Source organism: Cupressus sempervirens, chromosome 3 (assembly GCF_028749045.1).
Source record: "Cupressus sempervirens isolate cs-2001-9-10 chromosome 3, ASM2874904v1, whole genome shotgun sequence".
NCBI lineage: Eukaryota > Viridiplantae > Streptophyta > Pinopsida > Cupressales > Cupressaceae > Cupressus > Cupressus sempervirens.
Genome location: NC_143120.1, coordinates 269,268,162 through 269,340,250, shown reverse-complemented (window position 1 = coordinate 269,340,250; position 72,089 = coordinate 269,268,162). Strand labels below are relative to the sequence as shown.

The 72,089-nt window shown below is 33.2% G+C and overlaps 1 protein-coding gene and 1 long non-coding RNA gene across 2 annotated transcripts; both read left to right on the top strand.

The window, feature by feature from the left end:
• Positions 1–32,888: 32,888 nt before the first annotated feature.
• On the top strand, positions 32,889–40,633 carry LOC149565946 (shaggy-related protein kinase epsilon-like). Its single transcript, XM_089819418.1, has 12 exons — positions 32,889–33,072; positions 33,170–33,262; positions 33,366–33,425; positions 34,571–34,843; positions 34,930–35,001; positions 35,191–35,247; positions 38,774–38,914; positions 39,030–39,080; positions 39,182–39,277; positions 39,379–39,462; positions 39,642–39,744; positions 39,909–40,633. Exons 1-12 carry the CDS (start codon positions 32,896–32,898, stop codon positions 39,995–39,997), a joined length of 1,296 nt encoding a protein of 431 aa, XP_089675544.1. The 5' UTR covers positions 32,889–32,895; the 3' UTR covers positions 39,998–40,633.
• On the top strand, positions 40,382–41,671 carry LOC149565945 (uncharacterized). Its single transcript, XR_016362094.1, has 3 exons — positions 40,382–40,518; positions 41,187–41,308; positions 41,425–41,671. It is a non-coding gene; the product is annotated as an uncharacterized LOC149565945 (long non-coding RNA).
• The last annotated feature ends 30,418 nt before the right edge of the window (positions 41,672–72,089 follow it).

The following is a 72,089-nucleotide window of genomic DNA, read 5'->3' as shown; positions in this document are numbered from 1 at the left end:
TGTTAAAATGAAAATGGTTTCTTTATTACATATTTTTCAAAACAATTTTGATTGCAAAAAATGTAAGTTCAAAAATTTATAATATTAACAACTATTTTGAGAATCGTGTGCATATGTGCATTGTTTTGTTGCATAATCAATCCTCGAATTAGTTTCCTCAATGTGTTACCTCAACATTGAGAGGCTTTTAGGTCTTCCTTAGTACAATTAATAATTTCCACAATGTTTTTAAAATCAAGTAATCTACTATTTCATGAAAAAAGATTCTTGAATCATAAACAAGAATTTTGATTCTTATTTCAAAATTATGTTGCTTCTATATATCAAAATTATTTATAGATTTTCTTCTTTTTAAATATTGTTTCCTCACTGGGCTTCATTTAGATTGCTTGGAAGAAACTTTTTCTAACATTAGTTATTGTACAAGTAAAGTTGTGTCTAAGTTTTGTGCCAAGTTTCTACATCAAGTTGTGAAAGTTGAGAATCATCAAAAGGACGATTTATGTGAAAGCTTTCAAGCAACATTTTTTAGGTTCTTTACTTTTCATCATTTTGCAATGAATTGATAACACAATTTTTTGTAGATTAGAATTGGAGAGATATTTTTCATTTCTTGATGTGTTTTTAATCAGATCTAAACTTCTTAATCTTATGATGATTTGATCAACCAAAATCATCTTTTCTACAGTAAAAAGTGTATAAATTGAATTTCATTTATAGTATCTTTTAATTATCATTTGGACTATGGTGTGGAGAGTCCTAGGTTAAAACCTCTGCCAGCTTAGTGCAAATTGCAATTCAACCAAGCTCCTATGCCCTAATCTCCTCCAGTGGTGTTTTCCAAACCAAAAGATATTTATTTGTGCAAGCATATCTTATGCATTTCTCTATTTGGAGCTTCTATATACAATGCATTAAAAATATTAATAACCAAAACTTTCAATGTGGTGAATCTAGAAGCTCCTAATCTAAAAAATTATATTGTGAGCTACAAATAAGGGAAAATGCTAAATGACGTAGACTCACCTTAGTGATTCTCTCTAATTTCCTTTTGGCTGATGGAGTAGATGATTTACCTTCTGCTATTTGTACCTCCTCTTCAGCAGTCTTCTTTAGCAGATGTACAATAGTGGGTTGCACTTGCACTACTGTGGCATAAGGGATAGTAGGTATCCACGAAGTAGATCCTACCACTGTTACTCCCTCTGAAGGTCCTATAATGGCAATAAGTGTTGTTGTTAATACTCTATTTTCCCACTAGCATTCATCTCCAAGGCTATAACCTTTACCTCATTGAATTCTTATCTGGTCATTCCAAATTCTTTAAGAATTGATTTAATTTTCTTCTCAACATTCTTCTTAATCTCCTTACCATAGAGATTGCTCTCTACTTTTCTGATCTTTTCTGCATAGGTTCCCCATCTAGGAGTGTCTTTTTCCTTCTCAAACTCAAGTATGACTTTCACATACCCTTCTATGATATCTTCACTCAACTCATAGCCCATTGGGTCTATGAACTTAACCCTCGACACAATTGCCTCCATACAGGTTACATTTGTTTCAACCATGAAACTATTAGCATGAATGCTGATGATACTACATTAGGAGAGTATCCTAAGCATTGGAGAGTATTGATATGTTCCATTCATGACTTTGTTTGTCATTGATGTCAACATGGCAGTAAGTCTGTGAAGACTAGCAAAGTAACAGATAGAGATCTTAGTTGTGCACACAATGTTTTGATTGTTTGGTGATGCGTGTTCATGAACATGTTTGATACTATGTCTTGATGTTAAGGTTCAATGCACAATAACTGAGTCAAAGACATATGGAAGATATGCCTAGTTTGTAGAAAGCAGTACAAAGACAGAGTACCTATGAAGCAGTTTATGATGTTTGTATTATATTGTCTGATAGAGATATAATCTCGAGATGCACAGTCAAGCAGTGAAGTAAGATAGTTGGACAATGATGTCAGCAAATACACAAGCCCTAGTGTTGTATGTGTGAGAAGTTACATAGACTGTGAGCCGATAGTGCTATTATAACTATGAATTAATTAATTATCTTGTTATAATTAATTGGGAAAGCCTTAAGGCCGACTCAAGGGATTATTTTGAAGATATGGTATAAAGGAAATATGTTTTCCTTAATTGTAAGAAGTGTTGTGATCATTATATTGAGTGAGAAGTATGAAAAGGAGAAGAGTGTTTGGTGAATGCAAGTGATCCAAGGGATTATTGGATGCGAGATTTGTGATCTGGTTACAAGGTCATAAGGAGCAGAAGTCTGGTTGACAGGACAAAGAAAGAGGAAGGAGTAGTACTATTCATTTCTATTATTCTACAAGGAATAATATAGAGATCATTTGGACATTGGGTTCATTGGTCTTGCCCCTAAAGCTATTTAGATAGTGGGTCCATCTATCTTCTACAACTCCTAACAAGGTTGGAATCTCCTAACAAGGATTCAAAGTCTCCTAATAGGGACTGATATGTATTGAATGTTGTTATAGATTCATAACAGGGTTCATTCTCTAAAAAGGAATGTTTATATTAGTACATCATCTTGTGGGTACCATCCCCATCAAGGTTTTCCCTCTGAGCAAGGGTTTCCCTAGTTAACATATCTGGTGTTATTGTGTATGAGTATCTTGTTGTGGTTTCTGATTATATTGCCCATATGGTTAAAGTTTAATAAGGTTGATAACTAATTTCACCCCCCTCCCCCCACCCCTCTCAGTTATATTAGTGGACTGTATATTCTAACAAAAACATATGTCTTCTTCATACTTTTCCACCAATGAGGGTGGTATTATGAATCTTTGCTTCATTGCAGTTTGAAAGTTTTTCATCATCTTGATTATGTCTTCAACAATCCTCTCCTTAGACTATCTCATGTAGTGATATGTCACCAAATTCATGGTGCATTGATTGTTTCTATCCCATTCCCTATACCTATCCTTAATTATAGATGTGCCAAATATCTTATAGCCTTTGCAATACCAAAACTATCTCTATACTACTAGTGAAATTGTCTAATACTTTGACAATTTTATGTCTCTAAAGATGGATTCTTCAGCTGTAAGTCCTGCCTTCTATACCAAAATGATATGTTTCCATAAATGACAACCCTAACTCATCCTACCTAGGCATATTACCAAAAATACAATCAATTGGGATTACAATACATGGTACAACTGTCAACTATGTTGTGGGTATGGACATATTGTAGCTAATTGTGTTAGAACATATTTCAAAGGTAAATCCAAAAGTTGGATGAATGGTAGTGTAGTGTGCTATAACTATCATATGATCATGTTGGATTTACAATAGGAAACTTAAACATCAAAAAGTTGGATGAATGGTAGTGTAGTGTGCTATAACTATCATATGATCGTGTTGGATTTACAACAGAAAAGGTAAACTTCTGGGGGGGGTGAATCAGTGCTTCAAAATTTGACCCATAAAATATTCACCACACAACCATCTCACATATTCAATAAGTAAACTAAAATACCATGCAAAACATATACATCTAAAGCATGTAAACAAGTAAGCATTCACACATATATGACATCGGATATTATTACCCATAAACCTATCAATGAGAAGGTAAAACTGGGGTGGGGATGACATCCATAAATCTTCACTATTGTAGTAATAAAGTGTATCCAATGAAGGTTACAATGTTTGATCATGAACCATGATCTACCCTATGAAAGGTCTGCCTTGTTAAAGGCTTACAAAGATTGTTAGGTCTCACCCTGTTAGAAGTGTGCCTTTCTAAAGGACTTCAAATCAAAATTAAGTAAGCACCTTGTTAGAGAATTTCAATACAACCTGTTAGGACTACTCTATTAAGAGATTTAACTAATTCACCTATTAGAATGTCTTAGCAATGATCTAGCGGTTAGCACTCTGATGCTTGATGTCAGATCACCTCTAAAGTGATGTATACTTGATCAGATATCTCTCTATTATTCACTATTTCCTTTGTTTGTTCTTCTTTAACTGATTCTATAATATAATTCAGATCATAATGTCCTGGTTTGCACATGCAAAACTCTCCTTGATCATTCATTCATTCCCTTTCTTACTCATAGAAAATTTAGGGTTCATCTTCCTTAAGAAGACCTGGGTGACTTAGGGTTAGGTATGAACCAATGGTTGTGATTCATCCATATTGCCTCTTAAACCTTCCCTTTACCTGATTGGGTTCATGTAGTGTATATGGATTCCAACTTAAGATTCATCCTTATCACCAAAATATCATAATTCAATCTTTAAGTTGGCTCAAAAATGGTTTACATAGTAGTTTGTGCCAATACAAACAACTATGATAAAATTGTGTTACTCAGCAGCTAAAGTCCCTAGTGCTCAACACAAACTAACTTCAACACTATCACTCAACATCTGAATGACTTGGGATGCACTACTTTCTCAGCTCCTAAATCACTCAACACATACTGTCTACTCAGCACTTGAGTGACTCGGCATACAAGTGACTCGACACTCGCTATTAACTCAACATGCTCTAACTTATACATGTCGTGCTCAACGTATATTACTTGTTCGACCTGAACTAAGTAAATGACTTAAGTATATAGACACTCAAAAAACCAATCTAAGATCAACAGATCAATCATTTGAAAAGAAATTGTAGGAACTGAGTACCATAGTTCAACATTGAGCAAAATGGCAAAACAATAGTTGGAGTTGATGAATTAAACCTCTAAAAAGAAGGAATAAAGAAGTAGCAATGCAGCAAATGTGTTAAGGTCATGCAATCCAATGGAGTAGGTGATCACAATACCACAAACTAAGAATAGAGGGTATGTATGGAACTGTATTTTGAGTTGCTTGTAGTGCCTGCCCCTAGTTTACATTTTCGAGCTACATTTCTGATATCATTGCCAAACTCTTTTAGGCCAATTTATGTTTGATGATTAGTATTATTATTTTAGAGATTATCAGATGATGTTTACACTCAGTTTATTATATGATGAGATTACTTGGTACTCTATATTTCATGCATGTATGATGATTATTCAATGTTTTCAGTTATCGATGATGATTAGTTAGATGGGTTATTATTCCATGTGCTTCTTATGGATACTTACCCCATACTGCATGTGTATGGTGTGCGTGTTGTTTTATTTATGTATGGTGTTTCTGATATGGTTAAGGAAGGGAGTCGTAGTCACCTGCTAGTCGGGATCTACACGATGCACCACTTCCTGCCATTGTCTGTTTAGCTTAGAATATTGTGTTTGTACATGCGTGGATTTTATGCAGGTTGCAGGTACCGGGCATCGACTTCCCTGAATTGTTAGGATGAGCGTACCCTATCGCACTATCTCAATGGTAAGAGAGGGGAGATAAGCTCTTAAGTCCAAATCCTAAACCCTTTAGCCAATTGTCCTAATTAATAATTAGGACAAGTATCTAAGTTAAGTACCCTCCAAATGCATCAAATGATGTAATTTTGTGATTATAACCCTTTTGTTTGATTTGGTATGTATTTTTCTATGATGGGTTTTTGTATGTTGCTTTATGAGTCCTTGGTGTATTTTTCTATTAATTAAGTCTAATTAAAAAGACTAATTAATGATTTAATTTAATAAAGAATTATTATGATATCTTTATATTTAATTAATTAATTAATTAAATAAAAGAATTAAAGTTGGAGATTGAAGTTCAAGATATATTTAGAACAGGATAATATTTATTTAATTTAATAATAATATATTTGGAGTTCATTTTTAAATAAATGCTAAATATTATTGTTATTTAAATTAATTAAATATGTTATCAATTAAGTTCTAAAATAAATTAAAAGTTGAAAGATATTAATTTATTAAGAATTCTAGATCGCATGATCTAAACATGAGTTAAATTTAAGAATTAAATTAAAAGATTAAATTATAAAAATTAATAATGTTATTTTAATTTCTTAAAAGTGCACATAAGATTTAAAGTAATAAATTAATTAAGAATTGAAGTCAAGTGAAATTTTAAATAAAGTTATTTAATAATTCAACTTAATGTGCATGAAAGTTGAATGCAAAAGAATAAGAAAAGATAATAAAAGTTAAATTGGAGTTAACTGAGTTGTGCAAAGAGTCTTCTCGGGTAAATGCACAATTAGTGCCCCGGATTGAGGAGAAATTGCTTATCACAACTTTGGGGGTTCATTTTTGAGATAGAGGAATCTGGACGGGAATTTTTGGGAGACAATTTTTGGAAGCGAATTTTAGAAAGCTGATACCAAGAAAGTGTTCCAGAGGAAGGTGATTGAGAGGAGCGATTTCTTATACAGTTCCTGGAGATTGTATATTAGCATCAAGATCAGGTAGGGTCTTGTGTGTTGATCGTTGATTATTTACGCAATCTCTCTATTCCTTGTCTTCTTTGTGCCTGTGGATTGTATATCTAAATTCTCTGTGATGAATGTTAAAACATTACGATATTGGAATTTATCAGATGCTTGCCAATAAACTTCTGTATACGTAAGATTTAAATGGGAAGGGTTGAATCTAATACCGAAATTCTAAATTAGTAGATCGATTGGTTGACTATATATTTTCTATATCAATTTAAAAAGGAGACCAATTTTTCAATGCTTATATATATATATATATATATATATATATATATATATATATATATATATATATATATATATATTCTTAATTAATTTGTTTATTAATAAGAGTCTTATTAATAATGAAATGGTATTCTTTTGTTTTTAAAATATATATATATATATATATATATATATCAGATATTATATATATAAAATAAAATAAAAAGAAAGAAAAAATAATAATATAAAAAAAAAACATATACATTTATAGTGGGGGGGGAGGGAATCACCCCGTACCCGCCCCCCACTGTCGCAGGTACTGCGACGGCAGGTACAGAGTACCTGCCGCCGCAAGCCCTGCGGCCAAGCCGACGGGCTATAAACGTTATTTTGAATTTAAAAAAAAATGTGAAATTTTGATTTCATTTTTGTTTTTTTATTTATTTATATAATTTTTAATTTATTAAAACAAATTTTATTTATTTAGAATTTTTAAATAATAAAATTATAATATATTTAATTTTATAATAGTTTAAACTTTATTAATATTTAATAAATAAATATTAAATACATAGACATAGTTTGTAAATTTTAATTTATTAATAATTTTGCTTAAATATTAATAAATTAACAATTAATGGTTAGATTAAAATAAGTAATTAGATCAAATGATTATTGATTAATTTAATTAAAATTAGTTTAATTAAGTTAATTAATAATGAATTTTATTTGACTAAATTATAAATTTGGATATTGATTTAATGAAAGTTATTATAGAAAAGGGATAATCGTAAAGGGTAGTTGAGAAAACCTAGTTACTTGAATTTGACATTAAACTGAAACATAAACCTTACCTTAACTCAAACAATATACTTTCAGATCCAATCTCTGAGACTTTGATGTTGTCTTTGTACTTTGAATGTTTTGGGGTTGGTTTAGCGTTGACCAATTCAGGTTGTTACCAGAGGCTCGGGGTTGTGAATGTGATGTCATGATGATTTGGTCTCGATCTTTCTTAACCTGACCATGGTAATGTGATGAAGTGCTCTATGACAGGTTTGGGTTACTGTTTGTTGTTGCTTTCCAGTTTCCTTGTGTGAAGCTGAGGTGTATGTATTTGAGAATACCTAACTTAACCATTTTTGAGTCTCGATCAGTTATATTTGATAACCATTTCTGAGTCTTGATCAGTTATACTTGTATTACTTTCTGGTTGCTCATTAGAGAACCATTGGATTTTGTGACTTATCATTCATGCCTTCAGTTGCTGATAGAGAACTGTCGTGGTTACATGATTACTATTTGATGTTATCTATTGCTCATGAAGAACTGATATAATTTTGTGGATTATCTTTTTTATGATGTTTTCAGTTGCTCGTATAGGACTGAGGTGGTTTTATTATGATTCTTTGATTTATGAGTTCATGAGCTAGGGTAGGTTATCTATGTGTAGAGTCGGGAAGTGGCTTGCAATGGGGGTCAGAGCCCTAAGAGGCTGCCTTGAGAAACCCATTGTAAGTCATTTTTAATAAGTGAAAACATTTTACACTAAATGAGAGAAAATGAACCTAACAAGATAATTGTATGTTCTCTCCCATGCCTTGAGTGCTAGTACAGGCTAGGATGGGGTAGAGAGGACGCTTGGTTACAACCTTGCATTCCATAGTATGCCTCGTCAGTATGAGAGGATACTAGTGGCCGCAGGATCAGTAGGGACCCGGGATTCCTAAGGGATTTCTCGGGTAACTTCTACGTGACTTTTGCAATGACACTTTCCCGCTTGCATATTAGGTTTCCTACATGTCTTGTGGTACCTCTGGGATTTAGATGTCGATCTTTTTAGGAACCCTTGAGTTAGCATACTTATAGGATTTCCTGAACTTAGAGAGTATTTATGATTATAGGTTTTGTTATCCTATTTGGGACTTGAGACTATCTCCTCAGCGCAGTGGGAGTGGACCATTTAGGTTCCACGCGGTCGGGTGGTAGTGCTTTTACTCTTACCATTGAGATCCGTTCCGTGGGCACCGTGGCTGGAGATTTCGTGATTGGCATTTACCTTCACTATGTTCTTGGATTATTATGATGGATGGTTAGATTTTATGATAGATGTTTTATCATTATGGATGTATGGATGTATCATGTATGGTGAATAGTTTCATATATTTTTACTGTACTTTGTATCATGGATTTGAGGATGTTGTATCTTGATCTTTACATATGTATATTCTTTTAAGCCTTTCATACCCTGTGACATGTACAGTGGATGATTGAGCATTCCGAATTAATTTGCCAAGGAGCATTCAGAACAAATGTATATTATGGACATTGGAGTTTTTGATTATTCTTTCATATGTATGTGATAGTTGTTAGACTTAGAATTAATTAAATTTAAACGTGACTCAATGTCTTGGGATCTTTAAGAAATGTAACTTACAATGTATGTTTGTCGATGATTTCATGTTATTGCTTCCGCTACTGTGTTTGATGTGTATGTCATACTTTCTTACTTTTTAAAAAAAAAATGTTTAGCAAACTTAGTGAAACTTTAGGTTAATTCTTTTGGATCCCTTGGCAGGGCGTTACATTGCTAAATCATACACTAGTTCCTAGTACAAGATGTATTGAAGTCCATATCAACATAAGTGGAGATGCCTAAGGATAGTTGTTAATGTTTAAACTGAAGTACAAAGTTGAAATTTTGATAATGATGTTGGAAATATAAGAAGAGTAACTGAGAGGGGGTGGTGAATCAGTTACCACAAAAATAAATCCCAGATCCCTTAGATGTCAACTATAAAATTCAAACTAATAAAACAAATTACTATTGTTACTCGGTAAACATACAAAAATTGTTGTAACTTAGTAAATACAGAGTGTGAATTACTTTGGTAAATCTTAAGATGTTATCAATAATTGCTTGCAAGCATGAAAGAAATAACATGAACACATGAGACACCAGGATTTAACATGAAAACCCAATTTGGGAAAAATCACCAATGTAACTAGTTACTATTTTTCACTCTTCTGAAGTGAGCCCTGTTAGGAGCCAACCCTATTAAAGTGTACAAAACACACTATTAGGTGTGACCCTGTTAAAGGATTTAATCACCCTATTAGGAGTGGCCTTACAAAAGGTCTTTAAACAATTCAAAGGAATTTCCACCTTGTTAGAGGATTTACAAATAGTTGTTAAACCAACTCTATTAAGAGATCTTAGATCATTGCTACAATGGTTAGAGACTAACAATGAAATGACTTGATTGTAATGTAACTAAATTTCTGATTACAAATCTCTGCTCTGGTTCATACTTGATCCTTTCTGATCAAATAACACTTTTCTGCTCTACAAGGATACCTACTTATCCTTCAAGTTTGCTTCCTATTCTTATCTCTTTTCAACTCATTCAACTTGCACACATCACACTCATGCTAGAAATCACAACTTGACCTTTTACTTATACATTTTAGATTGTCAAGTTGGCTCAAATACAAATTAGAATAGCCAATATTCATCACGTCAGTCAGCTAGAATCAATAGGTAAAATAATTAAGCTTTATATACCAAAACAAGAAAAATCCTTTGGTAGTTGACCCAACTCCGTAGAAACTAATTCTGAAGTGATTTCCTGTGTTAACCAACAAAAGCTCGATTAACACTGTGAACTTCCAAAATTCCTTTGGTAATTGAGTGAACTCAGTTAGCACTAACTCTATTCAACTTTCCCTTTGTTAACCGAGTGAGCTTAGTTAACACTCTTTTATGCTTAACTTCCTTCAATGCCTGAGTGAGCTCGGTAGAAACTTCCTTCTATACAGAGTAAACTCAGGAATGCTCGATAGACTAAGAAAACTATCTTCATTGACCAAGTGAGCTCAGCATGCACTAACTGTCAATTGATATGAAATTTGTGTAACATCAAAGACAACACACAATTGATCAGTTGTATCCAACATTCTCCCTCTTTGACATTGATGGCAACACAACATGTCATAGCACAATGAAATTTTGAGAACAAGACTCCCTCTATCAAAAAGTTTCTCCCTCTTAGATTTGGTGTAAAAAACTTCTCTTATAGTGTTCTCCCTCTGCAAAATTTTGGAAAGATATGACAGTAGAATTCTCCCTCTTTGACAACACATGCCAAAGACAATTCTAATTAGTGCCAATGTACCTTGAGTACAAATTCATCTGCAATATGTCCTTTGTCACTACTACATCAACTGATTAATCTTCAACTTGGTTCTTGTTGATGCATCACTAAACTTTATTTAGTGAGCTTTAGATAGGGGAATGACCCATAGCTTACCTCTTAGATGCAAAAATGCATCCTTAGGTAATGGCTTTGTGAATATATTTCCAATTTGTTCTTTTGTATGCACATATTCCAATCTAATTTCTTTGTCCTGTACTAATTCTCTTACAAGTGATATTTGATAGCAATGTGCTTTGTTTTGGAATGCATCACTGGATTCCTTGATATATTGATTGCACTAGTGTTATCACAATACATCACTATTGGCTCTTTGATTTCAACGTTTATTCCTTCCAACAATTGTTTGAACCAAACAATGTTAGAGCAATTTTCTACTGCTGCTACATATTCTGCTTCTACTATAGATTGAGATGTGTAGTTTTGCTTCTTACTTGTCCAAGATACCAGCCTTTTACCAAGAAAGAATGCTCCACCACTAGTGCCTTTTTTGTCATCAAGATTTCCTACCCAATTAGTATCAGTAAACACTTTTAAGTCAAAGTTGCCTCCAAGTTTATACCGTAAGCCATAGTCTTCAGTACCTTTCAGATATCTTAAGTTTCCTTTTATTGCCATCATGTGGTTTTCTCTAAGTTTAGCTAAGAATCTTGCCACTATCCCAACTGCTAAGGCAATGTTAGGCCTTGTATGTACCACATACTGTAGTTTCCCAATCATGGATTTGTATAAGGTCTGACCTACTTCTTTGGAGTCATAATCTTTTGTAAACTTGAGTCTAGTACACATGGGGGTTCCAACTAGTTTTGAATCTTCCATTTCAAATTTTGTGAGTATCTCTTTGATGTACTTAGATTGAGTGGTATACATACCATTTTTTTTTGTTGTATCTACAATCCAACAAATAATTTTATTTCTCCAAACATGGACATCTCAATTTCCTTATTCTTTTTTTTTAAAAATACTTTGCATAAACCATCATTTCCTATGAATAGAGTGTCATCCACAAATATTTCCACCAACACAATCTTCTTATCTAGTCCTTCCTTGATGTATAGGTTGTTGTTATCATTTGTTCTTTAAAAACCTATCTCTATCAAGTAGTTATGTAGTCTTTCATACCAGGCTCTAAGAGCTTGTTTAAGACCATATAGGGCTTTGTGTAATTTGTAGACCATGTCCCTTTTGTTTGGATCAAAAAAACCTTTTGGTCGCTCAATGTAGACTTCCTCATCAAGAATTCCATTTAAGAAAGTAGATTTAACATCCATATGATATACTTTGAATCCTTTGTAAGCTGCATAAGCAAGTAGAGTCCTCACACCTTCTAATCTTGCAATAGGGGCAAAAGTTTCACCATAATCAATACCTTCTTCTTGAGAATAACCTTTACATACCAATCTTGCTTTGTTTCTTGACACTTTTCCATCTTCATTCAGCTTATTTCTGAAAACCCATTTTGTTCCAATCACATTTTTATCTTTGGGCCTAGGTACAAGAGTCCAAGTTTTGTTCTTTTCTATCTGTTCTACTTCTTCATTCATAGCCTCAATCCAACTTTCATTTTCCAATGCATCTTTAACACTTCTAGGTTCAAATTCAGTAAGTAAACATGTACTTTTTAGTTTGCTTCTTGTCATTGTTCCATCAGATTTATCTTCGATGATCTAATCAAGTGCATGATGCCTTTTGACATATTTAGCCAATACAGGTTCTTTGGCTTTTGAATGAATTGCACTATCTTCATTTTGAATTTCAACTTCTAGCTCAAGTCCTTCTATCTGTAGCTCAAGTTATTCAGACTCGATATGCATTAACTCAGTAGCTTCTGAATATGACTTGGGTCCTTGTAACTCGATTTGAACTTCCTGCAACTTAGTAGCTGATGGAGATTTGGTCAACTTGGGAGATGAAGTCTCCTTTTTGTCAAATGTGTGTGGCAATGTATCAGGTTCATAGTAGACAAATCTTTTCTAATCTTCTGGTTCCTTTTTGCTTTTTTCTTCAGTCTTTTCTGCAAACTCATTAATTCTCACATGTGCACTTTCTATGATTTTGTGAGTGGATAAATTCATACATTTGTATGCTTTACTTCTGCAGGGAATATCCTAAAAATATACCTTCATCACCTTTTACATCAAATTTGCCTTTTCTAAATTCTTTCAAGATATAACATTTGTTGCCAAATACTTTCAAGTAACTTACATTGGGTTTTTATCCATACCATAGCTCATAGGGAGTTTTTTTTTGAGTCCTTCAACAAAACTCAGTTCAAAGTATGAACTGCAGTGTTGATAGCTTCCTTCCAGTATTTGATCATAATGTTCTTCTCAATCATTAGTGTTCTTGCACAATCCATGATGGATCTATTTCTTATTTCAACTATTCCATTCTACTCGGGAGTACCAAGGGCCAATACTTGTCTTTTGATTCCTCTTTCAATGTAGAAATTGTTGAATTCATTTGAGATGAATTCACCACCTCTATTTGATCTTAAGCATTTTAATCTTTTTCCAGTTTCCTTTTCTACTCTAGCAAGATACCATTTGAATTTCTCAAAAGCCTCTAATTTTTCTCTAAGATACATAACAGTCATCATTCTAGAATAATCATCAACAAAAAGAATGAAAAACTTCTCTCCACTATAAGTTTCTATTCTAATGGGTCCACACAAATCAGTATGCACAATTTCCAAGACATCTTCTAACTGATAGCTTTTTCTTTTAAAACTAGTCTTTCCCATTTTACCAATTTGACAATTCTTGCATAATCCAACATCAGGTTTCTTCAGATTAGGAAGATCTCTTACTCTTCTAAGTTTGTTGATCTTGACCATATTATCATAATGTACATGACATAGTCTTCTGTGCCATAACCAACTTTCTTCTACTTGAGCAATAAAACATGAAATATCACCAAGATCAAGATAAAATAGGTTACCTTTTGTTTGCCTGCCTGATCCGATCAGATTTCCTTGGTTATCTAGTAGTCTTGCTTTGCCATTCATGAATTCTACCTTGAATCCAATGTTGTTCAGTTGTGCCACACTCAGAAAATTATGTTTTAGTCTTTCAACCCAATAGGTATTGTCACATACAAGTTCATTGGTTAAAGAGATTTAGTCATTCCCTTTTATGCAACAAGGTTCATTGTTGCCAAATCTTACATTGCCTCCATCATAGTGTTCAAAGTGTTCAAACTTAGTTTTGTCTCCAGTTATATGGTGAGGACACCACTATCTATGATCCATGTCTCATTTTTGCTAACATGAGAGACAAGTGCCATCTTATCTTCTTCATCATCAGATTCATCTTTTACAGCAATATAGACTATTTCATCTTTACTGTTATCAGAATCTTTAGCCATAAAACAAGTTTTCTTACCTTTGTCTTTGTAGGATTTGTGACCTTTGAATTCCTTCTTGCCTTTGTACTTGTAGATTTTCTTCTCTTCCTTGCCTTCTTTGTTTAGTCACTTAGCAACAATATGACCAATTTCTTCACAAGAAAAATATATTAGAGGGATTTTACCTTTGTACTTTCCTCTGCTCTTAGAATATTTCTTTGGAAGTAAAGCTTCAACAATTTCAAGATCACTGTCTAAACTTTCTTCAATTTCTTCTTCACTTTCTAATTGATTATCTTTTATTTTCTTGCCTTTTTCTTTGAGTGAGAGTTTAGCTTTAAATGCAAATTCAATATTCTTGGAGGCAGGTAGATAGTTGTCAAAATTGTCTAGTTCAAAAGCTGTCAATCTTCCTATTAGGGAATCCAAACTTAACTTGTGATTTGGATCACATATTTTTTCTCGAATAGTAGATACTCTAATTGGATAGATAGGAAACAATGTTCTGAGAACTTTACTTACAATAGTTTCTTCTTTGATTTCTCATCCAGATGCTCTGATTGCACTAACACTAGCCTTGATTCTTTTCACATATTTTGCAACATTTTCATCTTCTCTCATCCTCATTTTATCAAATTGTCCTCTAAGGATTTCTGCTTTGGCTCTTCTTACATTGTCATCTCCTCCATAGATTTCTTTCAGCTTGTTCCACATATCAAAAGCAGTTTTATAGTCTTTGACCTTGTCAAATTCAGCATAACTAAGAGCAGATGCAATGTCAATCATCATGATGTTATAGTTCTTCTTCTCAGCAATGTCATCAATTGATAATGTTCCAATCAAAGTTTTATATTCTTCATCAAGATATTTGCATCCTGAATCATTGATGGTATCCAAATGAAGCCTCATAATTCCTTGCCATGCTGCAAAGTTATCTCTGTTCAGCTTTGGAATCTCTCTTTTGTATGACATCCTTATCTTTAGCCTAGGTCCTTGAAACCTTCTTTACAAGCACCAAAGCTCTGATACCAATTGTTGGAAATATAGGAGGAGTAATTGAGAGTGAGGGGGGGGTGTAATCAGTTACCACAAAAAAAAAATCACAGATCCCTTGGATGTCAACTATAGAATTCAAACTGATAAAATAGATTACTGTTGTTACTTGGTAAACATACAAAAATTGTTGTAACTCGGTAAATGCAGAGTGTGAATTACTTTAGTAAATCTTAAGATGTTATTAATAATTGCTTGCAAGCATGAAAGAAATAACATGAACACACGAGACACCAAGATTTAACACGGAAACCCAATTTGGGAAAAACCACCAATGTAACTAGTTACTATTTTTCACTCTTCTGAAGTGAGCCCTGTTAGGAGCCAACCCTGTTAAAGTGTACAAAACACGCTATTAGATGTGACCCTATTAAAGGATTTAATCACCCTGTTAGGAGTGGCCTTGCAAAAGGTCTTTAAACAATTCAAAGGAATTGCCACCTTGTTAGAGGATTTACAAATGGTTGTTAAACCAACTCTATTAAGAGATCTTAGATCACTGCTACAATGGTTAGAGACTAACAATGAAATGACTTGATTGTAATGTAACTGAATTGCTGATTACAGATCTCTGCTCTAGTTCATACTTGATCCTTTCTGATCGAATAACACTTTTCCGCTCTACAAGGATACCTACTTATCCTTCAAGTTTGCTTCTTCTTCTTATATCTTTTTAACTCATTCAACTTGCACACATCACACTCATGCTTGAAATCAAAACTTGACCTTTTACTTATACCTTTCAAATTGTCAAGTTGGCTCAAATAGAAATTATAATAGCCAATATTCATCACCTTAGTCGACTAGAATCAATAGGTAAAATAATTATGCTTTATATGCCAAAACAAGAAAAATCCTTTGGTAGCTGACCCAGCTCGATAGAAACTGATTTTGAAGCAATTTCCTATGTTAACCAACAGAAGCTTGGTTAACACTGTGAACTTACAAAATTCCTTTGGTAATTGAGTGAACTTGGTTAGCATTGACCCTGTTCAACTTTCCCTTTGTTAACCGAGTGAGCTCCGTTAACACTCTTTTCTGCTTAACTTCCTTCAACGTCCATGTGAGCTCGGTAGAAACTGCCTTCTGTACAGAGTAAACTTAGGAACGCTCGGTAGACTAGGAAAATTGTCTTCATTGACAAAGTGAGCTCGACATGCACTGACTATCAACTGATATAACATTTGTGTAATGTCAAAGACAACACACAATTGATCAATTGTATCTAACAAATGATTAGGTGTCAGTTTTTGTATGTCAGTATGAGTCAAGTTGTGATACTGATTGGACATAGTTGAAGGTGTGTGTACCAAGTTTACAAAGTAAGTCGAGACAACTGTCATGCACTTTTTGTTCACCTACTAAGAGTATAAAGCATTTAATGAAAGACCAAGTTTATTTTTTGAAGGTATATAGTTGATTTTGAGGTTAATTTCAACTTACTAGATTATCAAGTTTCTAGAGCAAAAGATCAAGGTGATTTGAAGGAGCGATTTGTGCAAACTTTTAGAGATATTCCAATACATGTCATCGACCAAAAGTGTAAGTTTCCAATGTTGCTTGAATTGAGTTGTGAATTTGTTTAAGTTCAAAACCCTAAATCACAAGAATGACATCATTTGTGTTTGCAAGTGAGAAGAGGGGGACATTGAAGGATAGTAATGATAAAAAAAAATTCACAATGATGCATGCCCTCCACCCAAATTCAAGGCATATCTAGACATTGTATTGACATGAGACTCATCAAGGGCATTATTCATAATTCCTCCCCACATGATCATGGTTCATGATGTGAGATCATGCTATATGTACAAGGTTGGAGAGATATGCGATTTTGAGTTGAGGAATACCTATGATAAGTTGTGTGAAAATGGGAAATTGAAGAATGAGAACTAGGTCATGGGTGAGAAAGGGTTAACTTGTACCCTAGTGTTCCCTAAAGTGTTTAAAGTTGAATGGATCAAGATTGTGTTAACCAGGATACATGATATGAAAATATGCTTGGAAAATGAACCAGTTAAAATTAAAAAATCCATTATACATCACATGACTGGTAACCCTGTTCTAGACTGAGTGAAGGTTGTTCATTGTCAAGAGTGAGATGTGATTGAAGACCTCACAAAGGAAAAGTGGAATGACCAAGGTATGTCAATCAATTCAATTGAGGATCCAATGATTGAGTTTGTAGTTTGTAGTTTGTGTGATTGTACACAAGTTGTACCAGTCAAGCCGACTAAATAGTGTGCCATGTGCAGCTATGGACATGGATTATAAAATGGTCAAGAAGGAAAATATCTATGACTTTGTTGAGTTACAATTGATACAACTTGAAGAGAACCTTGGAGCAATAAAGAAGGCTAAGAACACATCTTGTAAGTTTGGTTCTCTTAAATTATGTATATTCTTTTATATACATAATTCTTGTAACACAGTTGGAGATGTAGTTTGGGATAAGATCAAGCACGTGACCAAGTAGATAAATGAGCATATTAAATAGATAGGTGAGAATTTTGAGACCATTTTGGATGGTTATTTTGAATATTTCAAGAGGAATGTGAAGAATAGGTCAAGGATACCTAAGTTGATAGTTGATCAATACTATAATAACATACATTTTCTTGTTAATACATATTAGACATATGTATAGGTAGTAATATTGAGAGTGGCATGGCTAAGGCTTATGCATTATGAAGTTAATGTTGATGAAGTGCCAACTACTATTATTGCATAATTAGAAGAAGAGATAGATAAGAATGTCAAGCCATTTAACACATATGAGACTACTAAAATAAAGATGATGGTGCAGACCAAAGTTTCCAAGATGGACAAAAAGAGAAAGAAAATGATCCAAGACTTAGAAGGTAAGCTTGGAGATACACCACTACAAATTATCAAGGGTAAAGGAAAAGATCTTAGCAATGATGAAGATGATGATGAAGAAGAAGCAGGAAAACAAAAAATAAATTGTTGTTGTCTAGCCCAAGGAAACTAAAGGCAAAGAGTTGTTATAGTTGAGCCTGAGGTGAAGAAGAGCTTAAAGAAAGTGGCAACCACGTGCACTTCCATACCACAAAGAGTCACTAGGCAAAGATTTAAGGTAACAAGTCCTACAACTGCCAAGTCCATAAGGAAAGGAGTAGTGAATATTACAAGGCCAATCAAGCACAAGAGGACACTAGAAGAGGACACCAAAAGCTAAAGAGGTTGAGAAAGGCCAACAAAAGAAGAAGCCTAGAAGAAAGCTAGTTATAAAACTAGATGATGATGATGATGAGGTTGAAAGGACTGAGTCAGATGACTTGAGTCAATTTCAAATTGTACCAAGGAGAGTGCCTCAAGACATTGATAAGGTATGTGAAAATATAAGGAGTTCAGTCATATTAACTAGTTTTAAGTGTATTAAGTATGAAACTTTAAAGAAATGTGATAAATAGAAAATTGAACAAGTTGTTGTAGATATGATGGTAAATTTTAAATATACACCAATTAAGCTAGGTAAAGAGTTACCTGAAGAATTATATAATAAAATTATGCAAAATGGAAATGGGCACTGAGCACAAAAAGGCAAATGAGAGAGGCTACATTAGCCCAAGTTATGCCTAATTTAGGAAAGCATCATATGGCAATAGCTATGAGATATTATACAAATAAATTTGTACCAAAGACAAGGTCATACAAAATTTTGAGAAATAAAATTGAGGATGTTGTACATGAGATTAAAATTGTTTGGAAGAAAGTTTTTGGATTAATGCCTACAATTGTAGCGAATGAAGAAAAAGATGAAAGAAGAGTTGAGTTGGATAATACATATGACATATACAATGTTGTCAAGCAATTAGTGGAAACAATTTAGAAGATGGCACAAGAAAGTGTAAAATATATAGAGATAGCCATCATTGAGGATGAAACCCCTAATACTACATTGCTCAATATGACTACAGTTGAACAAGAGCCAGAGAAGATAGTGTTTATCGAGCCAGAGAAAGAGGAGAAAGCTCTTAAATATATCAAAGACACCTTGATGGAAACTAATTTAGTAATTGTGTAAATAAAGGAATTTCCAAATATTTGTGATTAACAACCATCTCAACAGGTAACAATAAGTTTAATTGATACATCTAATGTTACTTTTGAAACAAATGTTCGAACTTCAAATAAGGCACAAGTTGTAGTTGTTGAGCAATAGAGTGGGCTGGTACATGAAGAGAGGAAGGAGTCAAAGAGCTAAAATGCACAATTAGAGTAATCTACTATAGGTAGTGAAAGGCCAATCATCTCAACACCTCTAAATGAGGGAGATGAGGAAACAATACAACCTAAACCTGTAATGATTGAGGAACAAAGAACAACTGAGGAACCAAAAGGTGTCAAGGGCACACAAGATATTGTTCAAAGACTGAGTCTAGAGATACAAACTCAAAGCATGCAATTGTCATTGTCAAGCTCTAGCACTCTACACTCTAAAGGAAAGAGGATTAAGAAGAAGAAGAGTCAATCACTTGGGAAGCCAATGACATTGGATGAAGTTATTGTGATTCTAAATTAGGACACTAATAACTTGACTTATGAGCATATGATAACCTTGAAAGACCTCTTGGCAAGGAAGACGAGATAAGGAGAGTTGCGAAAGGGAGCAACAACATAAACAAGTGTTACATGAGATCAAGGATATTTTCATAGAACTGTTTGACGTGGAAAACCTTGATGAGAAAAACCTTATTATTGCTTAGCTAGTTTAAATTGTGGAGAAGGTAGATGATACAGATGTTGACTCGAATGAGAAGATGATGTAGTGGAGAGCCAAGAAATTTGAGAAGAAAGTGATAGAAAAAGTCTCCACTTAAATTACAATAAGGCAAGTTTATTTATTAAACCTTGTAAGTAATGTAGAACTTGTCAATAATATTCATTCTTTATACAAAAATTTATGTGATGCTACATTCTTTACAAAAGAAAATAAAGAGCTCGTAGATAGACGTCAAGTAGATTCAAAGTCAATAGGACATTCTTTGAACGTGGACGCAAGTTTAAGTTTATTTTATTTTAACAAATTACTAATATCCCAAGCTAGGTTAGTCGAGTTGATAACTAATGATGGGAGAATAAGGGCTAAGCTTATCTCTATTCAAACAATGTTGACACCTCACTTAGAGGTTATGCAAAGAGAGCTTCAATCAGCAAAAGAGGTAGTACAATGAGATCCAAATCTCTCTACTACTGATAGTTTGGTGGATCTAGCTGCTATGCTAGAAATAAAGATACAAGTTTTGGAGTTTGTATGGAAAAGTTGAGATCATGCTTTAACAATGATAGTGCAGATTCATAAATCATTTTTAAACAAGTATGAGATTACTATTACTCCTCCCTAGCAGCGATGAGTGACAAAAACAAGGGGGATAATGGACATGATTAGATGAATGAAATGCATAAAGTTAAATTTTTTAAAATAGTTTTGAAATTTTGAAGTTCTACATGTATATACCGAGTGGTAGAGTAAATGTATGTAAAGTATATACTGAGTAACGTATGGATTATATTCTAAAGGGGAGTACTTGTACTTCAAATTTTGTATTGAATAGATATTGATCATGACAAAGTATTTTTGCCACTAATGTCAAAGGGGAGATTGTTAATCCTTAAGTCATGTTGTCTATTAATGTTAAGCACTTAGTATTTTACAAGGAAATATTATTCAGTCATCATTGCAACCGAGACATCCTATATAGGCCAAGTGAAGGAATGGAGACTTGTAAATATTCTAAGTCAAGTGTCAAGCAATAGTCCTGTCAAGTGTGGTAATGGTCACTGAGTACTCAAATGATTATCGAGTGAATCAGAGATCACAATGGATGTCAAGTTAGTTAGAGTTTAGTGGAAGTCAGTACATGCCGAGCATAGTGAAGGCTGAGGGATAACATGAAGAAATAGTTTATGCTAAGCACGAGTATGTTGAAATGTTGAGTAACACATTTTTACAATTTTGTTTGGAATGGCACTAAATTCTATGTTAACCATTTTTGTCGAGCTACAAGCGTGTTTTGGAGATTGAGGAGTTAATCAACGAGGTTATTACACATTTTGTTGAGGATCATTAATTCCTAGGCAAGGGATTCCACCAATCAGAAAATTGAAAGGCCCAAGCGGCAAAAGAATTGATTCTAGATCGTTGATTTGGATCTAGAAGGTCCACCCTATCATTTATTTAGGGATGGTATATGATCTAAATTCATAAGGTTTTTGCATGCATGAGAAGTGTGAAGGATTTGATGCATGCAAGGTTGAACATAGATCAGACAGAGTGTAGAGATCGAGTAGTGCAGTGAAGTGTAGAGATAAAGACATATCATATTAGAGAGGTGATTAATTAATGTACACGAGAGATCTATTATCAACATATTGGTGCAAACTGAAGGATCAGGTACTGATACATTTTAACAGGTGTTTCAGGGTTTAGATTTCTTAATAGAGTGGTCCTAAAAAACCTTTGTAAATCTCTTAACAAAGTACTTAGTTGTAAGGTTAAATCATTTAATTAAGGTAAACTATATATGTCTTGTAAGTTGAAGATTTGTGGGTGTCATCCCCATTGTAGTTTTACCTTCACCTTGGAGGGTATCTTGCTTTCCCTATTAGTTTTCCAATAGTAATCTCCTTCATTTTACTTCTTGTTATGGCTCCAACACTTTTATCTTGAATGCTTTATTCAGGTGAATGATTCTTTCTCACATATTTTGCTAACATAGGTACAATTCTTAGATTACTAGCATTATCTTCACTCAGTTAGGGTTCTCCATCCTACTTGGGTTATACTATCTGTAACTTGGGTATTGTAGGATGACACTCAGTTTATCTCTATTGTTGTTCAATCATTATGTCAAAAACATCTTCATAGATATATACAAACTTGTTGTAATCATCTAGTTCTTTTTTTCCTTTTCTCATCGTTCTTATTTATAAACCCATCAATTCTTAAATTTTCACTTTCAATCATTGTGTTAGTAGCCTCGTTCAAACATTTGTATGCCTTGCTCTTATAAGAATATCCAAGGAAAATACATTCATTGCCTTTTGCATCAAATTTACCATTTCCTTCATCTTTATTAATGTATCATCTACTTAAAATTATCTTGAAATAACTCATATTAGGTGTATTACCATACTAGAGTTCGTATAGTGTCTTGTTTGTTCCTTTCTTTAATTGAACTCAATTGAGAGTGTAGACTGTAGTGCTAATGACTTCTTTCTAGAACATTTGGGCAATTCATTTTTCAATTAGTAGTATTCTTGCACAGTCAACAATAGATATATCCTTTCATTCAACAATCCCATTCTATTATGGTGTCCTCAATGTTGACAATTGTTTCTTCATACCATGCTCAACATAAAAGTTAGTGAAATAAACAAACCTAAAGTCACTACCTCTATCAGATCTTAAACATTACAATTGTTTATCAGTCTCTTTTTCAACTACTACTTTATACCATTTGAACGTATCAAAAGCACCGGACTTCAACTTCATGAACATGATTGTCATCATCCTATCAATAAATAGTATGAAATATCTATCACTGTAATAGATTTTTACTCTCATTGGCCACACAAATCAATATGCACTAATTCCATAATTTTATTAGAAGCATGAGTCTTACTTGAAAAACTTGACTTGGTCATCTTACTGAGCTAACATTGTTTCCACGTAACATTCTCTGGTTTATGCAAATTCGGTAAGCCTTTAACTCTTTTCTTTCTACTGACCTTAACCATATTCTCAAAGTTCACATGACATAAGTGTATCATCTTAAAATGGAAGCACTTCCATGTTAAGATCATTTAGCCCTCCAAGTAAGTGGTATGTGGTCATGTCGAGCACCTTGAATAGGTCTTTTGCATGGATTTGGTTGTTCCTCCCTGTTTTGCTTTTCTCCCTTGTTTACAATGCCTTTTCCACTTTCTTTTTGGATTTTTCTAGCATTCTGGATTGAGATCTTGAGATGGGTGATCTCAAGGTCAACGTCGACCTTTTAGGTCAAGGTCAACCTCGATCTTGACCTAGGTCAAGGATGACCTCGACCCTGACCAAAGGTCCAAATTTCAAGGTTCCATGTTTTCCAGATGTTAGGTTTCAGAAAGAATTGTTTTCTCGCTTCCGGGTCGACTATTTTGGTCTCTGAAATGGTAAACTCTTAAATTGCATTTAATCTAGGTCCATTCTAGGGGTTATGGTTAATTGGGATTTAACTCTCCAATGTCAGCCTCTCTAGAAGTTTTTACCCTAGATCACTGTATGAGGAAGCCTTCTCCTCTCATTTTCTCAATTAGAAGAGATTAGACAATCCATTAGTTTCACAATCAAACGATCATTCCATCAAGCACTTTCAAGGAAGAATCCAAGTCATTGTCTCCATTCAAATTCTCTATTGAAGATCAAGGATTCAAGCATTCAAGCCTTTGAAGGGATTTGGTTCAAGCATTCAAGATTCAACATTTAAAACCCTAGATCTAACTATCATGGTGGTGTGATCTTCCTTCAAGATCCTTTGTTCATCTTCAAGATCTATTCATTTTTCTCTCAAGGTTGATTTCAAGCATACAATCATGGAGGTTTTGAGATACATTTATGGTTTTGATTTACATTATCGAGTCCAAGCTTTCATATCAACATACTTGTTTACATTTCAAATACAATTGCATATCTATTGAATATCATAGCTTCGTTGTTAGATTTACTTCTATTGCTTGCTAGCATTCTTTATTTCATTATTAAGGTTGATTCAAAACTAGGGTTTGACCAAGGCAAACCCCTCATCCAAACAACAAAACCCTTTTTCTTGTAGGTTCATTTGTGGAAAAATGAATATCAATGCAAATTTGAGTACTATTTTCGATGAATTTTTGGGATCCACGAATAGAATTTTCATCAAAGCAATGCAGGTCAAGGTCAAATTTTGGGGATCAAGGTCAATTTTTTGGGGTTGGGGACAACTTTTTTGGGTTAGAGACGACCTTCAGTGAGGAGTACAATTGTGCCCTAGGGTAAGCTTGTGCCCCGCTATCTAAGTCAAGGTTGACTTGCTCTCATAAGGACAATATTTTTTGGGTTTTCTCCATATTGACATTTCCAGTCTGGATTAGGATGCAAAATTCCTCGAAATTGTGCACAAACATCAAAAAATAGGTATTTCTAGATTAATTCCATCATGAGGTATGTATCTTATCTTGTCTAATTTCAAGCATTTCTAGATTCATATTACTTATTCAATTTCAAATCAAAAGTATAAATGATTAGGGTGGATTGTTAGATGCATTGTTAAAGCTCTATTTTTATCCTATTCATTTTGGTGAACCTAACACACTTACCCTCTTTTCTTTTGTGGAATTAGATGCCCTATTGTATTTTATGGTGTTGGATTTCCCTTCATATTATCTTGAGTGTTCACCTTCACTATTCATTTTGGTGAACCCAATAAGCTTACCCCCTCTCTTTTATGGAATTATATTTCCTATTGTGTTTTTGGTGTTAGATTTCCTTTCATATTATCTTGCGTGTTCACCTTCATCTTACATTTTGGTGAACCCGTTTATGACAAATCTTTCTTTTCAGTGTTAGATTTACATATTGCATGCTTATAAGATTATATTTCTTACATTTATAATTAAAAAATACAAAAAAAATTGCAAAATTTATTTAAAAATACAAAAATATTTCAATATTTCATGCTTTTAGTGTTACTTTGTGTTCAACGTGTATGTTTTTTGTTTTGAATACTTTTATGAGGCTTTTATTACAAACAAGGATAGATCCCTTAATGAGGTACATGGAAGTGTGGATGAAAATTGTTCTAATGAGATCTCCATTTATCCTATTCCTATTCCATCTTCCTCTGTGACCTCTTCAATTGATCTTTACCATAGGTTGTGTGCATGGTTACCTTCATGTTCCACTATTTACAACAATGTTACACCTAGAATGTTATATCCTCAAAATTATATTCAACTTATAGAGGCCTTTGAGAAATTCCTTTGTGATAGTGATCAAGGTGTTAATCTCATGTGTGGTATCAAGCCTTTAATTCAAGAAGTTCAAGATTTGGGATTCACTCCTCCTATCACTAGTGTGGAACTTTCTTCTATTCCTTTACCTATAATTCCTGTCTACACTCGTCCTACAATTTTTGCATCTCTTTCATCTCTTCTTGTGAGTGTTCCATCGGTGTCTTTACCTACCTCATAGCCTACTTACCATAGTATTCCTTATACCTATTCCAACCATGGTTCCAAGTGTTCCTCTGGTCGTGTCTTCCATTCTTCTATAAAATAGATCTTTTCTCCTCTTGTCTCTTCACTGGGGGGCAAGAGGTATTTCTTTCAGTTCTCTTGAATCCATTATGTTTTGATTTGAGCGTAATTGGTTATCTTTTCTATATTTTATATCTATGGTTTTGTATTATGTTCATAATCATCCATAGATTCTATTCAAGATATATTTTCTAAAAACATGTGTTTTGCAAAGGTATCCCTTATCTTCATCCCCAGGGGGAAAGGTTCTTCCTTCTTTCTCTTTGTCTAGGGATCTCCTTTCCTTAGCTTAGTGGTACTTATTTATATTGCAATATTATTTCATCATATTGATAGATGTTTTGACTATGGATAACCTGTTTATATGAGAGGTCGTTGTCCTAGCTCATCACCTCTTTCTATGTTGTAAATTATGTTCTTTATAAACTCTCACCCTTGCTTTGGTGTTAGAGTTGTTTTCCTCATTCCAAAGATTCATTTTGCTCTTCTTTATAGAGGGCTTGATGATTAAATCTTTATTTCTGATTGGCTTATATTTGAAAGATGATATTTTATCTAAAGCACTCTTCTATGATGAGGTTCTTGTTGATGAGTTCTCTTTCTGTTTAAGGATCCTTTTTCCATAAGTGACATATCCTTTTCACGATTATCTATGCTCTTAGATGTAGGGGTCAACACCCTTCGCTGAGAACACTGTGTACATTTTTGTTAATATGATATCTCCTTACATTGTGAAGTAGGTATCCTCTTCCTCTTCCTTATCATGTCTAGTAGACAACCATGATAAGGTGGGGGGCAAATATAGGGTCTCCCTTGTACTATAGTTTTTTTTTTAAATTTACATGTTAAATCTCGGAAGGTAATGCACATAAGTTGCTAAACCCTGATGAGACATACATTTCAATTTTCAACATGCTAAATCTTGGAAGGTAACACACATAAGTTGTTAAATCTTGAAGAGAAACACATTTTCAATATGCTAAATCTTCCAAAGTAACACACATAAGTTGCTAAATCATGAGGAGACACACATTTCATATTCACAGGTGATACAAGAAGGTGGGTCTATGAGTATTTCGGAAGCCATCATAAGACACATTACAATTGCAAGCAAGCACATTTCATGGGTGAACTATTAGGTTTGGTTACCTATTTGGCTTTCCCTCTCCTTTGGTGATTCATGGTAAGGTGGGCATCTTACTGGGCGAGGTAATCACTTCTTCCTTTCTCTCTTTTCGCTTTCATGCTAGTAGGACTGAATCATGAAGCTATATTATTTATAGTGTTGCTCTTGTCTTTCTATTTATGCTTTTACGATAGCTTTCCAAATATGATATTAGTATAGGAAGTATTTCTTAGCAGGGTTTCCTTTACTAGTTGATTTGGGTTTGTTTTAGTACTAACCCTTCTTTTTGTGTCTTTTAGCTTTGTTTTTGGTTTTCTTTATTTACACACCCTCATGCATGTATGTTGAGTTAGAATCCTTAACTTGGGTGCTTGTTTCCTTAGCTAAGTGTTATTTTATCTTATTACGAATCCACTTGGATCTCTTCTTTCTTCTCCTTTACAAGAGTTTGCATTGAATCCATACTCTTTCTAAAGTGGGGGCTTAATGTATCATCTTAATGGAAACACTTCCATGTTAAGAGTGTTTAGCCCTCTAAGTCATTTGGGGTCATTCAAGCGCCTTGAATTGGCCTTTTGTAAGGATCTGGCTATTCTCCCCCTGTTATGCTTTTATCCTCTTGCTTCCAACCCCTTTTCCACTTTCTTTTTGCATTTTTCTAGCATTTTGGACCGAGATCCTGAGATGTGTGACCTTAGGGTCAAGGTCGACCTAGACCCTGACCTAGCTCAACCCTGACCTCAAGGACAACCTCAACCCTAACCCAAGGTCCAAATTTCAAGGTTCCGTGATTTTTGGATGTCGAGTTTTGGAAAGAATTTTTTCCCACTTCTAGGTCAGCTATTTTGGTCTTTGAAATGGTAAACTCTTAAATTGCATTTAATTTAGGTTAATTTCTAAGGGTTAAGGTTAATTGGGATTTAATTCTCCAATGTCAACCTCTCTAGAAGTGTGTGCCTTAGATCAATGTCTGAGGAAGCCTTCTCTCATTTTCTCAATTATAAGAGATCATACAATTTGTTATTTTCACAATCAAGCAAGCATTCCGTCAAGCATTTTCAAGGAAGAATCCAAGCCATTGTCTCTATTCAAATTCTCTATTGAAGATCAAGGATTCACATTCAATCCTTTGAAGGGATTTGGTTCAAGCATTCAACATTCAACATTCAAAACCCTAGATCTAACCATCATGATGGTGTAATCTTCCTTCAAGATCCTTTGTTCATCTTCAAGATCTATTCATTCTTCTCTCAAGGTGGATTTCAAGCATATAATTATGGAGGTTTTGATTTACGTCATTGAGTCCAATCTTTCATATTAACACACTTGTTTGCATTTCAAATACAATTGCATATCTATTGAATATCATAGCTTCATCACAAATCTTGACGTTCCTATCCTAAAATTCCATCTCGTGACTTGTATTATTCAACTGAGCAATACTCAACATATTATATCTTAGTCCTTACATCCAATATGAATCATCACATCTGATCTTGTCATTCAACATTAATGAACCTTGACCTTTTATAGGATATGGAACGTGATTCCCTAATTTAACAGTTCCACCATCACATTCCTCAAATTCGTCAAACTTACTAAGATCTCCAACCATACCATGTGAAAATCCACTATCAATGATCCATTTATCATTCTTAATAATATGTGAAACAAGAGATTTATCATCCTCATGCCTTTCCTTATTAGGATCTTCTTTAACATCAACACACACCACTTCCACTCCATCTTTCTCATCTTTAATATCTGACTTGGTGTACTCTTCCTCATAAATGTAGCATGATTTCTTCCCTTTGTCCTTGTAGTCTTTATTCTTTCTATACTTGTGATCCTTCTTATCATTTCTATCTTTCTTGTCATCCATGTTCTTTTAAGAACATTTTGTAGAAAAGTGATCAACTTCGTTACATTTGAAACATATCAAATGTAATTTACCTTTACCTCTCAGTATCCTCCTTGCAGGCAATGCTTCAATGTCATTTATGCAATCATTTGATTCAAACTTTCTTTTATCTTTATTACTCTTCTCTTTCTTTGAACTACCAATGGTTAGTGAAGTTTTGAAAGCATTCCCAAGTATAGGTACACTATTATCAAAATTACTCCACTCAAATGTAGTCAACTGACCAACTAAATCATAAAGTGTAAGATTATTATTAGACATAACTCTAAATTCCTGAGTTGATGAAACTTTTATAGCATAGTTAGGTAGGAGAGTTTTGAGAACTTTACTTACAACTTCAGAATCACTAATAACTCCAACAACTTTGATTGCACTCACAATTTCCTTGATTCAGTTCACATACCGCATAACATTTTCACCTGCCTTCGTTCTCATGTCATCATATTTTCCTCTTAGACTTTGTACTCTTGCTCTCGGTACATTCTCATCGCTACCATGTACAAGTGCCAACTCGTCCCATATCTATTTTGCATTAGTAGAGTTCTTGATATCATCAAACTCGACATCATTTAGGGTAGATGCAATCTCAATCATCAAACTATTTTTCTCTTTCTTCTTTGTCATCTCTTCCACAATCATAAGAGGGGTAGGAGCAACATATGCATTTTCTAGCTAGTGTAGATTATTCTTTCCATTACCATATACATGTGGCCTCATTTTATTTTTTAAGTTCTCCTTGTTCAACTTTGGTACCTCTCTCTTATACATCTTTTGGTCTTTAGCTCAAGTCCCTTCAAACATTTTTTTCTAAGCACTCAACTCTGATACCAATTATTAGAAAATCGAGGAGAGGGTGTGGGGGTGGCGGTGGGGCGGGTTGAATAAGTTATATCAAGTTATTCTACAAGCCTTTCAAACAATTCAATACCAAATTAAACTTCATAAACTATCACAATAATAACTTGGTAACCACATTCAACATCTCATATCAAACTTATAATCAACTTTACTTCAAACTGTTATCTCAATATTCTTTACTTTACTGAGCATCAAAGTAATAACTTAGCTTATACTGAGTTGCAACAATAAGTAAATAACTTAAAAATCAACTTGCAATACATAAGCAATCACACATTTTGACATAGATATTTAACGCGGAAACCTTGTTAAGGGAAAAACCACCTGGGAACTAACAACCCAAAATTTGTACTCTTCTAAAGTGAGGTCTTCTAGGAGCCAACCTTGTTATAGTTTACATGCACATTTTTAGTGTGACTTGGTTAGAGAATTTTGACCAAAGATCATCTAAAACTTATCACTCCTTGTCATTACTAAAGAGTGACTTGCTCTAAAGGACTTATAAACATCACTAATCGATTGTCACCACATAGGATTTCACAAACTTGTTAGGTCCACTCAGTTAAGAGATTTTATTTGCTACAATGGAGAGAAAGTAACAATCAAATGATCTACTAGGTTTAGCTATAACTTGCTTGTTTAGATCTCTGCTTCACTCTATCTTCTCTTTTTGATCTCTTTCTAGTTGATTCACACACTTTCTCTTTCACCCTGCATTTCCTCTGCTTGATCTTTCTTCCTCTACTATGCTCGGTTCACCTTGTTCTTCTTTTTTCTTCTTCTTTAATAGTTCACACTCTATCAACAATTTTAGCAAACAATCAACAACCAAAAATGGTTTTGTTCATCTCCTTAAATAGTTAACTTCTTTTGCCTTCTAGATTTTGCCAGTTAATTACAATCGTAGATCTAAGATTCATTGCATCCAATCATTTGGTCAATACCTGTTCATCTCAAAATTTGTGCTCATTTTGAAATATAATCTTCTCCATACGATTATCTTTGAGTTATTCCAACCATTGATCTTATAACAAATTTCATCCTTATGCTTTATGCTTCTTGAACATTACAACTTGACTCAAGCAACACATCACTCAGTTAACACTACAATTACTCAGTTAATACTAAACTTTAACTTTGCTTTGCTAGATGCACGGTGACAACTATAATAATTCGATTAATACTCTGTCTGTTCTTTCACTAACTCACTAGTTATGAACTTAATCACAACATAACATGTTTGCAAAACAATCAAACCAACATTATATTGTCATAGTCCAATTCATTCAAGTACCCACTGACTACTAATACTTATCAACTTTGTCATCATCACACTTTCTTCAAATCCTCTCCATTAATCAAATGACATGGTACTTTGCTGAATTAGCATAATGTCTAACCAACTAAGGCTTGCCATCAATGACAACATAATAACTGATATGACTCTTTTACATACAATAATAACATTCTCAATTACATCATGAAGCTAACAAATTATGCATTCTTAAAAAAAGACCATAAACAATTAAACTTATTGTTTACTACTTCTAATTAGTCAAAAAGTAACATATATTTCTAAAGTCAAACTTCACAATTTCTACACCTATACAATTTTTAAATTTTGTTAAAAAAAGTTATTTCTTTATAGTAAACTTTAAAATTGCTAAATAGAAGATCTATTCTATTGAAATTATTCTAACCCAACTCTTACAACTATATGCTCTCAAATAAAGACTCAAACCAAATAGAATGTTCATTTCCTACTTTTAACCTTGTTTACTACTAAGTTAAGATATATTATATCTTTCACAAATAAATAAAATCAATTATATCTTTATATAAAACTTTGAAACTGTTGAATAAGAAATCTATTTTATTGAAATTACTCTAATCCAACTTTTACACTTCTTTTGTTTAACTATAATAAGTAGATTAGATTTATAATAACTTATCTCATAACAATTAACTTAAAATTAGAGCTAGTCTAACTTGTAAGTTACAATTATACAAAATCAAATATGAATGAATAAACATTTAAAAAAAAAAAAGAAGTTTAAATAAATAATGAAAACTTATAAATGAATGGAAGATCTTAATGACGTCCACGAGACTAACGATCTATGGGACCAGGAGTCAAAGAGACCTAAACTAACTCCAATAGTAGCAATCAAACCCCATCGTAACCTCTTTAAATAAACTATACATGTTTATCCCCTCCTCCAAAATGAATCCCAGTGGGCCCAATATGTCTTTAGATGCCACTTTCAATGAGAAGAAAATATCTTAAAGAGGAAAAATAGAAAGACTTGTAATTGTTTAGAGTTAAGTTTAGAATCACTTGACTAATATCTTACAACAATTAATTTGAAATTAGAACTAGTCTACCGTGTGAGTTACAACTATACATTTTCGTAACTTCCAAAGTTTAAAAACTTTTCAAAATAAATAAGTATAAAAAGTTAAAATAAATAATAACAAAAATCTATAAAGAAAAATGAGAAACACTCCCCTACTATTTTTTTAATAAAACATCTTGATCTACTACCAACCAATGTTGATTGAGTCAAGGAAATGGAGGTTTCCCTGAAGTGAAGATAAAATCAGAATCATTCTGAAAGTTGGACAACTAAGAGTAACAACATTCAAGCCTCCCACTGAGGTGAATGCATAGAAGATAGAATATAATAATACATGAGAGAAGAACTTGACGCGGAAGTAATGAATAGGCACTAGGCTAGGTCAAAAGAGGAGAGGAGCCGTCAAGATAAAAACAAAGGTCATAAGATAAAAATGGCGGGAATGAATACATTCATTGATTCACAGCACTGAATCGAGTTGGTCAAAGCCGTTCTGTCACGCATGCAACACGTGGAAGTTAATCATAAACCGCAAACTTTTTTTAATTAAAATTCCAAACCTCAAAAATGACAGTGACGCCAACGGTCAAAATAAAAATTATTGGCCGTTTGACCCAGTAAACTGGTTAAAAAAACACACCCAAAAAAATTGAGCGGAAAACTCACAAACTTGTACCGCTTTTTTCACATTAAAGAGACTTGACATGTGATGTGCCGTCCCAAAGACTCCTATGACGCCTTCCCTTTATAGTTTAATATACAGTAATCGGTATATATTAGGTATATACCTCTCTGGCCTTGCTGCTTTACCATTATTGCTTTTGAATCGATCCCCCGGATTGTTGTTTTTAGGTGCTGGCACTGATTCTAGAAGCGAAGTGAAAGACACCCATCAAGCAGAAAGGGAGACCCATTAAGAAATTAAGAACACCCATTCGCTGCTAAGAGCCAGATATGCAATATATGTATTAGGTATATATACAGTCTGTATACGTCCGACGTGGTATATATTCGTTGAGTATATGTTTACCTGTGTTTGTATATGTTAGAAAATGGTATTTTGGTATGTGGTTTGATTTAATGAGCTGGGCATTGAAGGCATAAAAGTGGAGAGGAGATGAGTTATCTGTACAGCACATGGCCTTTGGGAATGTGGGGTCTGGTCTTGTGTCAATAGTTGAGGCAAAGAGAGTTCGTTGCACTATTGCAGGATCCGATCCTTGTAGCAGGAGAAGAGGATTTGTCCATGATCAGCTCCCCAAGGAGATGAAGGAGATGAAGATCAGAGATGATAAGGCAGAGAATGGTGATAAGGTGCGTGTTTTGGTTCAAAAGTTGGGGTTTTTTAGTTTGAAGGGCAGAGGAGTAGATTTGGAGTTTAAAAATCTCGTTTTTATTTCGATGTTTGTAGGAAATAGCACCATCTGTTGTGCAAGGGAACGGTACAGAAGCAGGTCACATAATTTCTACAACTATTGGTGGCAGAGATGGGAATCCGAAGCAGGTAGGCGCAGATTCTTCGATTTGTGTTTGGCTATGAGAGCGGAAGATGGAATATTTCGGTGGTGAAATTTATTGTTCATTATTTTTCTGGGTTGCATTTGCAGACCATCAGCTACATGGCAGAGCGAGTGGTGGGTACTGGGTCCTTTGGAATTGTATTTCAGGTGTGTTTCCAATCCATATCTCGGTTTCATGTGTTAAAGTTTAATTACTATTCATTATTTTTGCTATCAATGGAACGTTCTATCCACTGAATGCCTTAGGCTAAAAATAATACTCTTTCGAGGTTTGGGTTGGTGGGGATTCGAAAGCAAGTCATTGAGTCGTAGATCTGTGTCGAACTCGTACTGGTTGTAGGCTAAATGTTATGCCTCTCTGGTTTGGTGATGTGGGCGTAAGTTCCATACTTGTAAATTTAATTTAGGCAAGCCCGTAGTGAATTTTATGGAAGGTTTTGTATTTCCTTCTTGGTTTGGAATGATGTGCTTCAAAGTCAATAATTGAAAAATTGATGCGCGGAAAATCAGCAGTGAATCTATTGTATGCACAGTGTAGAGATTATGTCTTCTTGTTTTGGGTTTACGGGAAATTAAGATTTTACCTGGTTAAATGAGTTAATGGTAGATATGCAGTAAAGTTGTGGTATTTATAGTCTCACGATTATGTATTTGGTTTAGGAATGACGGAATGTGGGTGATGATCCTAAAATCATTTCTTTGCTAGGTTTGTGGTGATAGATATTTTATTTGCAGTTTCAAGTTTTTCTTTATTGGTTTAGAGTTGTGGGAATTCAAGGGTCTCTCTGAGAATGTCTGGCAGATGCTTTTCCCTTTTATAATGATGTGGGAAATATAAAGTATTTCCGGTAAAACAAATGTCTGAAAGATCTGTAGTGAAGTCGTTCTAGCTTCATACCAGTTTTATAAGTTGCTGAGGGAGGATTTTAAGGGTTTCTTTTTGAAAAATTATTTCTTGACAGGTTTGTGGTAAGAGAGTTAAAACTATTGTGATTAAAGTCTAAAGGTTGCATTACTTTAGTTTGGGGGCTCTGATGTTTCAAGATATTCAGGTAAAGACAGTGTATGGCAGATTAGTAGTGATGTTAGCGTGGTTGCAGTCTACGAGTGTATCTTTTTCAGGTTGGGTATGGGGAGATCAGGTCATTTTGTTATAAAACAATGGCCTGGAACATTTTTAATGAAGTTATTCTAGCTGTAGTCTAAGGGCTATCTCTTTGATCTATAGATGTGTGCTTTAGTGTATGACACATGTCATACAAATCTGTACTGAATTTATTGTGTTTGTTCAGGCTAAATGTATTGAGACAGGGGAGACTGTCGCCATCAAGAAAGTCTTGCAAGACAAACGATACAAGAACCGGGAGTTGCAGATAATGCGCTTCCTGGACCACCCAAATGTAATTTCATTGAAGCATTGTTTCTTTTCCACCACCGACAATGATCAATTGTATCTAAATTTAGTGCTGGAGTATGTGCCGGAGACTGTCTATCGAGTTGGCAAGCATTATAGTAGGATGAATCAGAGGATGCCTCTCATATATACAAAGTTGTATACATATCAGGTGGGGAATGATGTTTTGAATCTCTATGTGCATTATTTAGTCTATTGTTCTTGGATTCATTTTTACAGGATGTTCTGTGGTTTCAGATTTGTAGGTCATTAGCCTACATTCATGGACTTGGGATAAGTCATAGAGATATAAAGCCCCAAAATCTTCTGGTATTCTTCTTCCACTTTATCTTACTTTCGAATAATTTATTGGATGGTACGAAGTATGTTTAGTAGAGGTTGCCTAAGCAATTGACATGCATGATTCTAGCAATGATAATTATTTTTTGTATTTATAAAATATTATAGTTCATGGTTCTTATGCATTATGTGTTTGGGATTTACTGTTTGGTTGGACAGGTGAATCCACACACTCATCAAGTTAAGCTCTGTGACTTCGGAAGTGCCAAAATTCTAGTAAGTATATTTAGATATCTGATATATAAGTAATGATTGGAATGATATTTTTGGCGATTTTTTGAGGTTGTTGAAAGCTATATATTTTGATGTTCTTGGTTAAGTCCAACCATATTCTATTAGCCTGTTTGAAATTTACTTTCACAAAACAGTAATCTCATGGTTTAATGAGGTCAAACTTGTGAGTGTTCTTTCCTTGTTCAAATGTGCATGTCTGCTTTTCAATTATTTTTGGTTATTCTCCCATCAGGAGTATTGGCCAAAATTTATCAAGCGGAAATTGTGCTCTGAAAGTTCTTTTGTCAGAGATTCAGTAAAAAGGAGGTACAACTGCAGACAATGTTGTGGCTTAGATTTGAGTCTACTTAATTGGAGATGATTTCTTGTGGTCATCACTTTTGATGTTGCAGTCTAAATGGCTAACTGTATAGTGTCTTTGTGTTATGTTATCAAATGCTATACTGATCGGGTCTGTATGCTTCAAATGGTTGAGTTGCCATGTAAGAGTAGGGTGCTCAACAATAAGCTGCAAGTTCATCCACTTTTCTTGGAATGTCAGGGATTAGATCTTTTCATGCACTTTCAAGTGAATCATGCCCAAAACAATTGTGAGATAACTGAGAGTATGCCAGTAAATATCAAGTGTGTTCTAATATACGGACCACGTGTACACCAGGTACCCAGATGTCCATTTAAGATTCAAACTAGATCATCAAGTTAAAAGACACCATACAGTCAGTGAATTCTTCTTTCTTTATTGCCTGTCACAGCTTTGCATGAGTAGCAGACTAACAAATATTGTTGTTATGAAAGTTAAAATTCAAAAACCAATTTCACTTCATTTAATTACCTTGAGACACAGCACTCCAGGAGTCCAGTGTGACATGTATTGTGTGTGCTAAGCAGTTTTTTCATACATCTCATTTTTGAATCTGATAGCTGTCATTCAAGGTGTGTGATAGCTGTCATTCAGTTGTGTGTGCTAAGCAGTTTTTTCATACATCTCTTTTTTGGATGCACAGCATTTACCAGTCCCAATGGAGTTAACTACTATTTTTGAAAACAATTGGGGAATTTTGTATTTTTCAAAAATATTTTAGCAATACACAATGTGTACTTTTCATACTTTTATCCTTGGCTGTGCATCGCCTTTTTCTCAGTCATTGTTACAAAGTTACAAGCCTTAGAATCTGTTGTTGAAAATTGTTTTAGTTCATTTTGCACTATAGGCCCTAGGCATATTACAAGGTTACGTGGAGATGGAGAAGGTTACTTGGAGACTACGGAGGGTGGTACCAGTACTGGTACAGCTATTTTTTTCAAATTAGGAGATGGGGTTAGTTGGAGACACCACTAGTACTGGTACAGCTATGTATTGTGCTAAGCAATTTTTTTATACATCTTATATTTGAATCTGATTGCTGTCATTCAAGGTTTTCTTTGATTGTACACCATTTACCAGTTGCAATGGAGCTAACTATCATTTTTTTAAAACAATTTGGGAATTTTGTATTTTAAAAAATATTTTAGCATTACACTGTGAGCACTTTTCTTCTTTTATCATTGGCTATGACTCACCTTTTTCTCAGCCATTGTTACAAACCTTAGAATCTATTGTTGAAAATTATTTTAGTTCATTTTGCACTATAGGCCCTAGGAATATTATAAGTTGCATGGAGATGGGGTACTTGGAGACCTTGGAGACTGGTACCAGTACTGGTACAGCTATTTTTTTCACAATAGGAGATGGTGGTAGTTGGAGACACCTAGTTTTTAAAACTTTTTTCAATATAATTTAATAATTTATAGAAATTCTGAAAACTGTTAACTATAATGTAGTGATACGTGAGACTCTGGAGACTGTTACTAGTACTATTATACCATTATTTTTTTTAATATTAGTACTAGTTTATAAAACTCCGAAAATATAGTGGACTAACTTTAATTTAATGATTCTTGGAGACTTAGTCCAAAACCCCCCACCAACGCTAAAATCCCCATTTATTTCTGCTGTTACAGTTGCTCTTAAATTTTTGAAGCCTTGAAATGGTGTCCAATACCTTCCAATCTTTCATCACTAAACCAGCAAAGTTTCTGTGGATCTGTGTGGTACGGGAGATGTGTCCCAATCTCTAGTATGTGCCCCAGGATTTCGGGGAAGCATCTCTTTCTTTGTTAAACTTTAGCGTTTTCTGAGTCATTGTTATAGACATATACAAGTTAAGATTGAAGCCTTGAAATTTATTTGAGATTGTAGGAATATTAGTGCTCTAATTTTTTATGTACTTCACTGATAGCAGTTTTCCTTAATTTGTTAATAATTTGGAGGGTTTTTTCATCCATGCCAATATACATGTTTTTAACCTTCTGTCTTGTGCAAACTTGTTATTTTTGTGTCTCTGGCCTGCAGTTATAGATGTTTTTATTTTAATTTTTGGTACAACTCAGATGCTAGACTGATGACATTCACTGTAGTGAAAGATCATATTTCTATAGTTCAATGCACATCTAGCGAGTTCCAGAGAAAGTTTACAAAATATGTTCCATACCATTTTTTGTGTAAAATGTTGATCCATACACATGTTTTTGGTGCCAAGGAGTTTTTCCATATGATCATTGATTCTTGATGGCCTTTCAAACTTTAATCTCTCTAATGTCTAAACTGAAGTGACTACTTTGGGAGCTTTCTCCGATCCAGAATGGTTGTAATTTCTTTAGTCCTGACTCTCAACCATTAGTGTATCTGGCTCTTTTAGTTTTGAGGTTTGTGATTCTTTTTCAAACACAAGTATAGAACTTGCAAATTCCAAGACAATGGATACCTGTTTTGTTAATGTTTGGTAGCTTCAGTTGGATAAACTCGTAAGACTAAACTGAATTTATATATATATATGTGTGTGTGTGTGTGTGTGTGTGTGTGTGTTGTTAATCAATAAGCTATTATATTAATTAAATATTAATGAATAGACATGACATGTCTATCCATATCTCATCCACAATACATAAAGAGAGATCGCTACACTTGGAACACACATACCAAGAAGGCAGTGCTATTACACCTGCAAGCGGTCCTACTAAAATCAACATGGTATCAGAGCAGGTTTCAATTCTAGAACTTGTGATAAACGTGAGTGGCCTAAGTTCTACAATCTGCAGATATGATGTTTAGTGTCTGATGATAGATACTCAGTATACAACTTGCAAATTGGAAGACAATGGATACTTGTTTAGAGACAATAATGGAATATTTGGCAAGACTTTGCCAAATTGAAACTTTAGTCGCTGATCTTAATTGTTTATATAAGATTCAGCTTTGACATTCTTAATCTTTTTGAAGTAGGAGTAAGAGCATGCACAGTTGGTTTTTGATGCAACTAGCTGCCCTCTCCTTTAAACCAGTTCATGTGATTTTGAAGTTTATGTATTTTGATACAAGTCTGTTCTTGGCTACATGTTACAATTATGGCCCCTATATTTATCTATTTTATAAACAGTTCTTGATGAAATTGGTCACATCTTTTGACAGGTCAAGGGTGAACCTAATATATCCTATATTTGCTCACGGTATTATCGAGCTCCTGAGCTCATTTTTGGTGCCACAGAGTACACAACTGCTATTGACATGTGGTCAGCAGGTTGTGTCCTTGCCGAACTTCTCTTGGGTCAGGTTAGTGATTGAGGTCTTTAATCTGTAGATGTTTTGGAAACACAAAATGCTAGCAAGTTTGGAAAACATTTTGTGGCAAGTATGTTATATCTTTTGCTTCTTGAATGATGTACAGCCTTTGTTTCCTGGGGAGAGTTCAGTGGACCAGCTTGTAGAGATTATCAAGGTGAGATTAAGATAATTTTATTTCTCATTTTAACATACAGTATGCCCATTGATGTTTAGAAGTGAATAAAAGAGCACTAATTTTATTTTTCTCTGCTTTAGGTCCTTGGAACACCGACCCGAGAGGAAATCAAGTGTATGAATCCTAATTACACAGAATTCAAGTTTCCCCATATAAAAGCTCACCCATGGCATAAGGTTAGATTTAGTGTTCTGAGCTGCTATGGAAGTCCAAATGTTGTCTACTTTGGGACTTTGGAATTGGAATCATGTGACTTGTATGTTGTTGACCTTTGCAGGTATTCCACAAGCGCATGCCACTAGAGGCAGTTGATCTGGTCTCAAGGCTGCTTCAATACTCACCAAATCTTCGTTGTACTGCAGTAAGTAATTGTGTCAAAACATGGTCTTAGAAACATATGGGATACCAGTTAATGCATATGATGCTAGTAGTTTGTTGGCTCAAATATTCTGTAATCTATTTATCTAATGCACATGGTATATTTTTTGTTGGAATTTTTGATATTTGATTACTCTAATCATGTGATGCATTTTAATGCAGCTTGAAGCTTGCATCCATCCATTTTTTGATGAACTCCGTGATCCTAATGTCCGTCTGCCAAATGGCCGTCCTGTACCTGCACTTTTTGACTTCAAGCCAGAGGGTACCATCAAGAGCCTTATTATCTTTTGTCTTTTATTTATGTTACCTACCTGTTTGATATGCATAACCCTCAAAGCTGATTTTCTTCTCTACTTTGCTTCTTCCATGATGGTCACTGGCCCTGTCTATATTCATCCTTATGTCTATGTATTGTCTGTTTTGCAGAATTGAGGGGGGCGACCCCTGAACTCCTCCAGAAGTTGATTCCAGAGCATGCAAGGAGGCATTGCCTGCAACTCGGGCTTAGCCTCTAGGGTTCTCTCTCTGTTGGAGACCTGGTATCTTTTTTGCACTTAATGAGCCTGGAAATATTTGATGGCTAGACATGATATGTTCATGGGTTGTGTTTCAAAAGATAAGGGGATAGTGAGGAAATGTTGGAAGCACTGTGGTCACGTTTCTTTGTGGTGAATATTGTTGTACCCAGAAATTGCAGCTTTGTTTTGCTGATCATTCTTACTTGGGCACTTAATCATGCAAAGAATGCAGCCCTGTTGTATTAAGTTATCTGAAAACTGATATTTTAAGTCAAATTTATCAAGGTTCATAGAAGGAGAGCTAGTATGTATACAAGATGATATGCAGGCTACAGGTGAAGTTATGTAGGCTGACTATTTTTGGGATTGTGATGATTCAACCATGCGGGTGGTCTATGACAGTACATATTTAGGGTTGCGAAACTTTTTCAAAAACCACTCTCATAAAGTTGTTTGAATATCCATGATTTATTGAGGACAACTGTTAGCCTATGCAAGGATTACAGAAGGAACTGAAGGTACAAGTATACTGATGCAGCCTATGAACTTTGAATAGTGGAAACAATTTAACTGTGGAAAACAGGAGTTTTTTCAATTACAAAGTATATGTGAGATGCTTCATTTCTTGTTTTATTTATTTATTTATATCAAAGTCACAATTCAAAATACAGTTTGTTTACCTGCCTGCTTCGATTAATGTGTGTTCTTATTTTAAAAGTCTTTCCGATTGGTTGGGCCTCGTTATCCTTGTAGAACTTATTCCTCTAATATTTTGGAGAAGGCTAAATTATATTCAATTAATCAGTTGTTTTTTAGTCATCCTATTATAGGATAAATCATTAGGATATTCTTCAGTTGTAGCATTTAACCTTCACATTAATGTTTTGTGAAGGCCTTTGGTATTGTACACACAAATGCAACATCATGGATATGCTGTTATTTTATGGTTCTGTTTTAGTTTACCTGGAAAGTCTGTACAATGTGGCCTGGCATTATTACAACAAAATGGAAACTATATGGTTGGAATGTTCAATATGATATTATAGACACTAAAAGCAGTATTCCTGCAAAATGTAAATGTTATCAATTTACTCCGTTATTAAGTTATATTACGGAAAGTCTATATTGTATTCTGTTATTAGTTATTCTCACCTAATCATCTGAATGGGGTTTATGAACCAACTAGGCAATTGTTGTTCCAGGTAGGAAAAGGTCATTCCTAATCAATGGCAGTGTCAAAGGGAAAGAAGATGATATAGTGGGTTCATGCTTTGAGTGGCTGATACTGCACCTGCAATGGGATACAAGGTTTTAATTGTGCAATTGCTTTACTCTGTAACTATTGGTGAGTCTGTTATGCAACAAGTTTGGCAGGTCCTACAATGATTGGAATCAATCAACAACCTTTGTGGCTACTTTTGCAGGACAACTGTGAGGAGTCCTAAGGGTTCGCAAAATATGAAAATATGAATCAGCAGTAAGACAAATTATGGAAGGTAACCTGATTTTATCTTCTGGGGTATTTCTATTGTATGGAATCTGATAATAAGTTGCCCAATTCTAACTGCTATGGTGTGGAACTTGATTAATTAATTGCCTGATTCGAACTGCTATGGTGTGGAATTTGATTATTAATTAATTGTTGGGTTGCAAGTGCTATGATGTGGAAAATATTTTGTAATCTGTGTATTCCTTATCCTGTGTCGCAAAGAGGGTTCGTAAAATACGAAAATATGAAGCAGCAGTAAGACAACATAACCTGATTTTATCTTCTGGGGGATTTCTATTGCATGGAATCTGATAATAAGGTGCCCAATTCTAACTGCTATGGTGTGTAAGTTGATAATTAATTGCCTGATTCTAACTGCTATGGTGTGGAATTTGATTAATTAATTGTTGGGTTCTAATACTATGATGTGGAAAATATCTTGTAATCTGTGTATTCCTTATCCTGTGTCGTAAAGAGGGTTCGTAAAATACGAAAATATGAAGCAGCAGTAAGACAACATTATGGAAGGTAGCCTGATTTTATTTTCTGGGGGATTTCTATTGCATGGAATCTGATAATAAGTTGCCCAATTCTAACTGCTATGGTGTGGAACTTAATTAATTGCCTGATTCTAACTGCTATGGTGTGGAATTTGATTAATTAATTGTTGGGTTCTAATGCTATGATGTGGAATATATCTTGTAATCTGTGTATTCCTTATCCTGTGTTGCAAAGAGGGATTTTTCTGTAGTGTTTGCGAATTTGTTTCTTAGGGTGAGTTGAATGTGCCTGAAACGTGACAATATGAATAATGTTGGGAAATGATAGTGGTTTGAACTCCTACACACAATCTTTTGTATTTTACCAAAAGGAGATATTTTGCTCGAGATTATGTCATGACTAATAAAAGTTACCGAAGATCTGATATATTTATTTGACCCACCTGTGTATAGATAGGAGGAAAATATCCATCAGAATGGAGTACAAGGAAATGAGTCAATATCAAAGTCGCAATGGAATGGAATCTGAGTACATAGTGAATATGCTGTGTAATGATAAATACCAAACCACATTGGTCAAGAATTCTTTTGAGTACTTCATTTCATGCAATGTAAGTACTTTACTATTGCTTTAAAGCCAAAAGCACCAACGAACTGGTAGCATTTTGGTAAGAAAAGTAACAAAACAATAACTTAATTGTGTTTCTCTGAGTTTTTTTCTTGCTTCATAGTTGAACAAACTTGTTATAAGTCTATACCTAGCTAGAAGGTGTTATCTCTCAATTCAAACTTGAATTTTGATTTCCTCCAGCAATGAATGGTAGGGTTTCGAGGAATCCCAAAGTTGAGCTACCATTTAAAGAGGTCATCTCAATAGAGTCACAGTAAAGAAAAGGATCAATAGCACCCAAGAATGGTCGAGTTCCCATTTTATGAGGTCCCCTCAATAAAGTCAGTTAAGAAAATGATCAATAGCACTCAAGAATAGTGCATAAAAGCAATCAAAGTACACCATTTTCAACTGCCAGGGTCGTTCAAGCAAATAGTCTCAGCATCAAAGTTTTATACATCCTCCGTTTTAAAAAGGTTTTAGCATTCACAGGTCTTTTGGGCCCATAGCCTCATTGCAAATGCCCATCATGAATCATAACTAAGAAATAGTTTTTGATGATAGATCACGTAGTGTGATTCAAAACGTTGATGAAATTTTTTTTTTACACAATCTAATCCATAAACTTAGTACCATAATACAAATATTTTTATTTTATACACCAAAATGTTTATCAACTTTACCAAAGATTATAAATATATGTTTTTATCAAATTTGACAGTGGAGACTGTCTGGATCTCACTTGCAGAGTTTCATTTGCCCTAGTTCTATAAGCACCTAATATCTAAATAAAAGCTGCAGATTAGTATCGACGACAATGGATTAATAACTACAAGGCAAAAGACAATTGGTGGTGAGATCTTCATGCTTGTGAGCAATTTTTCCTCTTCTCCCTCTTAAATGGGCTTAAGTTTTTTACTCCAACAACTATTGGTGGATTTCAAAGCTTGATGACCCCATTCCAGCATTCCTCGCTCAAACGATTGAGGAAATTTCTTGAAGGTGCTTCATGGGGGAAAGTCTTTGTACATATTGTGCTTCCGTTTGTAGAATTTGAGAAAGCTTGTAAATGGTTTTATAATTTCACCCTTGTGGGTTACGTTACAGGGATCTCCTTGAAAATGTGCTATGTGATTTGAGTTGTCAAATCTTGGGCCCTATATTGAATTTGACCAATTATCATGTAACACCATTTAAAAAAATTATTTATTTTTTTACGTTGCTAAAGTTGATCATGACCAAGTTCGTCTCATGGGGCCCATGGCTTGTGTTGGGGCTATTGGTCATGCAATTGGGCTTTATTTTTAGTGACTTTGTTAGCTATGTTTCCCCTCCAAATCAATCTATAGGGAGTGTAAGAGGGCAGGTGGGGTCCATAGTAGTGGTTTGGGGGCAATGACCTCTAGGTGCCACTAGGGAATTTGAGGCAACACCCCTAGAGCAAAAAATTGCCTCCTAGAGTCGACTATTGTTTTGGCATGTAAACCAACTAATGCAAACCACTAAAAGGGCTAGGCCATGAGATATGAAATGTCAGCATATTTTAATCTTAATTTTGTTTATTTTATTGGGTAATAAAAGAAAATTTCTCCATGGATGTAGCCCAAATTAGGTAAACCATGATAAATCCGTGCATAAATATGAATTGCTATTTTTTCTTTCTTTAACTATGTATTATAATTGTAGCCCGAATTAAGCAAACCAAGATAAATCTGTGCATTAATATGAATTGCTTTTTTTTCTCTTTCAATATGTATTATATTTGGTATTGTTTATTAATTTGGTCTACATGAAACTTAACAAAATTGTGTGTTTATGTCATTTAAGAAGAATTTCAATTTTGGGTGGAAACAATGGTAGAAGAAGACAAAATTAAGTTTGAAAAGTTTATTGCCAAATACAAGCCATAAAAGATGCAAATGGAGGAGTATCTATATCAACAAAATACTTTCTTACCATTAGGTGAAAAAGTAAAGAAGTAGATGAATATAAGAGATCCATATTGGGAGGGTCTTGATAGGAAGGCACTAGGAATAATACAGTTTTTACTAGTAGTGTCAGTGAATTTCAACATATGAAAAGAAATAATAATGTTGGATCTAATGTTGACATTGGACAAATTGTTTGAAAACCCATAGCTTCCAACGAGGTAGTCCTTATGAACATTTATTCAATATGAAGATGGCAAAAGGCGAGTCTATTATTGAGTTTTGTAACTCAAGTACTTGGAAGATCAAACAACAAATTAAGAAAACCTTACACATATAAGCGCAACGAGAAAGATTTTCTATAGTCATCAAAAGAAAACATTACAATGCATGCAATGAATTTCTTTTATAGACAACAATTGCTTTAAAAATAGAGAGAATAAAATTAGAGAAAGAAAAGAAAAGAAACTAATGTTGACATTGGACTAATTGTTTGAAAACCCATAGCTTCCAACAAGGTATTCCGTATGAAACATTTATTCAATATGAAGATGTAAAAAGAAGAGTCTATTATTGGGGTTTGTGACACAAGCACTTTCAAGGTCAAACAACAAATAGATAAAACTTTCCATATAACTTTCCATATATGAGAGTTGCTTCTAAGGACTTTGTGGCTGAGGATTGCGTTCTGTCCAAGCCGGTGGTGGAGGTGGATGCTTTGGTCTCTTCCCCTGGTTCGGATGTCCCTCTTAGGGGTCAGGTGTCTTCTAATTCTCTCATGGAGGTTGGTGCGGCTTCTGCGTCCCCTGGGTTCCTCGGGTCTGTCTTCTGAGGCGTGGGTTGCTGAGGCTGCGAAGATTGAGGACGGTTGGATCGCGGTTAAGTGGAAGAATAAGTCTTTTTCTTTTGCCCCCCCTTTAGATAGGGTCCTTCGGTCGGGTAAGGGAAAATTCATATCAAAAGGAAAATCTTCTGTTTCCTTATGTTGACCGGTTTTTGTGTTGGTGAACTAGTTGCTTTTTTGGTTCGTTGGTTTCTGGTCTGGGAGGTTTTTCAGGTTGCTATTCTAGTTTGTTGACCTTCCAGGTTCTAGTACTGTTTTGGTTGTTTTTTTTGGTCACATCTGTTGGTCTCAGGTCCCTATTTAACCTGGTTTAGTTGTTTTGCTGGTTTCAGGTTTCTTTTTAACCTGGTCGTGCTTAATGGTTTATCTTTCTCTTACATGTAAAGGGTTTCAAGGCCCCTGCAAAACCTGCTTTTACCTTAATCTAAAACTTTTCATATATGAGAGCAACGAGAAAGATTTTCTATAGTTATCACAAGAAAATATTACAAAATGAATTACAATGCATGCAATAAATTGCTTTTATTGAAAGGAATAGCTTTAAAAATAGAGAAACAAAATCTAACTATAGCTATAAAAGAAAACTAGAGCAAGAAAGAAAATTGGAGCTTGACTAGACTACATAAACTAGGCTCAACCAAGATCAACTAAGTGAACTTAAGCTAAGTGTGCAAACAACTGCACAATTATGGGCTAGAATATTCTTGAGCATGTGCATAATTATGAAATGCAACTATAACAAAGTGTACATGATGCAATAACTAATGTATGTGCAACACAATATCATGCTCCAACACCCCCCTAAGTGAAACTTAAGGAGACGAAAATCTCTAAACATGAATTGAAAGAATGCAACCTTATAACAAAAGGTTTGATAAAGTACTCTTATAAATTGAGAAAAGGAGAAAAACCCAACGGGTCTCTGAAAGAGAGACAATAGGAATGAAAGAAGCCTCTGAAATAATTTCCTGGAAAAGATTAGAAATATAAAGAACATCTTCAAAGTATTAACAAGTTGTAAACAACTGTCAAATGATAACTACTATAGTGTTGAATGAAAGACCTCCTTTAAAACAAAGATGACGATTAGAGTCAAGAAGACAAAATCTACATGAATGCCCCTAATAACACTAATAAAAATGAACATATGGAAAACAAAAGACAAACAACTGGTAGTCAAAGATATAGATGGCACATGAACATGTATGAGTGACCTTGATGACATTACTCAACCATTCAAACGTAAACTAGTAGTCAAAAAATACAAGTAACAACAATCTAAAGAATTGATCAACTGAGTATAAGTCACCTCCATGAAATTGAATTATAAAAGTGTTTATATGGTAAAAGCTCCATCTCACTCAAACACAACTATTTCATCTTACAAGTATGTAGGAACAAATATTGAATACATAGCTTACATGAAAGTTAAATCAAGGAAGCATTAACACAAACGGTAGGAACCCCTCCACAATGCTAACAAAGGAGAGGCATGACATGTCTACCTGAAACTTTGTCACCAAGTAGTGCATCAAGGAGAAACTATATGTGCACAAGAAAATACTTGTAACTAAAAAAGGGCATGCAACCAATGCACACACACACATGGGAAAATAATTATTAGGACTAAATATGATCATGTAGGGACACTTAGTAGACAATGGCAAGATGATGAAAAAAACACTGCAAACAACCCCCATGGAACTTTATAATAGAGTGCATGTAAAAAAACACAATAGTGTAAGAATTTTTCTTAGGGAAAAATGACACCAAGATCAAGAAGCTTACGCACTAGCACCATATGGACCAATAATGGATAATCACAATAACAATAATGATAATGGATATCATATATATGCACTAGAAGTGCCTGCACATAAAGGCATCTAGAATGACTAGGAGTCAACAAAGTGATAAGCCTTAGAACTAAGCACATGTCCACCAAGAGTGGATTATCCTCCATTGAGCACAAGAGTTTGTGCGATGATGAGAGGATAAGCTTACATAGGTGTATCTCATAAAGAGATGTTGTAAACACCATGTGCTCAATTGGAGTGCAAACAACTGTGTTGTCAACATGACAACTCAGATAATTATGCAAACTCCTGTGTTGTCAACAAGACAACTCATATGACTACGCACACTCCTAGGTGTCTACATGACAACTAATATGATAATGCATTAACTTAAGTAAAGTGTAATAATAATTAATTATTTACACTAACAAATAGAATATGAAAGCCCCCCTCCCTAAAAAAAAATGTTAAATGGACAAAGGTGGCACTTTTTAGTGCATCTACGAATAGAGAGGCATATCTAAAAAGTGCTCAAATTACCCATGGTAGGAAAAATTGCTAGGAATACATGAAGAAAAACATGATGAGGCCATCCGATACAAAAAATATTTTTATAGGAGCCAAACATCCAAGTTATTGTCTAGAATGTGAAAACACAAATAATTAAATAAAAATTCCAGACAAAACAATAGAAAAAATTCATGGATAAATGTGAAGCACTCGAAGAGGTCTTTCGAAAGCTATAGGAATTACCAAACAAAGAAGGAAATGGAAAAAATGTACCATCTTGGAAGTGAAAAAACCATATCCGACTTCAATAGGCTATAGACTATACCATAAAAAATCTCAAAAGAGACTAGCATCATTGGATTGCTCTCTAAACCAACTTTCCAAGGATATTTGGACTTCAAATAATGGATCATGCCATATAAGCATGTTACGACCTTGGAATCATGGACATAAAGGTATGACTTCAATTAATTGGTGTAAAAAAATAGTGATAATATCTTTGAATACACTTTATGATAATATCCAATTTTAAAAAAAATTGACAGTAAATGTGTAAGTTAATTTTATGGAAGTCCTTTATTAGGGCTAGAAAGAGGAAATAGGAAAAAAAAAACCAAACCTTTGGTCATGTGGGCCTTGGAAAGTTGAGTGGTGGTGGTATTCTAGAGCCACACTAGTAGTGCACTCGGAGAGCAATGGTGCCACTTGAGCATGATCTTGGTGGGTGCAATGTGCCTACGTGTACTCAATGCACCCAAGTGTGTACTATCACACACTTGGATGCACACCAGCTCGCCCTTTGGTGCACACTAGTATAAAGTTTTACAAGTCATTTTTTTCCACAAAAAACATATTAGCTCTGATTTCAATAATATAAAAAACAATCTTAGGATTTTTTGACACTTTGATCACGATAGTGTAGTCTACATTTTTCCAAAATGCCAAAAACTTCATTGATCTTGAATACTTGTGTAATGCCCCTCCTTGCTATCATTGTAGACTTAGTTGTTAAAGTTCTATATGACTCTTCTATAGATGTATTAGCCCTTATTTGAAATGCAATACTTTGATATGTTGAGTAATTGATCATGTTAGGTTTTAACAATTTCCTACTTACAATGATGATGCTTTAATTGCTCTTACTTAATGAAATTACTTTTATGATGATGCCATATGGTGTGTCTTAGAAAGATGTTTATCGTGTTCTCACGATGATGAGATATTCATGTTCGAATATGATGTTCTTTATATTTAGGATTTACTATTATACTTACCCCATACTTGCATGTGTGTGTGTGTTTTACATTTATCTTTGACGTGCCTAATATGGTTGAGGGAGGGAGTCGTAGTCACTTGCTAGTCGGGATCTACATGATGTACCACTCCCTGCCATTGTCTGTTTAGCTTAGACATATATGCACATATACATGCTCGTCTTTTATATAGATTTGTACGTATCGAGCATGGATTTCCTCGAATTGCCAGTATGAGTGTGCCTTATCATAATAGAATGGGGAGTTAATATTCAGGTCCAATCCCAACCACAACCTAATTACTGGTCTTGAGAAGGAGGATATGTATCTGACTTTTAACCATTTTTAGATCCACGAGTTTATCTTTTCTTGTGTCGTTTAATTTTGAGTTTTGGTAATGTTGTTTTTATGTGGATTTGGCTATGTGATTTATTTGGTAAATAATTTGATTATAATATTTGGGTTAATCATAAAATATTGTGGGCAGGGGCCCTATCTCGGTTGGTTAAATCTTCCCTGTTGTAGGGGGTTGGTCATGGGTTCTAGTCTCCCCCGTCCCTGTGGTACAAGTGGGCGTGTCGCACTAGCGCTACCAATCACGTTAAAAAGTTTATTCGGTGCACTGTAATTTATAGGGGGGGCCGTGCTGCACCCGATTCCTGCAGTCTAATAAAAAAAATAAAAAAATAAAATCATAAAATATTGAGAATGATTAAATATTATTTGATTAAAAAGAAAACACTAAAATATGAGAAAAAGACTTAATTTGGAGGTCTAATTTATAATATTTGTTAAAGAGAAATTAAAATATGATGATATTTCTTTAATTATGTGCTTCAATTTAAAAGATTTAATTTATAAATCTAATTTGAAAAGTTGGATTAAAAAAAGAATTAGAGTACTAAAAGATTTAATATTATTTTATTATAATTATTTAATTAATAATAATTTAATTAGAGTTGCATTTAATAATGAGCTTTAATTATTATTAATAATTTAAATAACAAACTACACTTTAAATAGTGCTTGCACTATTTTATTATTATTATCAGTAAATGACCGAAGCCTTCTATTATATTGAATAAATTAAATTGAAATACATAATTCTCCATTCAAATGGACACTGGTAGGAAAGAACGAAGCAAGAAAACCTCCAGTCTTGTCTAGGACCAAAGTCCTATATTATACAATTTAAAAGGGGCATACCCCAGTTTTCAAATGAATAAAAAATATGACGAGACATGAAAATTAACACGAATTCTGCCATGAAGAATTAATCTCCTTTCAGTATTTGGTTTGTCTACTCGTAGTTTCTTATATCTTTTGCAATAATCCTTCTATTAGCCTGCAATCACACATATCTTTCTTTCCACAAATATTAGTAGTGTTAGACCAACTTGATAACATGAAGTGTTTCTACAATATTTCTAATTGCCTTTTCTAATACATATTTATCACATTTCTCTCTTTGTCTATAAATAGTTTATTATGCATTGGTATACTTAGTTTTTGACTTATCAATTTTTACTCTTCTATGCCTTTAAATGATTATACATGTCTGTAGTTTTTGAAATAGTGATATGATTTATCCAATCAAGTTTAGCTGTATTCGAAGTGGAATATCATTACCAATAGATTTTTTTTGCTTTTTCTATTTCTAATTACAATTGATAGATTTGATTCTTTATTTGTTTCTTTCACATTTTGGTCTTAACGCATTGCCATGCGTGTATTTACAACTTCTAGCACAGTTACTGAGATTAATATCACGATTATGGTATAATTGCCACATAACTTGTAATCAAATCTTCAAGCACCTTACATGTTTTGCAAAAACTCACCAACATAGATTAAAACTAGTTATAATTTTATTTCAAAATTATATAAACTTGGGATACATTGATAATAATAGCCCAAGGCTAAAAACCTAACGGACTAAGATATTGCCAGAGCTGTGGATAAAGAGTAACCCATTACAAAATCAAAACCTCCAAGGCTAGACGAAGGATACAACGAACCCTAAACTGAAACTATCTATGTTGGAAATGATTGAAAAGATCATGAGGAAAATTGTTGGAATGATCATATGGAACTGGTAAAGAATGTTCCCAATCATTGTTTTGTCATTGATGTCAAACTTGCTACTTATAGGAATGCCAATTGCTTAAGTGATCCAAATACTATCAATTGATTGATTGACAAGGAGGAGGTAATCAATAAGATGTAACTAGAACACCTAGAGAAAGGTTGAAGTTATGATGTTGGAATGAAGTAGAAGGATCAGCTAAGTCATTGATGAAAAAGTGTATTGATGACATACTCTAAGACATAGAGAATGGGCGCACAGAAACATATCAAAAAAGTAAGGTTTTAGCTAAGACATTTGGAAAGCCTAACTAAAGTTCATTAGAGAGAGGGAGCCGAGCAAGCTAGTAGGTGCCGAACAGATTCCTAGTTGAAGTCGAGCAAGTTCAACTTCAAGTGCCGAGTGAACTTCAGATGCTGAGTAAAATCAAGTGCCGAGCAGATACAAGTGCCGAGCAGAAACAGATGCCGATCATCAAAAAACCAATAGTGCCGAGTAACATAGAGATGCCGAGCATCAGTAAATCAATAATGCCGAGTTGTTGCATTATTTTGAAAATCGAAGATTCACCAGATCCAAGCCGACAAGGTTGTTATCTAGAAATCTGTAAATTAAATGGAAGATAAGAATGATGAGCTGGTGGCACAGAACACCATGTAGAACATTTTTGGAGATTACAACTAGAGTCTAGACGAAGTTTCTAGATAAGAGCAAGATATAGGGTAGATACATTGTATCCTACCTAATCCATTTGAAACCCTAAAAGTTGGAAAGGGAGAATCAAGCGGCAAAGGAAAATCAAATTTCTATTTAAGGAATCATAAGGTCACGAAGCAAGGAGGAGAAGGTGGTTGAGCATAAAAGCATGAAGTGCTGAAGAAGGTGCTAAGGAGAAGAAAGCACATAAACTCTGTTTGGATAGAGGACCACAAGGATGATTGCATTGGTATGATGAGTAAGAAGACTCAAGGAGATGAAGCTTGAGATGACAAGCTGTAAGAATTGAAGTGATTAAAAGCCAAGCAAAAGAACTGAACTGAAGAGTGATCTGAAATCTGCAAAGTATGTTGTAAGTTGTATCAGATCAACAATCCATTATTGTTACTCTCTAGCAATTGTAACAAATAGTTTAAATCCTATGGACTTAGGTTGGTTTAATAGCCATGTTGTAAATCCTTTAACAGGATGACATTCCAAGTGAATGTTCTAAAGTCCTTTGATCAGGCCCATTCCTAACAGTTTGGTGAAATCCTCTAACAAGGTCACATTTAACAGTGTGTTGTAAGCCTTTAACAAGGCAGGCTTTTAATAGGGCATCACTTTAGAAGAGTGAAAATCAAGTAGCATGTTATTGGTGGTTTTTCTCAAATTGGGTTTCCACGTAAATCATTGTGTCATGTGTTAATCTTGCATTTTTTTTTTTGCATGTTGATTTGCAGTAACTTGCTAAGATGGTTGATTTAAGTTTGGATGGATGAAAAGTGTATGGATTCATTATAAGTTGTGAAAAAGTATTATTAGGGCATTTGGACCTTGAATAACTTATTCACCCCCCCTTCTGAGTTATTCTAAAGAATTCTAACAATTGGTATCAGAGCCAAACTGCTGTTTCAGTTTAAAGGGACTATAAGCAGGAAAGATCAAAATGTCTAAGAGAGAAATTGAAACTATCTAGACTACATATATGCTGAATAAAAGAAATGATAAACTTACAGGGTTTTTAAATTGAATTATAAAACTCTGCCTAGAGAGCTATTAGATATAGGGATAAAAAAATAAAAAGTGTCCAAATTACGTTCTCATACTTACTGACTGACTACCTTTCACATTTGAAAGTATAATTATCTTAACTTTTATAACTTGAATTCAACTTTATTCTTTTAATTTATATTTTTAAATCTATCAGCATTTTGAGGACACCTTTTCCAATTTTCCATCCTCCCTTTGATTACTGCATGGTGTTAATGTTTTCACTTTTATTTATGATGTTATACAAATATATCTATAGTTTTTTATGTCTTTATATGCCAGATATGTATGCATTTATATTAATAGCTAGTTTGATATACTATATTATCTTATACGACTAAAGTTTACATTGTCCCATCTTTTAATATTGCTATTAACTTTCTAATTAGTTTACTTACAATTAAATATTACAAAATTTTCCTCGTCAGCTCCTTTATTTGCTAACTGATCTACTACTTTATTACCTTCCCAAAAAATATGCATAATCTAAATATTTTCGATGCGGTCCAGGTGATTTAGAACTTCTTCCAATTTAGAATTTAGGAGTCTTCATTTTCCTGATAGCATTTAAGATAATCTGCGAATCTCCTTCAATAATAAGTTTTGAAATGTTGAGCTCTAGGTAGATTTGGAGACCTTCTTGAAGGGATTCTAATTCAACAAAGTTGTTAGTGGTTGATCCTATATATTTAGCCCTTTTAGCGATCCACTTGCCAGATTCATCATTAATGATGCATCCTATCCCAGTAGTACCAGGATTGCCTCTCGAAGCTCCATCAAAATTTAATTTGGTCCAACCTGTCGAGGATGGATTCCAACAACATTTGCTTCTAGTCTCTTTGTTCTTTTTTTGATACATCATTGGGGGATTGACTATGTTTTTCCAACTTTTTCTCATAAGACCATCCCATTCTGTAAATGATCCTTCCTCTACTGCAATCTTTCTAAGATGTGAGTTTAATGTTTCAACTATACATGCTTTGATTTTATTAGTTATCTCACATGCCATTATCTCTTGATTGTAGAATATTTTTATATTCCTTTCTTTCCATATTTCCCAAACAAGGGTTGAATGGCAAATATTCTAGATGTTATCATAGATACCTTTATTATTGTTTGTGGGCCAACCCTTAAGTAGCTCATTCAGAGTTTTAGGCAATGGCGCAGTCCATCTCAACATATGTTGAAGCCATTCCCAATACTTTTGTGTATATGAACATCTATATAAAAGATGGCTAGTGTCTTTGTTGTCATTCTTACATAACACACATCTAGATGACCTCTCAATGCCCAACTTTCTAATTTTGTCAGCAGTTGGAATCCTATCTTGGGAGGCAATTCACAAAAAGAATCCTGCCTTTGGAAGACAAGAAGAATCCCAACAAAGTTTAAGGGGAGTGTACTTTTCTTCCCATCTTTGAGACTGAATGGTTGCTTTATAGCCATTTTTCATGCTATACCTTCCATCTTTTGATGATGCCCATATGAGTTTGTCATTCTCATTAATTGTTTTATTTTCCTCTTATTAATGATGTCTTCATACACCTTTTTTACTTCTGGTTCTAAGTTAATATTATCAAATTTTTTCCATTCCCAACTTATACTGCCATTAATATCTTTTTTGATTTTATAATTACACTTTACACCCTCATAATTTGACTAATTGTTCTTTAAGATCAATTGGGATATTCATATTGTCTATTGGGGATTCCCATCCCAAGAATCCTTCCAAAAGAGAGCTTCCTCCCCATTACCAACATCCCAAGTGAGATATTTACTAATCAGATATCTGCTTTTAACTATGAAATTCCAGCTCTCGGATCCTTTAGGAAGGTTCCTCATTCTAAACAAAGAGTAAGGGTTGGATGCATTTAAATATTTATTATACATAATTTTTCCCATTTATGATTTCTTTCTATGAATAATCTACAAGTCAGTTTGGCCCCTAATGCTTCATTTTGCCAACTTAAATTTTTGATACGGAGACCTCCTAATTCCTTTGGTTTACATAAATTTTCCCATTTAATAAGAGCCAATTTTTTATGATCTTCATTGTCATTCCAAAAGAAGTTTCTGAGTTTTGCTTCCATCTTCTTATTTAGATTTTTAGAAAGAGGTAAGCAAGAAAGCGTGTATGTTGGGAGGGCCAATAAGACTGCTTTGATCTTTATACTTTTACCCATTTTTGTTAGCCATTTATCTTTCCAACCTCTTATCTTCTTATCCATTCTGTCAAGTATATTATGCCATCCTTTATTAGTTTTACTACCTTTTTCTAGCTTTATTCCCAAGTATTTACATGGAAATGTTTCTCTTTTATACCCCATCATATTACAAATCTAGATTTCTCTTTCAAGCTTATTTTAATGATTCCCCCCCCCCCCCCCCCCCCTTTGCCCTGATGCTTCCATATACTGTTGAATGATTAATTTGAAGTTTTGTGCCTTTGATATTGTACTTTCTCCTGATAGAATGGTATAATCAACATATTGTTGATGAGTTATATTAGAAATATTCTCAGTAACTAAAATGCCATTAATTTTACCATCTGAGTGGGCTTTGTAAATTGCTCTGCCAAATATTTCAGCCATGATGACATATAGGAACGAAGATAAAGGATCTGCCAGTCTAATACCTCTTGATGTCTCAAAGAAACCTTCAGGCATTCCATTGATGAGAACTTAAAATTTACTTGTTGAGATGCATTGGTATATAAGATTAATCTTTTGGTGAGAGAATCTGAAGTCTTCAAGTGTTTTGCATAAAAACCTCCAATAAACCATGTCATCTGCTTTTTGAATATCCAGTTTCATGAACATGCTTGTCATTTTATTCTTATTGGCTATGTGTAATGTTTCTTGAATAATGAGTATCCCATCTAGAATTGATCTTCCTGGAACAAAACTTGTTCGTTCTTATGAAATTATCTTATGTAATATTGGTTTCATTCTATTTGCTATAATTTTGGATAAGATTTTATAAATGGTGTTGTAGAAGCCTATAGGTCTGAAGTCTCCTAGGCTTTCAGGATCATTTTTTTTGGGTATTAAAGTGAGAAAGGTATTATTAATTTCTGAAAGTAAAGATCCACCATTTCTCGAAGCTTCAATGGCTTTCCAAAGATCATTTTCGATATGTCCCAACATTTTTGATAAAAGAAGGCCTGGAATTTGTCTAGACTTAGTGAACTATCCAATTTTATGTGAAATAACACAGATCTAACTTCTTCCATGTATATGGTTGTATTTAATGCTTTGTTTTTTTTTTCTATGGAGACCACCTTTGGTATGTTTTCAAGCATTTTTTTTTGGGCTATCATGTTCGAACCATCAAAATTATTTAATAACTTGTTGAAATGATCTACAAATATCTTTGTTATATTTTTCAGATTTTCAGTGATAGAACCTGATGCATCTTTAACTTTTATAATTTTATTTTTAGCTCTATTATAAATCGTGTTGTTATGGAAATATTTTGTATTATGGTCCCCTTCTTCTAACCATCTTTCCCTAGATTTTTGCCTCCAAAAAGCTTCTTCTTTTGCAAGAATGTCGTCCTATTTTGCTAACAATTCTTTTTCTAAGAGAAAGGTCTCATTATTCATACCTTTTTTAATTACTTCTATGTTTAATTTTTTTATACTTTCTTCGATGTCTTTTTTTTACTTTAAATATATTATTGAAATGTTCTTTGTTCCATTTGAGTATATTTTCTTTAATCATTTTCATTTTTGATACAAATATATACATTTTGGAGCCTTTAAAATTGCCTTGATTCCATCATTTTCTTATGAGTTCCATGAATTTTTTAATCTAAAAACCACATTTTTTTGCATTTAAAAGGATTTCTGATAGGTTTAATAGGTTCACTAAATTCAATTCTAATAGAAAAGTGATCAGAACCTGTTGTTGGAAGTATTGCAACTTGTAAATCTAAATCTAATCCACTTAATTCACCTTTGAACAAAAATTTGTCTAGTTTCTCAGCTATAAATGCAAAGTCTTCCTTTAATTATTCCATGTGTATTTACCATTGTTAATAGAAATATTAATAAGGTTATTAATGTCTATCCATTTTAAAAATTCCATTGATGTTTGGAAACTTTGTTGGATGCCTCCAAATTTTTCATCTAAATTTATAATAGTGTTAAAGTCTCCACCTATAAGAATGCTTTCATTCCTATGGTTTTTTATAAATATGCTGATTTCTTCCCATAGCAATTTTTTGTCTATGTTTTGGATTGGTCCATATATGTTAATTAAAATTAATTGAAAGTTATTTTTAATGCTTTTAATTCTGCTACTCATCCGAGCATTATTAGATTGAATCAAATTTAGATTTACTTTCCTAGGATTCCAAAACATTCCTAATCCCCCTAAGGCTCCTCTCGATTCATGCAAGATGATGTTCCAATTACCTAATATCTTTTCTACCTTAAGTCCTTCCTTATTTAGTTTTGTTTCTTGTATCATTATAATTTCAGATTCAAATTGTTTTAAATTATGTTTTAGTAATCTTTTCTTGCTAGGTGCATTTAAGCCCCTAGTATTCTAGGTAGTGATCTTCATGCTGTCTTGGGAAGGGTCTTCCCCTTCCCTATGTTAAGTAATTGATTAATCTTTTGTTGTTCTTTTTCTTGCCCATCTGCTTCTCTAAGTTCTTTAAGTGACTTCCTCTTTTAGCTTTCACTCTGCCATATTTAGGAGAATTTAATCCTTCTTTATTTATCAAAGTACTTTGTTGCTCTATATTCTCCTCTTCATTTAAAGCACTTTCAGATTGATTACCATGTTTCTCACATTCTTCTTTGTTTTCTAATTCTTTCATTATTAGTTCAGCCAATTTTTTCTAATCACCTGTACTACATCATCTGCTAAAGCTGGGCTGCACCTTGTCTTGTTGTTGTTTCAGTTTCGATTGTTTGTAAATCTATATTTCTTTTATCTTTCTCCTCAATGAGTAGCATATCTCTTCTCAAGTCTTCAAATGTGTAATTATCTCTACCTAGTTTTAATACTTGTTATATTAAATCCTCTTTTTGTAAGTCATGCTGTTATCAATATTATCAAAGTTAACAACTTGGATCAATTCATCAGTTAATCATTCCAAGGTCTCTTTCTCTTCCTTATCTACAATTATCATTTCCATCTCTTCATTCTTTGGAGCATCATTATCCAAGAAGTCGTGGAGCTCTTGTATTATATTTTCTTTTGTCTTACTTTGATCCTTTTCCTTTGTATTATACTCACTCATCTTATAAATAGGTGATACATGATTTGTGGTTGGTGTCTGCCAAAATTTGGTGCATGATTTTATTGCCTATTTTTTATTGCTTGCTTCTTTTTCTACCTTCTTTTGCTATGGAGTTTCTGATATTTCTTTTAGACAATTAGCATTATCTTGATCTATTGATTCTTCATAGAAAAGAAGTTTGTTTTCTATTTCTTCAAGATTCTTATTGTTTGCCTCTATGCTCTTTTCTTTCTGGAATCACATTTCCTTTCTTGAAATTTTACTTATAACCCTAATAATCTTTTTTTTGTGTTTTCCTTTATTTCTTGCTTAAGCTTTTGTTGTTACTAGCTATCTTCAACTTCTTTTTTTAAGAAATATTATCTTTTGATGTTTCTTCTTTCCTCCTTTTATTTTCTTTATGGTTTTGATCTTCATACAGAAGATCTAAATTCATTTGCGGAGTAGTGTCTTTACATTCTTCTAACAGTTGGATACTTTCTTTATTATTTTCTGAATTTAAAACCTTTTCCTTTTCTATGCTTTGATCATTTTTTTCTTTTGACTCTTATAGTGTTTCCATTTCTTTCTTATGATCTTTCTTGGTAATTGATAAGAAATTGTTTCCCCTCCCTTTATTTGCCATTGTTTTTCTGATATGATTTTACCTTCCTCCCTCTCTGTATCTTCTTTCCTTATTATATCCTTACTTGGCTCCAACCCATTTATCTCATTTATGATTCTCCCCTATTTTTCTATTTTATTTCTAATGTTCATCATAGGAAAGGTGTCTATAAGATTCGATGTTGATTGTAAAGTTTTAAATGATATCTTTCTTTCATTATCTAATCTAGTTATTTATGATATTTTACCTTCAAATATGTGATATTTCAAGTTGTATATAGAGTTGTTTGTAATTCAATTAATCATATTATGTTCCATAGTTTTATTCTTATCATTAACCAAAAATTTAATAGAGTTACATAATTTATAGGAAGCATCTATTCCTATTAAATTACCAATTGAATATCCAGTTTTCCTAAGAATCTCTAAATGCATTAGTTTAGGAGGTATGGATTTAATGGACACCTAGGTGGGAATGGATAAATCTAACTATTTTTCCTTGCAATCCGGTGACCATTCAATGAATTTAACAACATATACTTTATAAAAGCAAACAGAGACAAAGAGGAAATCTTTTTTTCACATCTTCATTACTATAGTGTATATATATCAATCTATCAGAATGGTGAGATATACTTATCTAATTTTTGCAGAATTCCTTTAACTAGCAAATGAGATTGATTATTTCTTGGTTTGGTCCATTCCAAAATGCGAATATACCCACTTTCTAACAATCCTACCATCGTTCTTCACTGACCTGATTGTTAATAATTAGGACCTGTTCTTCAGATTTTTCTTTGTACGTTCCTGAAGTCGATATGGTTTGAATACGGGACTGACATGAAGAAATGGGGGACCCAATCTTGTGATGTGGTGGGATATAAGCCATTTTAAGATGTGATACAGGTTTAGGATGTTCTACCTTCAAGAGATTGGCTCCATGGTTATCAAGATCAGAGAGATATCCCTTCTGCCATGAATATAGAGATAAACTATTTTGTGTTGCATATTTGGTATGATTAAAAAAGAAAATTTGTTTGTCTAGGTTTTTCATTGAAAAAATGATATTAGGGAAAAAGCCCTTCCAATTCCATTTGTTGCTTGATTTGGAAAAATCTTCTTCTATATTGATTTGAGGAGGTACTTGAGTTTGACTTGCCTTATGATGATCCGTTGATAGATGTAGTATATTATCCCGATTGCTTACCAATTTGGTTTCTCCTCTATTGTTCTTATTGTCTTTATCCACTGGATGAAACCCTATTTTTTCTTTAAATTTTACTGGTAGCTTTTGATTGGATGCATTTGTATTTTTACTAATATGATGGTTGTATTTTGTCTTCCGTTGAAACTTCTGCTTAAAATCATCATACCTCGAAAGTGCTACAAAAGGATTAGATGTTTTAACCACAAACCACAAATTAACAGAGGGAGAAGCCTTGACATGTGGAGCGTCGATGCTATAAATTCCAATCTCCTTTACTTCTCTGCTAGATTGACATGTTGATATTTTTGGCTGTTTCCTAGGTTCCTAAATCATCTACTTTGGTCTGCTAATTAAATGCTTTGTTGATCTAGTTTGTCTTGTTCGCTGGTTGTTTTTATTTACATATTTCACATAATTTGTGTACTCTGCTCTTTCTTCCATTTTTCTAATTCCACGATTGACTTTTTTTTTTTGTATTAGCTTCCAACGGGTAAATTGTTACAGACTTGTAAACCAAGTCACTAAAATCGTTGGTGTTATTTTATCCTTCTTGGGGAAAAATGAACCACAACTGTTGTAGGAGGGAATTATATTGCTTCTCTCGAAATAAAATAGATCACCGCACTGGTGCAAGTTAAACCTTTGAGCTCAGTTAAATTCATTGGGAACTTGTTTTATAATTGAATAATCTTTTGGAAGAATTTGAGTCATTTTTCATAAATCTCTATGGCTGTTACAGTAATAATCACATGTTTATTAGTACTTCACTTCTACAAAGATATTATTGGCATTTGATATTAATCGCTATTGTTCTCCACTTTTGTGATCGATGTTGAATGACATATCTAATGTACATTTGTCTCTTTAATACATTGACATTCATTTCTGAATTGGAATGTGATTCACACTGCCTAGGAAAGCCGTGCAGGGTTTTCCACATTAAGCCCTAAAATGAATCCAAAGGTGACAAGGGAGTATACAAGGGTCTTTGAAGATATAGGTAGCTAATGCTACTTCTGACCAAATCTTTGCAAGAGACTGCAGGAATTGTGAAAGGAGCTTAGACCCTTGGCAGTGCAGTATCATCTGCAACTTTTTTGCAAGTGAGGCATCAATCCATAGTCAATCAATGCTTGCACTAATTAATAAAGTGGAGGAAAATAAAATAAAAGAATATTTGAATTAAAAAACTCTTTAAGTGTGCATGAAAGGATTAAATAATTGAAGTAATTATTATTTATTAAAGTTAGTGGCTTTTAAAATATTGGAGAACAAAAACCCTAGTTAGGGTTATTGTTCTTTATTAGAGGATTTGTAGATCGTTGGAGGGACACAAGTTTTGGGGAGAAAAATTTAGAATTAAAGCCAAAGAATTGTTGAAAGTTTCAGAAGGTTTGGATTTGCATGCATTGGTAGATTACTTTAGATTTTAGCGGTTGTTTTGAGGTAGGGTTTGAAACCCATTGTAGAATTTTATTGAAATTTTTTTCTACTTCGTGTCTTCTTGGGTGCTTTCATAATGCTTATTGATTTTTGGATAAAGAATTATGTTGTCAATTTTGAAAAGGAAAATTTATTGATCAAGAAAGTTTGACTGAGGAAAATTGTAGAAAAATTAGAAAATTATTATGATTGTATTATTTTAAAACCCTTTCTAATATAGGAAAAATTTGATTATAAAATTTTTGAAGAAAACAACAAATTGAACAACTAGGGTTTCAACTTTAAATTTTCTATTAGAACCATGTGATTATCATAAATTTTTTAAATAAGGATAATTATTCTTCTTACATCTACAATAATGTGATTGCAACATTTAATGGAAAAAGAAAGGATTAATTGAGAGGAAAGCATGTTGTAACTAAACTTATACATGCATGTGAAAAAAAAAAAAAGTAGATAGAAAAATAAGTATATTATGCTGGCATGATTTGAGATATCAAAGACATGAAAATATTAATTGTATGTTTATTTTTATTTTATAAAAAATAATTTAATTTATGGATTTAAAAAATAATAATTTATGGTTAACTATTAATTCATTAAAAAAAAATTTAAAAAATATTATTTATAAATAAATACTATTTAATTTCTTATAAATGGGTTTTTAATGTCAATTGTTTTTAAAACTCTTAGTGGGATATTATTAATTATATATTTATTAATGCAAGTGGAGTTATAAATTAATAAATATATAATTATGATTTAGCTATACTTTAAGAGAAGTTATAATAGAGTTCACTGTACAATCATCTAGTTATGAATATTTAATATTATGAGAGGAATTGTAAATAACTTAATTAAAATTAAAATTTTAAATTTAAGTTATCTCTACTTGCATTATGAATTAAAGGAAAAGTAAATATTAATATTGGACTTAAATAGAAGTCAAATTAATATTTTAGAAATAAAATTGATATTAATATTTAATCTAATAATATACATTTATGTTATTAATTAAATCACTTATGATTTAAGATTATTTCAATTAATAACATGATGATATTGCATGATATTTTATATGCACAAAAAAATTCGACATTTAAATACTTATTGATTTAAATAAGGATATTAGCATAACAATTTATATTAATATGTATATTCTTACTTTATTTCTAAACACATCCCTATGACCCAAACTAAATAAGAAAAAATGGTGGAATTAAATCATATGGCTGAAAATTATGCATTTTCTTATATTCTATTTATAGTATTGTGATATTTATTTTCGTGATGATTTTCTTTGTGGGTTGTTTAGTGGGCCAAGTTAGGATGTGCACTAGAGGCACTTTTGAGATTTGTTTTATAATTATTTGAGTGTATGTCAAGATGTATTTTATGATTCAAATTGAGATTTATTTTATGAGATATCTTTTGATGAGCATTTCTGAGAACTTGGTTTTTGAGAACCAATGTTATTTTCGGGTTGCCTATTAAGGAACCGATTCAATCAATACCACTTTTGTGGTATGGGACACAATTTTGGTTTGTGAGTTTTGGGAAGGTAGTTTCGGTGCATGTCTATGGGATTGGTTTGCAATGGCGGTCGGAGCCCAAAGTGGCTGCTAGGGTAACTCATTGTAAGTTATGTAATAAATGATAGTCTAGTAATTAATATTTGAGAAACACATTAAAAAATAAGTTAGAGATATTGCCTCATCCATGCCTTGAGTGCTTGTATAGGCTAAGGATGAGAATGATATGATACCTAGTGAGAGGTATGACTAGTTTGCCTCAACTTCTTGAGAGGGTATTTTGGTTCCGCATATGTCACGTTGAGGGTCTGGGGTCTAGAGTGACCAATTTAGGATAACTCAATGCTTGAGGGTCTAGGGTCTAATGAGAAACCAGTCCAGGGTAACTCAAGTAGTTTGACTATGTGATGACACTCCCTAGTATGTAGTCCGAGTCTCCTTTGTAGATTTTGTATTTTTTTATGGTGGTGTACTTATCGTTGGGTGTACTAATTGCTGGTGATTTACTTTTATTGATGATCATTGCTATTTGTTTGTTATTGTTATTTGACATGTGGCTTCTGACTGACTTTATCTTGATTTGATATTGTATTGTATTTGGTATTTGGATATTGACTTGGTGTGTGATGTTGCTATTGGAATGAGCGTCCTTTCAATTTTGACTATCTTTTCTTCTTGAGTGGTTTGTGTTACCCTTGAGGTAGTTTTGGCTATTAGAATTCCTTTCCTAGGAATGTTTTATGATTGATTAGCCATTTATGGATTGCTCATTATCTTCCCTAAACGACATGAGTGGAAACTTGACTAGGTGACCATGTAGTCAGGAGGTAGTGTCTTCTTACCATTTGGGTCCCCCTCAGTTTGACAGATGTTGGATGTTCATGGACACAGTTATACCATTATCATTCTTATTCCTATTTCGAAGATTTCTATTCAGTTGATGTCTATATGTTATAATATTATCTTGTATTTTGATGTACTTGATGTACTTGCATACCCTACGACATGTGCAGTGGATGTTATTCATTAAATGTATTTCATTGTATCAGTTGTACTTATGCATTTTCTTATGAGACAATGTATCTATTATTTTCTTATGATCATGAACATGTACTTAAAACTTAAATTAATTAATATACACTTTAAAACATGACTCAACGTGAAGAAACCCTTTAAGAATGGAAAACTGTATTGTAATTGCTTATGTATACTTGATGCGTATGTGTATATTGCTTCCACATTGTTATCTTGTGTTGTTTAAACTTAAAAAAAAAATAGTTTAGTAAACATTGAATCATGTTGGGTTATTTCTTTTGGGTTCCCGAGCAGGGCGTTACATATGGTATTAGAGCTTGAGATTCATCATTGTCAACTTTGGGCATATTGTGCATCATTAGTTAACAAGTAGTTAAACTTGCAACAAGATTAAACAACAATATTTATCAATGAAAAATATAAACAAAAAAATTGGAAGCAATAGAATACACACACACACACACACACACACACACACACACACACACACACACACAGACGTATGTACACACACACACACACACACACACACACACATCTTAGTAGTGATAGTTGGCTTCTGGGAGTAAACCTGTTTTAAGGGGGAGGGAGGATGTAATAACCCTCCTTGCTATCATTGTAGACTTAGTTGTTAAAGTTCTATATGACTCATCTATAGATGTTTTAGCCTTTATTTGGTATTTGAAATACAATACTTTGCTATGTTGAGTAATTGATTATGTTAGGTTGTAACAATTTCCTACTTGTAGTGATGATGCTTTAATTGCTCTTAGTTAGTTAGTGAAATTACTTTTATGATGATACCATATGGTGTGTTTTAGAAAGATGTTTATTGTGTCCTCATGATGATGACATATTCGTGTTAGAATATGATGCTATTTATATGTAGGATTCACTATTATACTTATCCCATACTTACATGTGTATGGTGTGTGTGTCTATTTTATATTTATATTTGACATGCTTGATATGGTTGAGGGAGGGAGTCGTAGTCACCCGCTAGTTGGGATCTACATGATGTGTCACTCCCCATCATTGTCTGTTTAACTTAGACATATATGCACATGTACATGCTCATTTTTTATATATATTTTTAGGTACCAAACATCAACTCCCCTGAATTGCCAGGATGAGCGCGCCCTATTGCAATAACTCAATGGTAAGAATGAAGGGATAATGTTCAAGTCCAATCCCAACCTAGCCTAATTACTTGTCTTGAGAAGGAGGACATGTATCCGACTTTCCACCATTTTTAAACCCACGAGTTTAACTTTATCTATGTTGTTTAATTTTGAGTTTTGGTCAATTTTGGTAATGTTGCTTTTATGTGAATTTGGCTATGTGATTTATTTGGTAAATGATTTAATTATAATATTTGGGTTAGTCATATAATATTAAGAATCGATTAAATATTATTTGATTAAAAAGAAAATATTAAAATAGGAGAATATTTAATTAATTAGAAATTAATTAACTATGTGCTTCAATTTAAAAGATTTAATTAAAAAAGTTGGATTAAAAAAAGAATTAGAATATTAAAAGATTAAAGATTTAATATTATCTTATTATAATTATTTAATTAATAATAATTAAATTAGAGTTGCATTTAATAATGAGTTTTAATTATCATTATTAATTTAAATAATAAACTACACTTTAAATAGTGTTTGAACTAATTAATAAAGTGAAGAAAAAGAAAAGAAAAGAATATTTTAATTTAAAAGTTCTTTAAGTGTGCATTAAAGGATTAAATAATTAAAGTAATTATTATTTATTAAAGTTGGTGACTTTTAAAATATTGGAGAACAAAAACCCTAGTTAGGGTTATGGTTATTTATTAGAGGATTTGTAGTTCATTTGAGGGACAGGTTTTAGGGAGCAAAATTTAGATTTGGAGCTAAAACATTGTTGAAAGTTTCAAAAGGTTTCGATTTGCATGCATTCACAAATTGTCTCAAATTTTAGCTATTATTTTGAGGTAGGGTTTGAAAACCTATTGTAGAATTTTATTGAAAGATCTGTCTGCTTCATGTTTCCCTGAGTGCTTGTATAATGCTTATTAATTTATTGTATTGATTTTTCAATAATGAATTATGTTGTAGATTATGAAAAGGAAAATTTATTGATCAAGAAAACTTGACTGAGGAAAATTGTAGAAAAATTAGAAAATTATTGTGATTATATTTTTCTAAAACCTTTTCTAATACAGGAAAAATTCAATTATAGAAAATTGGAAGAAAACGACAAATTGAACAACTAGGGTTTCAACTTTAAATTTGCCATTAGAACCATGTGATTATCATGAATTTTTCTAAATTAAGATAAATATTCTTCTTATATCTATAATAATTTGGTTGCAAAATTTATTGGAAAAATAAAAGATTAATTGAGAGGAAAACATGTTGTAACTAAACTTATACATGCATGTGAAAAAAATATATACTAAAGATAAAAAACTAAATATATTATGCTTGCATGATTTGAGTTATCAAAGACATGGAAATACTAATTGTATGTTTATTTTTATTTTATAAAAAGATGATTTAATTTACAGATTTAAAAATAATAAAAAAATTATGAATAATTATTAATTTCAATTTTTTTTAAAAAATATTTATTTATTTATTTTTGAAATTAAATAAATAAATACTATTTATTTTCTTATAAATGAATTTTTAATATCAATTAATTTTAAAACTCCTAGTGAGATATAACTTATTATATATTTATTAATACAAGTGAGCATATAATTTAATAAATATATAATTATGATTTAGTTATACTTTAAGAAAAGTTATTGTGGAGTTCACCATACAATAATCTTGTTATGAATATTTAATATTATGAGAGGAATTATAAATAACTTAATTACAATTAAAATTTTAAATTTGCGTTATCTCTAGTTGCATTATGAATTAAAGGAAAAAAAAAATATTACTATTGGACTTAAATAGAAGTCAATTAATATTTTAGAAATGAAATTGATATTAATATTTAACCTAATAATATAAATTTATGTTATTAATTAAATTATTTATGATTTAAGATTATTCAAATTAATAACATGATAATATTGTGTTGAAGTTGATAAAAGATCAACCACATAGCTCCAAAGAATCACCTGCATGCAAACACCTATCATAGAAAGTGAGAAACAAAAGTTATGGAGGTTGGAATTTCCAAATCCATAGATGAGACATTCTTCATGAGCAAAAAGAGAGATTTCTATTATCAAAAGTGAATGAATTATTACAAAGATATAAATCCTTATAAAAGAGATCAAAACCTTAAAAGATATAACCTAGGTTGCATGATAATAATTAAATAAAAGAATTAATTATTATATGCCCAAAGTTTAACTTAAGTAAACTAGAGATAATAAGTGACTTAAAAATTAAATTAATAAGAAAATACTTTATTACTCTAATAACCCCCCTTAAGATAAACTTTGGGAGTAGCTAAAAATCAAAAAACTACTATTGAAAGAAGAATCGGGTCCTGACAACAAGGCCTGATGAGGTACCCAAGCACAACCAAATCTCAGAAAAGAGAATAAAGAAAACTACATGGGAAAAACCCCACTCCAAAAAGAGATAGATTTTCTTTTCCAAAAGATAGGAACAAAAGGATGATCATGAAGAACACCACTAAAGCATGAAGCTGCAAACACTGCCAAACTACTGATCTGAAGAACTTCCACTGTATATAACGTGACCAAGTAGAGAAGAATAAGCTTGAAGAGTTGATCAATTAAAGATGGAAGATATCTTCATGGCCTCCAAGAATAGGAATGAAATTAGAATGTCTATATGGTAAATGATCCATCTCACCGAAATGCATAGGTATCCAACCATTGCAATCGTGTAGTACATAGGATCAAATACTAAATATATAGCTCACTCAATCTAACCAAGAAATCAATAGAACCAATATAACTCCCCTATAATGCCGAGAGGTAAGACATGAACACTAAACTTGAATGTAATATCTCATACAGAAAGAAGAACCAGGAACATCGAGAGTGCAAAAGAAGTACAAACACCTATAATGACATGTGACATCGACATATAATGAGGTTAATGTCATGGAAGGAACACTCACATGACAAAGGAAGATGAAAAATATGGCCAACATGAACCCCCCCCAAGGCACTTTATAATGTAGTGCGAGTACAACAAAACATAAAAATGTGCAAGATCTTAAAATACAATAAAGTGACACTTTATCTTAGTGTGTTTGCAAAAACACTACAAAATGAATAAAGATCAAAAGAGACATAAGGCTGATTTAGGAGATAGTACAACCCATCAAAAATCATATAAAACAACACAATCAATCCCCAACTCTGATACCATGTTGAAGTTGATGAAAGATAAACCTCATAGCTCCCAAGAATAACCTGCATGCAAACAGCGATCACAAAAATTAAAATTTTTTGCCACTAAAAAATGAGATTTTTAGGCACAAAAATTGAGGTTTTCTAGCACGAAAATCAAGATTATTGGCATGGAAGTTGAGGCATGTTTGTATCAAAATTGAGGTGTGTTGGTATGAAAATTGAGGTATATTGGCACAGAAACTAAGGCATGTTGGCACAAAAAATAAAGCTTAAAGAACAACCTCACAACTCTCAAAAATCACCTACATGCAAACACCTTCACAGAAAGAGAGAAGCAAAAACTGCAGAGGCTAGAATTTTCAGATTCATAGATGAGACATTCTTGATGAGCAAAAATAGAGATCGCTATTATCAAAAGTGAATGAATTGTTACAAAGAGATCAATCTTTATAAAGGAGATCAAAACCCTAAAAGGTAAAACTTAGGTTGCATGATAATAATTAATAAAAGAATTAATTATTATATGCCAAAAGTTTAGCTTAAGTAAACTATAGATAATAAGTGACTTAATAATTAAATCAAATATGATTTAATTAATAAGAAATTACTTTATTACTCTAACATATTGCATGACATTTTATATGCACAAAGAGATATGACATTTAAACACTTATTGATTTAAATAAGTATATTAACATAATAATTTATATTAACATGTATATTCTTACTTTATTTCTAAACATATCCTTATGACCCAAACTAAACAAGAGAAATTGATGGAATTAAATTATATGGCTGAGAACTATATGTTTTCTTATATTCTATTTATAGTCTTGTGGTGTTTATTTTCGTGATGGTTTTCTTTGTGAATTGTTTGGTTGGCCAAGTTAGGATGTGCACCAGAGGCATTTATGAAATTTTTTTAATAATTATTTGTGTGGATGTCATGATTCATTTTATGATTCAAATTGAGATTTATTTTATGATCCCTTTTGATGAGCATTTATGAGAACTTGGGTTTTGAGAACCAATGTTATTTTTGATTGCCTATTAAGGAACCCGATTCGATCAATATTAATTTTTTGATATGGGACATGATTGTGATTTGTAAGTTTTGAAAAGGTAGTCTAGGTGCATACCTATGAGATTGACTTGCAATGGGGGCCAAAGCCCAAAGTGGTTGCCAAGGTAACTCATTGTAAGTTATGTAATAATTGATAATCTAGTAATTAATATTTGAGAAACACAATAAAAAGATAAGTTAGAGATATTGCCTCACCATGCCTTGATCACTTGTATAGGATAAGGATGAGAATGGGATGATAACTAGTGAGAGGTATGACTAATTTTTCTCATTTGTCTGAAAGAGTATTCTAGTTCCACATGTGTCACGTTAAGGGTTCGGGTTCTAGAGTGACCAGTACAAGGTAACTCAATGCTTGAGGGTCCAGGGTCCAATGATAGACCAGTCCAAGGTAACCCAAGTAGTTTGACCATGTGATGTCACTCTCTAGTATGTATCCTGAGTCTACTCTATAGATTTTGTATTTGCCTTTGGTTGTGTACTTATTGTTGGTGATTTACTTTTATTAACGATCATTGCTATTAGTTGGGTATTATTCTTTGACATGTGGCTTTTGAATTGAGGTGGTTATCCCTCATTGACTTTATCTTGATTTTATATTGTATTGCATTTGGTATCTGAATGTTGACTTGGTGTGTGATGTTGGTATTGGAATGAGTGTCCTTTTACTTTTGATTATCTCTTCTTCTTGAGTAGTTTGTGTTACCCTTGAGGTAGTTTTGGCTATTAGGATTCATTTCCTAGGAATGTTTTACGATTTATTAGCCATTTTTGGACTATTTATTATCTTCTCTACATGGTGGGAGTGGAAGCTTGACTAGGTGACCACGTAGTTGGGAGGTAGTGTCTTCTTACCATTTGCCCTCCCTCAGTTTGATAGATGTTGGATGTTTATGGATGCACAGTTATACCATATTATTCTTATTCCTATCTTGGATATTTCTATTTAGTTGATGTATATACGTTATCATGCTATCTTGTATTTTGATGTACTTGTATCTATTCTCGAATACCCTGTGACATGTGCAATGAATGCTATTCATTAGATGTATTTCATTGTATTATTTGTAATTATTCATTTTTTTATGAGATAATGTATCTGTTATTTCCTTATGATAATGAAAATGTACTTAAGACTCAAACTAATTAATATACTCTTCTTAACGTGACTCAACGTGAAGGAATCCTTGAGGAATGGAAAATTGTACTGCAATTGCGTGTGTACTTGATGTGTATGTGTATATTGCTTCTGCAATGTTCTCTTGATTTGTTTAAAATTAAAAAAAATATTTTAGTAAACACTGAATCATGTTAGGTTATTTCTCTTGGGTTCCTTGACAAGGCATCAAAACTTGTCTTGAAAAGTGTGGCCACAAAAGAGAGTACCCAAAACCTCAAATACCATGATTTTGATAAAACAATAGTTTATCTATAGGTTTTGGGACATTGCAAAATATGATGGTGAGGCCCACAAAGCTCTATAATGATTTAAAGAAAATGCCCTTTCAAATCTAAAAAAAAAGGAAAACTTGGAGACCTTGCAACACCGTTGAAAAGAAAACCCTCATAGATTAATAAGGGGTTTCTTGAATCTTGACTATGATAGATGTTGAATTTTTCAACACAAGAACATGAACCTTCTAGAAATAAGAGAAATAAGAAAGATTTTATAAATTCCTCAAAAGATGATGAAGGGTACTACCGTTACTCAATCAAACACACTGTTGGTCTTGTTTTCACTTCAAGTTTATCTAAATATATCTCTAAGTAAATGCTCTAAGTTCATTCACTGAGAATTAGGGTTTGGCATTTTTAATTTTGTTAACCTTAGAAGAACCCTTTTTTTCTTGTTTCACTAAGTGTTGCCCTAAGAAGCATATTCACTATGTTTAAATAGTGTATATTTTCAAATTAAAAATACGTAGGAAAAAGCCTTTTTAAATGCCCCTTTTAATTTATTTATTCCTGGGTGCCTCTTAAAAATTTGTTTGCATAGTCCAAATTTACCCTAAGTCCCCAAAATTATTTTAACCTAAGCTTTCACTTTAATATTCTGTGGGATTATTTGAAAAATCAATTGAGTAATGATAACCCTTGATCTTAAGATGCTTTGTCACCATAAGAAATCATATGTTATTTACCACTAGTGACATAGCGACCAATCTCGTGAGATCCAGTCAATAAAGGAATGAGGTTTTAGGCATAAAGTCCACGTTGTAAGATCATCTCTAGATCGATGATGGTCACTTTGTCACCATGGAAAACTGCAACGTTTTTATCCTTGGCAACATAGCGACTGCCCACCACATGGTATGTGAGGAGACCAGCCTTTGAAGATGGCACTGTAACTTTCCATGTCATTAACAACTTGTTAGAATGTCAGGATTTCAGATGCCACGAGGGATTCACATTGAAGGCAATGTAATGTTGATCTGCATCATTAGATATTTTTTAGATCGATGGTAGTCATTTTGTCGCCATGGGAAGTTGCATGAACTTTATCCTTGGTGACATAGTGACCAAAAGGAAATATCGTGGGCCCACTTTGTTTATAACAAAATTATTATATGCATTCTACCATCTGATGCAAGGATCATCAACGATGGTCACTATGTTGCCAAAGGGAGTTGCTTGACTTTTACCCTTGGCGACATAGCGAGAACATGATATGTGTCTAGAAGTGTAAGTGGGTCTAGTGTAAGTCACCAGTAGTGAAAGAAAAGGTTTACGTGGAAAGATTCTATTTGATTGATCGCCAACTAGGAGGGTTGAAGCTAAATCATAAAAAATGTTTTATTCCTAAATTGTCAAAATTTCCAAAAAATTGA

What these genes read in the sequence shown, in the direction of transcription:
- LOC149565946 (XM_089819418.1), top strand. Translation starts at nt 32,896, where the DNA reads ATGGCCTTTGGGAATGTGGGGTCTGGTCTTGTGTCAATAGTTGAGGCA. An exon ending in GAGATGGGAATCCGAAGCAG is followed by an intron (nt 33,263 to 33,365) that starts GTAGGCGCAGAT and finishes TTGCATTTGCAG; the next exon opens with ACCATCAGCTACATGGCAGA. An exon ending in CAAATCTTCGTTGTACTGCA is followed by an intron (nt 39,463 to 39,641) that starts GTAAGTAATTGT and finishes ATTTTAATGCAG; the next exon opens with CTTGAAGCTTGCATCCATCC.